At 39.9% G+C, this 62,549-nt stretch overlaps 5 protein-coding genes across 7 annotated transcripts; 2 read left to right on the plus strand and 3 right to left on the minus strand.

Annotated features, from left to right (window-relative positions):
- Nucleotides 1-1,883: 1,883 nt before the first annotated feature.
- LOC122000597 (protein LIKE COV 1-like) lies at nucleotides 1,884-6,344 on the minus strand. The gene is made up of 7 exons (XM_042554959.1): nucleotides 6,100-6,344; nucleotides 5,322-5,374; nucleotides 4,077-4,186; nucleotides 3,047-3,214; nucleotides 2,890-2,987; nucleotides 2,397-2,523; nucleotides 1,884-2,297 (listed from the first exon to the last, which is right to left on the minus strand). Exons 1-7 carry the CDS (start codon nucleotides 6,238-6,240, stop codon nucleotides 2,197-2,199), a joined length of 798 nt encoding a protein of 265 aa, XP_042410893.1. The 5' UTR covers nucleotides 6,241-6,344; the 3' UTR covers nucleotides 1,884-2,196.
- A 1,850-nt stretch (nucleotides 6,345-8,194) lies between these two features.
- On the plus strand, nucleotides 8,195-9,455 carry LOC121999816 (probable WRKY transcription factor 65). 3 transcript variants are annotated; one of them, XM_042554449.1, is made up of 3 exons: nucleotides 8,195-8,438; nucleotides 8,504-8,647; nucleotides 8,719-9,452. In XM_042554449.1, the coding sequence occupies exons 1-3, from the start codon at nucleotides 8,317-8,319 to the stop codon at nucleotides 9,212-9,214; spliced, it is 762 nt and encodes a 253-aa protein (XP_042410383.1). In that variant the 5' UTR covers nucleotides 8,195-8,316; the 3' UTR covers nucleotides 9,215-9,452. The 3 variants fall into 3 exon arrangements, with proteins under 3 accessions (XP_042410383.1, XP_042410382.1, XP_042410381.1); XM_042554448.1 differs by having other exon boundaries at nucleotides 8,236-8,647; nucleotides 8,719-9,455; XM_042554447.1 differs by having other exon boundaries at nucleotides 8,236-8,438; nucleotides 8,504-9,455.
- A 9,135-nt stretch (nucleotides 9,456-18,590) lies between these two features.
- Nucleotides 18,591-19,679, plus strand: LOC122000598 (ethylene-responsive transcription factor ERF110-like). Its single transcript, XM_042554960.1, has one exon. It carries the CDS (start codon nucleotides 18,616-18,618, stop codon nucleotides 19,486-19,488), a length of 873 nt encoding a protein of 290 aa, XP_042410894.1. The 5' UTR covers nucleotides 18,591-18,615; the 3' UTR covers nucleotides 19,489-19,679.
- Nucleotides 19,680-20,065: 386 nt separating this feature from the next.
- On the minus strand, nucleotides 20,066-20,711 carry LOC122000599 (histone H3.2). The gene has a single exon (XM_042554961.1). It carries the CDS (start codon nucleotides 20,622-20,624, stop codon nucleotides 20,214-20,216), a length of 411 nt encoding a protein of 136 aa, XP_042410895.1. The 5' UTR covers nucleotides 20,625-20,711; the 3' UTR covers nucleotides 20,066-20,213.
- A 36,157-nt stretch (nucleotides 20,712-56,868) lies between these two features.
- LOC122001824 (protein MKS1-like) lies at nucleotides 56,869-57,450 on the minus strand. The gene has a single exon (XM_042556782.1). The coding sequence runs from the start codon at nucleotides 57,448-57,450 to the stop codon at nucleotides 56,869-56,871; it is 582 nt and encodes a 193-aa protein (XP_042412716.1).
- Between the last annotated feature and the right edge of the window lie 5,099 nt (nucleotides 57,451-62,549).

Below are 62,549 nucleotides of genomic sequence, written 5' to 3' on the forward strand. Positions count from 1 at the left end.
AGGTACGCACACATTCGCACTTGTCCTCTACAATTTTTTTTTCCTTCGTACACTGTTCTTCTGGGAAAAAAATACCTGACTTGAATGTCGAAAGACCTGTGCTTGGAACTTTTTCCTTGGGTTTTTGTCTCTAACACTCTAACTATTTTTTTCCTTCGTACACTATTCTTCTAGGAAAAAAATACCTGACTTAAGCATCAAAAGACATGCGTCAAACTTTTTCCCTAATTTTTTTTATCTAACGCTCCGTATGCTTGTCTGAGCATGCGCAAAACCCAAGTACTGCCGATTTAATCACCGTCGTCTGTCAGTCCCACATAAGGATCCATTTTCCTGAGTACATATATTAGAAGCGTCCAAGTCGCATCTCCGTCAATACCAACGACATCTCAATCGACCTTCGTCTGACTCAAATTCTAGACCGAATCAATGTCAATTTCTTTTCTTTTCTTTTAAGGTAATAAGAAATTAAATTACGATAAACGATAAGAACATTTATTTATAAATATAATCACTTGACCAATTTATTAATTTTGCAAATGGAACATTTTATCTACATTAATATTTTTTTTTCCTGTGTGGCAAATATAACTATTTTATCAACCTGAAATAGAGATCATAGATGCCTGGATAGTTTTGTTGTTGGAAGGAGAAATATCACATGAGGTCTTCCTTGGAGAATAACCCAAGCTGCAGTAACATCCAGGTGTTATCAAGTTACGATTCTAGCCAAAGCAACGAGTATATGAGAAGGTTATGGCAAATGACGTTCCAGAATCAAGAGATGGCTAACTGAAAGAAGCTGGAATTAGACTTTTTTTTTTTTTTTTGGATATTCAAAGTATCCTGATTCTCACATACCCGACTATTCCTTGAGGTGAATTCGCTCACTGAGTAAATCCTAAAGCGCTCACCAACAACCAACCTCCACAGTTGCTCCACCACCGTAGAGAGTTATGCTCCACTTGAGTACTACAGCCGTAGACCACAAACAAAGTCACTCTGCCAGATGAGGGACACCCAGCCCCACCTGGGTAATCGTACTTCGCACAACTTCTCACAGTTTTCCGCCAAATAGAGAATGTGCATGCTACAGATGAGAATTGAATTGTGCTGCCCTTGAGAATCCGTCAAGCGTCTTACAGCTGCACCGTGACTTAACTAGCAGTTGCTGTTCAGTTGTGCAGAAAGCTAAGTTCTACTCTTACCGATTGAAACTGAATCATGAATGAAAAGAATGGTTGAGTTCTGCAATTACAATCCGATATGAAACTGGGTCTAATTGCATCTCTGGGTTCAAATGCCGAGTCGCACTATATCAATATGGATAGCATACAGACTGATCCTTGTACTTATGAACATTTGGCCTACTTAAAGTGTTTTTGGTCCCCTCCTATTGTCACTAGAGTTGGTTTTGGCAATCATAGGTGTTAGAATCACACAATTTGAATCTTATGATACGCTTAAAATTAAAATGTCAAATAATATGCATCATACTTGGTAGATCAAATTTAAAAGAATCATCACGGTGATCCATTGCAGTTCAAACCCTGTATTACATTATTCTGAAATTTGGGAAACTCATCAAACACAAGTAAATCTAATTCAGCAAATTGAGACATGAAGAGGGTTAAAGAGTTGAATAGTCATGATAGCCAATAGAAAATCTCACTAATGGAGTTGATAACAGAGAATAGCATGGCTAGCCACATTGAGATGTGAAGATGACTAGTGTAACGTCATATACATGGCCATCGAGAGCAACTATGAATGCCGAGTTGGCAATGTTTTCTTGTATGATTAAAAGCAACCAAAGATCAGACATTCTATCTTATGTAAGACAAGAAAAGCTTCAAATAAAAATATTGATGAAGAACAAACTGTTAAGTGAAAAAGAATTTTATTATGCCGTAAGTATAAGAGAGAAATACTATGTTGACCGACATAAATTACAATGTGGCGAATCTAAATTGAACAAACTGGAAATTGAGGTTAAACAGTACGGATGCAGAATTCTGCCAATTTTCAATGACCTATTTAAAATAAATAAATGAAAACAAAATAAGTGTGGCTATAGCCACCAAAACAGCCACAGTTGTGACAAATTGTGAGAACTTTTCAAAATAATAATAATAATAATAATAATAATAATCATAAAAGAATCTGAGAGAAATGAACTCAGAGGCATTGCTGCAACTAAGGGTAAATTACGCTGGATCTAGCTCTTTTATGTAGTGTATGTGCATCCAAGGATGAGAGGATTTGAGGCATCGACATGCCACCAGAAACAACAATTTCTGTATTGAAGAACATTAGTGTAAAACCATAGAATTCATATCACTGCACAATATTCGAGTAAATGAAAGGTGGAACGAGAGTAAAGCAAACAAGCCTACCGATTCCTTCGCTAACAGAAAGATTTGGTCTAATAACATCAATTGTATTGACCAAAAAAATGTCCCCAATGTAAAGATGATTGGTTGGTACATAGACACAACAGAGTTCCTCTACGCCAGAATAACTCTGTTGATATATCAAGTGAGAAGTAAACATGAGATTCTCGACAAAAAACAAATAAACAAATATACTGAAAAATGCATTTACCAGATGCCTAGGCCAAAAGTTATCTGTGGACAAAAATTATCCGAAGGCATAAAAAGTTGTTTACAATACCAAAAATGGAGATTGAATTACTCGAGAATAGGTTGATAGAAACTTATTTCACAGAACAATGTGATCAGGTGCTAAAGTAATATTTTCTACAATCAAAAAGTGTGCGTGTGTATAAGCAGATAAATAGGACGATATACCACAGACAGAACTACATATGAATCATCATGCAAAAGCAATACACATCTGGAATTGATGAAGAGATAAATCATCAAGTACCTGAAGGACAACAGTGGAAGTGATGAATCCAAATGCATATTCACCAACTCGTGGGTGTCTAATAATTACAGCTTCCTTGAAGGCTTGATTATTTTGATCTATGGATAGGGAGGATATCATTTACGATTATTAGGCAGAAAACAGTAAGAATATTTACCAGGTGATACAGCAGAACTGATCTGTTTAGAGGCATTGTAGATGTGACGAATAAATGGCATCCTCTTGATAAACCATTCACCAAGGTTTAGAGTAGAAGTTCCCAGCCATGACGACATGAACACTCCGACCAAGAAGATGAATGTTATGGAAGTCACAAAGCCAAGTCCTGGAAAGACATACCAAGATATTCCACAGATAAACAAATGACTAGACAAGTAGAATACATATATTAAGATTCAACTGAAAAATTCTTGTTTAGGCTTCAGTATTTGACATCCTGAAAAAACAAAAAGGAGGTCCATAACCTTCAAAATGATCCAGCAAGAATATATCTAATCACAATAATGCATATACATGTCTATTGTACACACAACCAGATTTGTAAGTGTGATACTTTCAGTCTAGTAGATGTACATGCCGATGAAGACACCATATTTGTTTGCTAGAATGCAACAACACAAGAAAAAAGATAGTGAAATAAAATAAAAAAAATAACAGTCTTCATAACCAAGCAAATGACGAAGTAAAAGTTGTGCACGAAAAAATCTTCAAGAGGAGCTAGTATTACAAGTATTGCCAGTGAAGTGTGGTAGATAAAAAAGGAAAACTTGCAGGAGAAAACGTCTATTGTCCCTTATCAAAGAAAGTGAACAACGAGAAAAGTTTGACAGTGAATGATCACACAGAACTTTAATTTAATGTTCTTGCAGCCCAAAATCTTTACTTTAGAACATGGATCTTCAAGCTTGTGTACTTATGATCCATTGGTGATGCCATGTCTTGTATAGTAAGATTAATCATCCAGATATCATTAGTCTCAGAAATGAAACAATAAGAGAAATCAACTAGGATTAATGAACAATGGATACAGTTATATAAAGCTAACAGAAGAACAGTGGCTAAAAAACATAGCCATCACTAATATGTGGACAAAAATGTTAAAATACAGCAAATCTACATGATTTGAATGTCTTTTGAGCTTTAAAAGTATGTGAGGAATAAAATATAACATATAAGAATGTGCATACCAAATATGTTTATGCCAAGTTGAGCATAGATTGGAGAAAAAAATCCATCAACAAAATGAATAAACCACCATGTGATGTAGAAGGTGATTGCAATCGGAAAGAGGATCACACTGCAAAATGCACAAAAATGAAGTAAAGGTGATCTTAACATGATTAAACCTAGATAAACATGACAGCTCATTGTAAAACTAGTGAGATAATTGGACTAGTTAATTAGAATAATTATAAAAAAAACTCAACATATGTATTCATATATAAATTTTTTGCAATTTCTGATTTCATCACATTATCTACCATGCAATCAAGAAACTCAAAATAATAGCCATTTGTTTTCTTACAAAATAACAACAACAAACAGTACTTTGTCATCATCATAATCATCCCACTATATGCAACCTTTCATGGGTATAAGAATAAAACATCAAGTGTTATGGACACTAGCATGCAAGAATTGTGAAGATTACCCATACTCCAAGAAACAAATTCTCAAATAAGCTGATCATCAAATTAGCACACAATTAAGTTGCCATTAGTTGGTAGAAATAGAGGTAGAATAGAATCACCATTTTCGTGTAATTCAAGTCTATTTGTGGAGTCATTTAAGGTGGGATGATGATTAGATAGGAATGAACATTTCAATTCACTCGTTCCATGTATAATACTGAGAATGAGAATTCAACCTCTAACAAAATTTACATATTTGTTCAATAGTATAAGACCGTCAAGAAGGTCGGGCGAGTGGGCCAATTGGAGATATTGAGCCAACGAGGTTGTTTGCTTCCCCAAGCCCACCAAGAGGCAATAACTTTATCTGCTGTGAATCATTGGTTGAGAGACAAGATCCCCACTGCTGTTTTGAACTTTGAGGGAATGAATTTTCAATATCTTAATTTACTTGGCTCTATAGATTGCTTAGGAAATGCTATCTACCATTAGCTCTCTTATACAGCATTGCTATAAATCTACAGATCCCCCCTAAAAATTATAACAAAACAACCTCGTGAAACCAAAAGATGAGTTAAGATTCTTTGCAAGTTGCTGCCAGCTACAATACCATATATCCAATTGGGTCCAGTACAGACATTACAAGCCCATTCAATACCTAACTCAGTCCAATTTAAGAAAGCACAATAGCTAACAGAGGAAAATGGAAAAATAATATGTACAACAACAGAACCATATTTGAAAATAAAGATAAAAAAAATGGAAAAGCCCAAATCATGCCAAAAAGTTGAAGAAGCTCACCATCCAGTCATGAACTTTTTTGAAGCCCAACTATGTATTACCTTATAGAATGCCTGCAAAATATAGAACTCGCTAATTTAGCAAGACCGAATGTGTGGAAAAGATGCGTTAGTAGTATAGAAATTGCACATTATCATGGTCCTTGACAAGGTCGTTAACATGTGAGCGGTTGAATTTCAAAGAAAAGTTCATCTCCTTGTTATAATATTTAGCATTGACAAACACATATCTATGTGTCGACATACTAAGTCAAGCATTCTCCATGAATCCTCGTGATTTTGTAGATAAGACGCAAAAAATTTACAGAAAAGAGACAAGAGCAGGGAATAGAATAAGGGTTTTGAGGCACAATGGTGCATAACATCTCATAATTTCAAAGTTTCCGTTCCAATTAATCCGTATCATTGATACAATGAACAAACTCTCACTAACTGTCGCATTTTTCACAATTAACCCAGCAAGCACCAGCTTCCAGACATCTAGAATTGCCTCCGGGATTTAATTTATTTTCCCCCCGATGCCAATTCCTAACTGTGCAAATAACAAAAAGTAAAGAAGGCGCATGGATATATTTTGGAGTTCCAGCTAAATAAGATCAAATTGACCGCGCATCCCACAAAATCGGTATAGAGATTCCGGAGCATACCCTAGCAGCCAACAAATCAACCTAGATCTAAATATCCCCAAAGCATAATGTTCCGTAATCACAACAAACCCACCGAAATCACAAATCGGTTCGACAAAAAAAAAAAAGGCAAAACAGGAGACAAGTCGCCACCTCTCTACCGGAGTGGCGGCTAGCGGGGGAGGCGGAGGAGGAGGAAGCCTGGGCATCGATTTCATCGTCGATGACGGTTATGAGAAGCTCCCGATCCCGCTCTCTATTCCCCATCGGGCCCGTCGATTTCTCGTCGCCCATCACGCAGTTTCTTCCTGCCGAAAACGGGGAACCCTCTGCTTTAGTGAAGCGTCAGACGCCGAAGGCTCCACCCAGCTGGCACCGCGAACGGCTCCACCGAGCCCGAACCGATTTGAAATGTCAGTCCGACTCATTCTTCTAGAACCACCCAATCGAAAACAGCCTGTCGGTTAGTTGCGCGGATCAAATGAACAAGTCCCGACCGCTGGATGACTGGAGCCAGCTTCAACAGCGACGTAAGCTTAACCAGGGTATTATATGCGATTTGAAGATCTACGTTTGGATTTAGATTTAAGCTATTAAATTTAAGCAAAACCAGGGTATATCAATCCTCGCTATCGAAATTGATATCTTACACACCTGTCTGTGGACGATACCTTTCGGCAATTGAATGTGCGGAGCGGCGCTCGGAAGTGAGCCGAGTGTCCAGAAGTACAGTAATTTTATCGCGCACTCAATCGTCCATGTGCATCACGCACGAATAGGTGGATGGTGTCCAGAATATCAATCCTTACTATCAAAATTGATATCCTACCCATCCGTCCATGTATGTCCTGCATGGGCGACTGAGTGTGCGAGAGTGCCTGGAAGTACAGTGATTTCGGATGTTCAGATCACTTTCGAATGTTTGGCACACTCGGTCACCCATATGCGTCAAGCACGAGCGAGTGTGCAGAATATCAATCATCACTAGAGGTGTAATCGAGTCGAGCCGAGTCAAGTTGAACTCTTGAATATTTGAATTTTGCTCGTTTAATTATAATCAAGCCGAGCTCGAGATTTATTTAGTGAATATATTCATGATTTACGAGCTTATTTGAGTTTTTAGCAAATCTAAATAAATTTAATAAATATAAATTATAAATTTAAATATTCATTAAAAGTTAAATTATATATTTAGAGAAAATTATAATATTCTTATTAAAGTTTATAATTTTATTTTAATAAATAAATTTAATATATTTATAATAGAGTGTAAAACTTATAAATTTAACATCAAAATTATTCTTTTTTATTTAAAGGTTAATTTATGAGCTTACTAAGAACATAATAATGAGTTAATGAGTGTATTGTAAAACTTAAGTTTAATTTATTTATCTTAACAAGACTCATTAAATAAGTTCAAACGAATTTTAAAAATTTTGAATAATTAATGAACAACTTAGCTTATTTATATCCCTAATCCTTACTATCATTGATATACTCCACACCTGTCCATGTGGGACGCACATGACGACTATATCTACAGGATATTCAAAAGTGACTCAGACGGTACAGTGATTCCAAATGCCTCAGCAACCATCCATGCGCATCACTCACACGAACGGATTTACAGGACCTCAATCCTCATTAAACTATATCCTTTTCTTTGCGTATAAACATACACCAAGAATAAAGAATATAGCTACATTATTTGATCATCTTCGAGCACATCCAACTACTATTTATATTTAAGAGTAGACTTACATATAGAGACGATCTGCTGATTCAAAGAATACGAGTTTGTCAAATCGAATAAAAAAATGCTGAAGAACTCCTACTCGACAAGTAATTGACTAAGTCTATGTGTAAGACAGAGATTGAGATTGTTGATCAGTCGATAATATATTTTTAATTTGGGATTGACTTTTTTTTTCCATAAGAGTGATATCTGATGTGACATTATAGATGCTCAAATAAATAAAAAACAAGATAATAGCTTAGTCTTTTAATTTGAGTTTGTTTGATCCATTAAAATAAAAATATATATATTAATAAACTTATTCACGCGAACATTAAAGAACTGAGCTTAACACATTTATGTATTCAACTTTTTTATTTAATTATTTTTTATACATATTAAATGAACATAAATAAATTTTTAGTAGGTTAAATTATAATATTTTTATTTCGCCCCTCAAGTATTGTCTACTTTTTCAACATGATCCTTAGGATTTTAAACCTACAAAACCTGTCACTATTTATATTTGCCGTTGGCTTCTCCACTCCGCAGTCCTTATTTCAACCGCCTCTGCTCAGTGCAGGTGCTCAATGCTTTCCTTTCATCGAGTGGATTGTTGAGATTTTCAATCAATCATGGACTCACACTGGAATCTCGGCCACGAATTCGCTGCATGGGAGGCGGCCGGAGTGCCGCCGGAGTACTCTGGAGACCCGAAACCTATCCACCTCTATCCTCTCTCCAATTCCAAGAGAAGGTGAGCTTATTCATAACTGTAGTAATTGCTCTCTGTTTCGGACTGACAGGAGCTCCGATTTCTAGCCGCCGGGCTGCCCAGAAGAAGGTGGTGTCGGTCCCCGTGGGCGACGCAGAGGGAGTCCGTGCCGGCGAGGCGTTCCCGCCCTCGGACTCGTGGTCTTGGAGGAAGTACGGACAGAAGCCCATCAAAGGTTCCCCCTTTCCCAGGTGCGCGTCAGTTTGAAGAAATCGAGGCTTGTTTTGTTGTGCCTGATTGGATTTAGGGGCGGGCGATGCAGAGGCTACTACCGGTGCAGTAGCTGGAAGGGTTGCCCGGCGCGGAAGCATGTGGAGCGCGACCGGCTCGATCCTGGCGTGCTCCTCGTCACCTACTCTTTCGACCACAATCACCCCTGGACTAATCCTACGGCCGGCCGCAGCCGCCTCCACCACAAGCAAAAGCCTCAGGCAGCGGATCCCCATCCTCCGCCGATGAAGGGGGAGGAGGAAGATCCCGGGACACTACCGGTGGCCGATGCCGAAGACGGGTTCCGGTGGTTCTCCGACATGGCCTCCCCTTCCTCCACCTCCGCCTGCTCTGATGAACTCCTCTTCGGTTCCATCCTCTTCGACGGGATCGAAACAGCGGCGGAAGGGGAGGCTGACGAGAGGACGGAGGCGGCTGGGGAGGAAGGGGAGGACGCGATGTTCGCGGAGCTGGAAGATCTGCCGGAGTACTCGCTGGTGCTCCGCAGGGGACAGGCGGCGCCGTCGTGGATCAGACCAACCGGTTAAATATTGGCCGTTGATTGCGGCCAGGCAATTTCTTAGCGGCGTGTGATCGGCTTAAGTTATCTGGGTTTCTGACGTATGCACAAATCCCCCTCCCTTTGGCCTTTGTTACTTTTTTTTTTAATTTGACTTGACTTGTCCTATTTTCGTGGGTACTTCGCGAATTTGAAAAATAATTAAAAAACACTGTTAAATTAGTGGTGTATTTATTTGTTACCCGTGTTTATATATCTAGGGCATGAGAAGTTTTTAAAATTTAAAAAGTTGAATAGGAAGTCTTAAATCATTAGTTTAAGAGCTGTAGTAAAATTATTAATTTATTTTTTAATTTCGAATTTAATATAATATACATGAAGTTATGGAATTCATGTTATGAATTGGATTATAAAAAAATTCATTAAGAGGAGGTATTCCAATGAACTTTCATATTATTGATATGGTATATTGGGATCTTATAAAATCCTCATTTATAATTCTAATAATTGAAGATGCCCTTAGTCGTACTTCAATCATCTCAATGAGATCCAAAACTCAGTTTAGTTGGGAAAGCAAAAAAAATAAAATTAAAGAAACGTTTCCATCATTTATTCTATTATAATTTTTAAATTGAAGAGAAATATAATCTATCAATGAATAATTTTATAACAAAATCGTCCAATCTTAAAATCGGATGAAAAATAACAGATGAAAAATAAAATGATGCATGTACTACTTTTCAATCATAAAATTACATTATACTGTAAGAATAACGCATGTAATATTTTTAACTCACAAAATTATACCATGTATCCAGAAAATGAAGCATGAACTTTTTTTATTTATAAAATTATGTCACAATAACGAACAACAACGCCAAGAGACATTGTTCGAACAATGATGCTGGACTAGGGATGACAATGGGTCGGGTTCGGGTCGGATTCTATATCCTCCGTCCCCATATCCATCGAGTATAGGATCTCCGATGGGTATACACATACTCATTAAATGATCGGATATCTTCTATAGTTATTATTTTTCTTCTTTCTATCCAATTATTATCATTCAACAACAATATATTAAAATTAACAACCTATTAAAAAATATATATATATATATATAATTAAAAAAAAAAATTAAACATCTATATAGTCTCCTCCTAATATCAACAAAAATAATAAGTTGATTTTAGAAAAAGAAAAATTTTCTTTAATATATGTATATATATATTATTTAATCGGTTATTCGGGTCGGGTATTGATATAGTCCCTCTATACCTTTCTTCATTCGGGTCGGATGTCGGATCTTCCCTCGGATTCGGGTGAAATTGTCATCCCTACGCTAGAGTCTTCTTCCTTAGTCCCATGCCTATTTTTTTTTTGTCGTTATACCAAAACTTAGGCATGGCATGAGGTGAGGGAAGGTCATAGGAAAGGGGAGGGTTGTCTGCAAACCATCGGCGTGGGAGACATTGGAAAACACCTACATCGTGTGGGAGGTATTCGAATACCAACCTACTTGGGTGAGAGTCATTTTTAAAAGAATGCTAAGTTTAATCTTATTGTTTTTTTGTTTTCCTTTAATCTTATTGTCTTCTATTTGAATTTTTTTTTATTTTGGATGAATGTTTCTTTATTTTGAATGTGAGAGAATTTGGATAAGTATTGCATAATTTGACGGTGATTAATTCGACTGATCGAATTTTCTAATAAAAATAGAATAAATTAAATTGATAAAATATCGATCAACTTATCAAACAGTACGGAATTAATTAATTAAACTAATTTTTATATTTATAGCTAAAAATTTATCATGAATCGTAAGAATACTTAAACCGAATTCATTATAGTCAAATTTTTACTGGTTCATTTTTTTTATTTCCGCTTATTCGAATTAACCGATTAAAAAAATTTAAAATCGAATATGAACGAAATTAATAAAATAAATCAAATAAATTGACTTTTTTTTAAAAAAAAAAATCTTTAAACTAATTATAAATATTTCAACCTTCTTCAATTGTGTTTTTTTTTTAAAAAAACATAGATTTTATATAATTTTCTTACTCATATTACTTAAGTTTCTTCTTAATAATCCTTTTATTTTATTATAAGAATGCAGTTAATACAAAATGGATTGGATCATCTCCCAAATCTAATCAATTCTAAAACTTTAATCTTATTATCTCATATTTTATTATGGTAGATTAATCATGAAAGATAAAATATCAATCCTAAATCACACATGTCTCGGTTCTTATTTGTTGGTGGCTCCGGTGGTCACTCATTGCCCCATTTTACCCCATTGTGTCCCCTTAGGAAGAAACCTACTGATGGTGAGGGAACCTCTAAGGAACCAACCAAGACATCCAAATCCAAAACTCCTGCTGCTCCTTCCCGACCCCAACCCGCTAGTTCCAGTAGATTCCCAAACCGCCAGTCTGAGCAAGCTTTTCAACAAAGGACATTCAAATTACTCCCTTGTAGGTCCGTGGATAGAAAATTCATGGACGAATTTTGCCCACAAGTGTCCGAAATTATAGCATACTACAAACTCGATTCACTAGTCTACTTGGAACGGGATATCAACTATGACTTGGTCTCTGAGTTCTATAATAACCTTCATGAGACTAATGATCAAGGTTTTAAAACAAGAGTTGCTAAGCGGACTCTTGATTTCAGTATCTCATCTTTCTTTGAGTATCTCAATTGTCGGAGATGTTCCGGTGATGTCTTTTCGATATTTCCTGACTTACCAGAACAGTTACTTCCACCGTTTGATATCTCACCTGACGATATATATGAGTACTTCTTCAGACAGCCTAGACAAGGGCTAGATGAGCTAGATGTTGACTTCCCTACTTTTGCAGCCTTGAGATTATCTCCTCAAGATTACATTCTTTTTAAAATTGTCACGAACTGCCTTCTACCTATCACATCTAAACCATTATCAGAGATTCGACCGTATCATTGTCTGATGCTTTACGGGTTGCGTAGGCGTCTTGATTTTGATATCATGTCGAGCATCTACTCCTCGATCATATCATATTCTCAGCCTAGCGGCTTCACTATTTATATGCCTTATGGGCATATAATTACTGATTGGCTTGAGACCCTTCAGGTTGATGTCTCTAAGGGTAGAATAATCAAAATGGTCAGGCAGGATTGCCGACTTGGGAAAAGGGCATTTTCCAAGTCTGGAATCATAGGGCAAAATGGGGATGTTCAGTGGAAGGATGGGAGAGCTTTAGGTGAGTTACCACGGGGACCTCCACGACAGGTTGCAGCTGCTCCTGGTGCTGCTCCTCCTGCTGACATTGGCGAGGCGGATCCAGACCTGCGCTGGCAGATCGCTGAGTTGGAGAGCCGATTTGATCGTCACGAGGAGATGGTGACTGCTGAGTTCGATGGACTACGCTTACGGATTGACCAGCGCTACGATGACCTGCGCGGGCATATTGACCAGTGCTTCGATGATATGCGCAGTCATCAGGTGGTGACACAGCAGTTGCTACTCGGATGGATGGCACGCTACCCGCCTCCGCAGTCTTACCCAGGCTATCCATCCTCCAGCGTGCCGCCTCAGGATTTCACCCTTCCTGCCGATGATGATGATGCTCCTCATGTTGAGGACGTTGATTGATATAGTTTGTGTGTCACCTTGTCTGTATGTATTTTAGATGTTATTTGTTAGTCTGACCTGGATGTTTGCACTTCTGATGCTACTCATATATTTATGCTACTCGGTTTTATATTTGTTTGCTCCTTATTATGCTTCATTTTCTATGTTTTTTTTATGTTGTTCCTATGCCATGATTTGATTGTATCTTTTGTCTTTCTTACTGTCGTATTGTGACCTTAGAGAGAACTCTAGGTCAGTTAAAAGAAGGCAGTATGGATTAAGGGGGAGCCTTTTTAGTTTTTGTCACCTCATTTGCACCTTTTCGGTGTTTGACAAAGGGGGAGAGGATACCTAAGTTTCCTAAGTTTAGAAATGTATGAAAGCTTGATTTTAGGGGAGAGGATAACGGGAAGGATCTTGATTCCCGTCCTTGACTTGGTGGTGTATCCGTCTTAGGGGGAGGATCCTGATTTCCCTAAAATTATGGGTATATGAGCATTTCTGATCGAAACTTAAATCGTGTTGTCAAACAATAAAAAGGCGGAGATTGTTGATACAGTCTGACCTGGATGTTGTTTTGCTGTTGACACTGATTTAAGTTTGTATCAGATATTTAACTCAGATTAATTACTAATCTAGGTTGACTTGGTTGACCTGATTCGGGAAAAAGTCCAAGTATGGAGACTTGGCACTGGAGAAGTCCAAGCAGGGAGCTTGGCACGAGTGGAAAGTCCTAACTGGGATGTTAGGCAGTTGGAAAGTCCTGGTGAGTGAAGCCAGGCAGTGGGAAAGTCCTAACTGGGATGTTAGGCAGTTGGCAAGTCCTGGTGAGTGAAGCCAGGCAAGGGAAAATCCAGATGGATCAAGGGTGATCGGACATCTGGTGTTGAAAAGTCCAAGAAGGAAGCTTGGCATGCGAAGTCAGAGAGGGCTCGGTAGCTCGTTCTCTAGGACCAGATGAAGTCGGAGAGAGCTAGGGAGCTCGTTTCTCCGGACTAGGTCAGAGAGGGCTCGACCCGGTCTGAGTCAAGAAGCTGGATCGGTCGGCGACCGATCCAGCTGACACCTGATCGGTCCGCGGACCGATCCAGCGATACCTGATCGGTCTGCCGACCGATCCAGTTGGGATCGAATGCCCCATCGCTTCGATCGATCTGCGGACCGATCGGAAGATCAGTAGCTCAGTTGGGAGGTTCAGTTTCCCCTCCTTAGCATATGGACATCAGCAAAGAAGGTCTCGAGACCTTTCTTAGTAATTGTATCCGTCATTAGTAGAGTAAAATTTTAGTGAGCCCAGCTTTCCGGACAGCATTTAGCACAGCATAATGTAGCGATCGACCTTACAGCTTAGCAGTAGAAGGCGGGTCGTTCAGTAGCCGATCTACATGCGACGGTCAAAGACAGCGATGATCCAGAAAGCGTGGTTCGGTCTGCAGACCGACCCACAGTATTGTTTGCTTTGCATGCACTTTTTCTGATTGCCGTATTTGTATTCACCTATGTGTTTTTAACCATTCGCTGTGAGTCTTTCTAGCTTGCAGGTTGCAGGTCACATTCTCATGTTTGGATTCAAATTAAGCTTCATTAAGAGAAGGAGACAAGTACCCTTTTCACTGTAATTTGCTGCAACAAATACATTTGGGGCATCAACGTTCATTGGCGAAATCCGATTACGATTGGGCTGCTCAGTTTGACTTCTTCCCATTGGTTGGTATCCAGAGACGCCAGTGATTTCCATTGGCATGTGTTCAGAGAATCAGAAGAGGAGGAGAGGTGATTGGCTACGCCTGGCTGGCAGCAGCGATTCTGCAGACGGCGGTGATTCGTGCCAGTGAAGCAGAGAGACATAAGAAGGAAGAAGAGGAGTTCAGAAAGGATAATTCTGAATTCTCTTTCTTTTGTGATCAAGCTTTCGAGAGAGCAAGTTGGTGAAGCTGTGAGCTCCTTGCTGAGAAGGTTGATTGTGCGCTCTCTGCTCTGTTCTCTTCTCCGCGTGGCTGTAAGCTCATCTTAATATTTTTCTCAGCCACTGTAAGTCTTGTGCTTAAATCTATAATCATCTGAGACTTTGTTGAGAGGTTGCTCCACCGAGAAGGAGACATCTTTAGCCGGATCTTGTCCGGGGTGTGATCTACCGAAAGATCAAGGAGTCGTCCTCCTTACGGACACGCCGAGGAGTAGGGGCAAGTTATCCCCGAACCTCGTATATCCTTGTGTCTGCTGTGTGTTTGTTTTCTTTCGTTTTAGTTTTTCTATTTCCGCTGTGCTGTGCTAACAAAGTTCTTGAAGAAGTTTCTGTTTAGTGTTTTTCAAAGAGGCTATTCACCCCCCTCTAGCCATCTAAGATCCCAACAATAATAATATGTCGCAGCTGAGTCTCAAATTCTGGATCACTGATTGTTTCGCTTGTTAAATTATTAATAAACCTTGAAATTATTTTTAGTGTGAATTAAAAAAAATGATATTAACGTAAATTTATTTTAGACTTCATCAAAATTAATTAATAAAAAGGGAAGATTTTTAATAAAATAGTAAGATATTTACATGTTTACGAGAGTGTTTAATTTTCACGCATGACATGACGATTGAACTACCTTAATACGGGTCAACAAGTCATCATGAAGATTTGGTTAACAGAATTAACCTACAGGGAAGGGAAATAAATAATTAATGTGTGACAGTGACAAACATGAATGTCTTATTCCGATGTCAATTGATCACAGCTGTATACCTAAAAATTCATATATCTAAGAATGAATTTTGTATTAGTCAACTATTATAACACCACATAATTCCCAGTTCAGGATAGATCGAATTGGCCAAGTCTGTCATGTGATTCGAGTTCTGTGTAAGATCGTATTACCATCTCATTTTTTTCCCTATATTTCATCTAATTTTAAATTTGTATTGAATAGTTTTTTTCCATTATTTATAAAATTATTAAATTAATTTATTGATAATAATATCTAATTCGTAGATATTAACAATTTGAGGCTCATCATGAAAGACCTGGCCACTAACGTGGTGTTAGAGAGTGTGTTGTTGCCGGTGAAATAGAGGAAGTCGGTCCACGAGAATGGCACAAGACCGTACTTGAGCATCTCGCATAGGACTTCAATCCATAACTATTTGGCTTAGACATAGACATAACTCGTCAGAGTATGTTAGTGTGAAGGACACATCAATCTGATCGTGACAGCCACAGTCGAGAGCGGTCATGTCAACGACTGCCTCGGGGGAGAGGACCTAACTACGTTAGGGAGTCGTCGTGACCACGAGTGAAGACTTGCGCGTGAGACAATGGGAGCAAGGTTACGTACATAGAGAAAAAATAAAGAGATGAGATTATATATTTTTTAAAAAAATCTCTAACTCTTTTTAAATCAGTTAAATTAGTTTAACTAAATTAAATTTAGTTCTAACATAACTTAATCAAATAAAATCTAAATTAATTTAGATCTAGAACAACACATTCCTTATATTTGTCTCTACCAATTTTAATTTAACACTTTCCCTTCATGTTAAGTTCGTACCTAATTCAATTTATATAGATAATAATAAATTGTTCACACATGTGTCGGTCTCATAAGAAGAAGAAGTTAGAGCGTGAAGACTTGCGCGTGACTGCGTGAGATAGTAAGAATGAAGCTATGGTAGAAAAGATAAAACGGTAAGAGAGGAGAATATATTATCTTGAAAATTTCCTAACTCTTTTAATTTACCAAACCGATTTAATCTCATTAAATTTAGTTCGTCGTAACTTTGTCAAATTAAATACAAATCCAATTTGATTTAAACCACCATACTCTTTATTTTCATACCTACTCAATGAATTTTGTTTGATCACATTAATTCAATTTTAAATCAACATATTCATTTCATGTTAATGATTAAATTAATTAATTAATTAATTAATTACCGTATTTGATTAATAGTTAAGAATAAAATAATTAAGAAAAAAATAAAAAACTAATTTTAACGAAGGATATTTGATTAGAATTCAATACCATATAATTTAATCATTATTTATTAAATCAAATTCCTAATAATTTCCAACGTAGATAGAGCCACGTACAGTCAACGTCACGCATTCTTATCACTGACATTTAATGGTCCAATCTGCCAAGTTCGAATCATTAATTATCTTTGCATTTGGAAGCATTGAGCATGTATTTTGACTATAAGAATGTATCAAGATCCAAAGTTTGGCTTCTTCTTCCCTATGGCATGACTAAAAACTCAATCCTCTATCAAGCCTATCGAGACACCATCCCTTTGAGTCCTTTCGAGATGGTACGATGATTAAAATATGAGGTGTTATTACATAAGGTTTTGAGGTCGAAACTCAACGTGATCGAACATAATCTCCCTCATATCTTGGTCATTTGCACTAATAGTTAGTAATCATCCGTGATTTAATTCCTCCGTGTTGATCTAGGGATAGGTTGACAGAGATGCTGGGGACGAACGAATCACCTTTTATCACATGAGACATCATCCCTTTGATATCAAAACTTTTAAGTGGCTCGAACCTAATAGATCCAAGTTAGTTTCTTCAATTTCTAATGCTTCTAGATTCTGAATTAGGAGAACTTGGAACTAAAGTCGATTCATTATAATCTAATATATATCTAGCAACCTTATCTTAATATAATTACTTTCTGAACGTTCAAACAAAAGAATGTCCAGCAACGATCGATGTCATGTCTTTGGCCATGGTCAAATGCTAAGTTATCATAAGAATGATATGTAATGTGGGGTGACTCGATAGGTGCCCGATTGATTAGTGATGGAGAACCAATTTTTTAATTAATATTATAATAACATCCAAGCCAATTATAATTCAGTTTGGCTGCAGGGAAAACGACAAATAAAATTAAGATAGAGATAAGCATCACGCAGATGCATTGCACCTAAAACACTTCCCCAAAATGTGGCCCCGGATTATCACTAGTGGCTGTTTTGCAGAAATAAAATAACTCATAAATCTTGGTCGACATGCTTCTCCTTTTTATTTAAATTTAAAGAAAATAAGTCAGACTTTTTTTTTGTTTTTTTTTTTTTGCCGTTTTTGGCGTCTTGTGTAGGTTCTTTGGACACTTCATGAAAATCTCTAGAGTTCTTGCTCTGGTTTCTTAATCAAATTAATTTTTTCAAATTAATTCAGTTTGATTAATAGACAACTAACTCCTGATTATTGAATTTTCACTTGAATCATTGGAAATTGAGCAGATGGTAATTGACCTAATTCATTACTTTATAGATTCTTATCTTATGATAATGTGACAAAAAGTGAAATCGTTCGTCCTAGTATTTTCATCGCACCCGACCTCAGGTCATCATGAGATAAATAAATCATGACAGTTGAACGGGCAAATATTGGATAAGATGAGATGCATGAGGTCTAAGGATTTACACTTCGACAATCTCATAGTTCGACCTTACATTCTCAAATGACAAACGAATCATTACTTATCAACTCGGATCATTCATGGAGTCTCATCTGATGGTAATGTGATCAATCTGTGGATGGCAGCAGATTTAAATCCACGGCTAATTAAGATTAGCCGATGTCGGCTGTCGTTAGATAGATATCATGGTATCTACGACTTGTTACTCATTAATCACATTTGGCCACTTACCCAATCTTCCCACCACCGTCGCTGCTGTTCCCTTTCAAAGTGTGTGTGAACCCTATGGCACACCCACTAACGTACTCGCCCGGTCTCGAACGTCGAGTTGAAAAAAAACGTGCTCGGGATTCATTTAAATACCCGCCTTCGCTCACTCGGTCTCTTCACAAAGCAGCCATGTACGACGAAGTCGCAAATCTCCCCTTCTTCTCCGGCGATGATGGCATCGCCGGAGCAAGAGAGCAGGAGATTTTTGAGAATTCGGGGTCGGTGATGCTCTCCGGTGGCTGCTTGGGTTGGGAGACGTCCGTCATCGTGTCAGCCTTGGCACATGTGGTGTCGGGGGAGTCCACGTCGTCGTCTCCCTCGTCGTCTTCTTCCCCTTCGTCGTCTTGTGTGTCCTCCTCTTATTCCTTCAAGTCGTCTGGCGACGAGGCCGGAGAGAAGAGGGCTAGAGAGGAGTTGCCGCCGGAATTGGGAGTGAAGTATTACCGAACTTGTTTTGGCGATGCCGGATACGACCCAGCTCCGCCAGCATGGGTCGAAGAGGATGGGACGGCGACAACCACCGGAAGGAAGTACCGAGGCGTGCGGCGGCGGCCGTGGGGAAAATGGGCGGCGGAGATCCGCGACCCGCACAAGGCTGCCAGAGTGTGGTTGGGGACCTTCGCGACGGCAGAGGACGCGGCGCGGGCCTATGACGCGGCCGCCATCCGATTCAGGGGAAGCCGAGCGAAGCTCAACTTCCCGGAGAACGTACGTCTTCCCCAGCTTCCGCCTTCCCAGGCAGCTCCATGCCTTGTTTCCGCCCCTGCTGCGACGACGACGACGCCGCCGTTAGGTGATAACTTGGAGCATTCGAGGACGCCACTGCAGGAAGGTCGTGAATACTGTCCGAGCCAACGGATTCAAGCGGCAAACATCTTCGACAGTTTGGAAATGGCGACGACGGTAGACGATGGTTATATAGCTTCTCGTTTCTTGCCTACCTTCTCTGTTTCAGAGCCGTCGTTCACATATCCTGTGTTCATGAGTATGGTTTCGAAATAGCGAAGCTCGCTCGCTCGCCGATCTCTTTAGCTGAAAACCGCCGCAGGAAAAGCTGTAGTCTTTATCCGTTACTGTTAATAATATCGGAATGGGACATTTTGTCAAGGAAGTTAACAAACTTGTTGAGTTTGATGAATCTCTACAAAGATTCGTCACTCGAGAGGTTTTCTTAATCAGAGTTGCAGAAATTACAAGATAAGTGGCCTTACAAGATCTTTGTCTGAAACAACTTTTGTCAGCGTGATGGACTAAACATTGAATAGGATTTGGACCGCCAATTATTTCAGAATCAGACGTATAAACAATGACAATTAAACTGGAATTCATGAAAATAAACTAAATAGATCATTGGTAGCTATCTGATTGGCTAGCTAGTCCAAATCGTGTGTTTGTACAATCCATTTCGGAACGGATAGGGCTGGTAGATCAGTTATCAAGTGAACTTTCTCATTCACACCGTGCAAGGAGATAAGCATGTTCAACAAAGCATTTGCATATGCACGTACAAACTTTAAGAAAGTTTAGGTGATTATCGCAGATCTGAATTAGTTCTACAAATTGCAAAGCAAGATCAGCATGAACCAACATTCAAGAAAGAAGATTTCATAACGACGCTACTTTACAGTCACCTAACAAATTCAAAGATCGAAAGACAATAGTAGAGGCCAGTAGAGAAGGGATAGAAGACATAAACCCTAATTAGATCTGACAAGCGATCGGTGCAATCAAGCCCTCTCCCCACGGATCCTGCGCGCGAGTTGAATGTCCTTGGGCATTATGGTCACCCGCTTGGCGTGGATGGCGCAGAGATTGGTATCCTCGAACAGCCCCACCAGGTATGCCTCCGCCGCCTCCTGGAGCGCCGCCACGGCAGAGCTCTGGAACCGAAGGTCCGTCTTGAAGTCCTGGGCGATCTCGCGGACGAGCCGCTGGAACGGGAGCTTGCGGATCAGCAGCTCCGTGCTCTTTTGGTACTTGCGGATCTCCCGCAGCGCCACCGTACCGGGGCGAAAGCGGTGGGGCTTCTTCACGCCGCCGGTGGCCGGCGCGGATTTGCGAGCCGCCTTGGTCGCCAGCTGCTTCCGGGGCGCCTTCCCGCCGGTGGATTTCCTCGCTGTCTGCTTCGTCCGGGCCATCGCGACTCGAAATCGAGGTTGTTGGGAGAAGGGAAAGATTAGGGTTCGAGAGTTGGGATCTTGACTGCTGATTGAGAAAGAAACGCAATGCGGAGCTCTTTTATAGGTAGATCTGTGGCAGGGAAACCAAACAATGGCGGGCTCAAATTTTGCGATCCCTCCCCTAGAGTTTCGTTTAGAGCGTCGGATGTGGATAAACGAACGGTGGAAATCTATCCAAGGGCCGGCACGCGGATCGCTATCCGTGGCCAAACCGTGGAGCTGTTAGTGTTGCTCTCTTTACCGTCCGATTTGGCGCGATCAAATCACCGCTTTTAATTGTCTTTTTGGAACAATGAGTTAAAAAGAAATATCTTATAAGAATTTTTAATTGGAGGAGAAGATTAATTAACTTGTGAGATTTGAACTAATTTGATAATTAAGAATTTTTAAAAACAGAAAGATGGATGAAGTGGATAATATTATTCATATATCATTCTGTCGGGAAAAGATGTGGATAGACCGTCCATGATGCAACACGTAGAATGACTGACTCTAAGAACTCTTGAAACTCGAAGGAAATTATTAATAAGTAAGTCAAGGAGCTTTTTGACATAGCTACTCCAACGATCAAGTCAGTAAATTATGGTGGCGCAAAGTAAAACAAATAGTAACAAAAAGGAAAAGATATGTAGATGTGCATGAGTGTAATTGTGCCAATAGAAAATGCCCTCCTGTTATAATATCTTTCATAGTCTCCATATTGCCCCCGGGACTATGGTAGCGGATGTATCTTTTTTCATAATCTCCATATTGCCCTCGGGGCTATGGTGCAGTGGCAGGACATCCAGATTGTCACTCAGACACCTACGGTTCAAGCCTCAGCTATAGCGAATTTACAGGAATTTTTCCTCCAAATGGGACACGCAACTAAAGGATGTTGGGTTCCTGGGTTACCCGCTGTGAGCGCTTCCCAATTTACTTTGGTGATCGGTGGGAAACTTTCATGGGGTCGGACTGATCAACTCAGGCTCAACGTTACCCAACCTGATTAATCATTTTTTTTTCATAATCTCCATATTAATAAAGCATTATCTTGCAATAAATCAATCTATCACATCGTTATGTTTATATTGCATCCATCAATCACATTGGCATGTAGTAGTGTAAGTATCTGTACATATATATGATTCTCCGACAAATCCATATGTTGTATTAACGACAGTAACTTAGCTTTTAAGCGAAGATGTCTCTTGGGCTGTTAGCTAATAGGTGGATTTCTCATGAAGCTCATTTATGTATATAGCATAACTGAGCTATAGTGATATTCTCAAAGGAAACAGAGTCTTATGGGTGGCCTAACAAGTCAAAATTGGCATTCTTATGGCCTGTCTGATTGGCAAGGCCAATTGAAAGAGTGGGAACAAAGAATTGAGCAAATCAGGTCAACCCACGAATGAGACCCATAGAGAACCTCATCGATCGACAGGAGGCGATCAGGAGTGAAGGAAGTTGAGTCTTATGTGAATTCGGCCTGGGCAGGGAGTAAAGTACTAGGATATTGAAAGATTGTTCGATCTGTTCGATCTGCATGGTCGATCGAAAAAAGTGGGAATAGAGACCCCTGCGAATTTGATCCAAGCGGGGAATGGGGCATTGGGGCACTAGGATAGTATCCAATTGGCAAGGCCAATCGAGAGAATGGGAATAAAGCCCCGAGCAAATCTAGTTCGAACCGAGTAGGGCCCACAAAGAGCCTACCCGATCGACAAGGCTAATCAGGAAAGAGGGAAGCTAAATCCCAAGCGAGCCCAATCTGCACCAAGTGCGGGATTCATAGAGAACCTATCTGATCGACAGGGCCAATTGGGAGTGTAGGGGTGCTACTAGGCTAGTTATTCAACTTTCTGACCCTCCATAGACTTTGACCTGCACCTGTGCAAGCACATTGACCCGCTTTTCCTTAGGGCCGACCCTTTTCTTATTTGTCATATCAGGATATATAAATTGTCTAAACAAACAATTCTTTAAAAAAAAGCAAAATAAAATGAGTTGATAATTTATCGATCAACAAATGATTATCAAAGATAAGACTAAAGGAAGTCATGCTGCTGGACTAGGGCATACTAGTTGAATCAATGTTGTCTTTTAATTCCCATGAGTAATTTAGAATTAAAAAATCAAAAAATTATCTATTTCCATGTTGATCTAGACCACCTTCCTCTCTTTTAGGTCTGTCCTGAGGCTCACAAAGATAAGGGCACTTGGTGGGAGATCTACGAGCAACATTTGAAAGAAATCGAGCTTGTTGATGATGATAATACATTGCCTTGTTAATTTTTTCTGAGAGTCGGTGGCAAGTTCATGTAGAATAACCGTATATATGATAAAAAGCACAGAAACGCCTTGCCCTTGGTGGTGGAGATCTAGGCTTGGGTAGTGACGGCATAGGTGTCAGGTTCTCCTCTAATGGGTTCTCCTCTAATGCTTGGCACCCATTTTTTTCTCCCGACCTTCAGGAGCATGATTAAAGAAGGATGTGGTACTCGACTTTGAGGAGGAAGTTGGGGAGCCTATTTCTCTTGATGAAGAAAAGGAGGTGCCCAAACATCGATTTCGCTCTTTTTGTCGTGCTAAGCTTCCTCTACATAAATATATTTATCCACTCTCCCTAATAAGTCATCATATATAATTGGTCGAAGGTTTTATCACCAACGATGTGAAAAGATCTCCTTCTACCGACCCTAGAGAAAAAATGCTAATTAGTGTTAGTACAATTAGCACCAATGATCAAACTTAAATTTTAATAAATGATAAAGTTAGATGTTCTGTTATCTAATCTCTTTACCAAGTGTGTAGGACTTGATGGGTCTGAAGGACTTAACACCAAACTAAAATTCAGCTAGATCTGCTGAACATGATAGTTGGTGGGAAATCCAGATAGCTAGGTCAATGTGTGACCTGATAATTGACAGAAAGTCAAACTAAGTCTGCGGGACCTAATAGTTGACCGAAATCCAATTGAGTTTCCGGACCTAACTATAGATTCAATCGACCTAGGATTGATCGTGTACGATCATGATTTTGATGTATGTGTAAAAGAATTTAAGTTAGGCTTTCATATTGGTTTGATATGTGTGCTTGAGTCATATAGGACTTGGTGAAACACGCATGAGGAGCTTGATGCAGTCAAGCTCGGGAAGCTCATCCTAGGGTTCGAGTCCTTGAGATGGTGAAGGATGATGTGGAAGGCATCCGAGGAACCGTCGAATGAAGAGCAATGGTGTACAGCCAAGGAAATCATACTTCAAGGCAACGTGAAGGATGCATGGAGAGGAGTCGCAAGCTCAATTGCATCTCAGGGACGAAGGCCGAGGAAGAGGGTTTCAAAGGCAACCCCGGAGAGGATGGTGTGAGTGTGTAATTGGGACCAGTCGACTGGTGGAAGTTGTAATCAACTGGTCCAGTCGATTGAGCAATCGATTGGGAGCGAACATAAGTATTCTGTTTACTCAGTCAACAACGACCAGTCGACTGGTAAGTGGTTGTTGGTGACCATTGGCAGAATCTTTATTTCTGCAAAAGTAGTTGTTGGCTATCAATGATAGCACCAGCCGACTGATGGAAGTGTCAGTCGACTGGTGCACAAGAAATAAGTTATCTTGTGATCAATTATTTCCACTCTATGTAAAGAACCTTTGATGGATGGAGGAGGTTACTGATTTTTGCTAGAATACTCCAAATAATTCCCTCAAGTTTCCAAGTTAATTCTCTTCCTCCTAAACCTAAGTCTCATCTTATAAAAGTGAAAGAGAGCTTTGTGAGATGTTTGCTCCACCGAGAAGAAGAAAGCATTAGTTGGAGATTACCGGGGACTAATCTACCGACGAATTAAGATATCGTCCACCTTAAAGATAAGTCGTGGAGTAGGAGCGAGCAATCTCTAAACCACGTTACATAATCTTGTTAGCATTTGCATTCGCTCTTACTTAGTTTTTATTGTTATTATTTCGCTATGCACTAACATTGTAGGAAGGCAAACGATTTGGGTTGACAAAACTATTCAACCCTCCTTCTAGTTGGCCACTAATCTCCAACACTAACAATTGACAGAATGACCTGCTAGGTCAAAGGAGAGTTAAGCGATTCTGCATGATAAGTGAGGTAAGTCAATAGAGGAGAGTGATCCTGTGAGGATGAGTCACGGTTAGTTACTTTAGACGTTGGTCTAGCTTAGATCTAATTTTAGAAGTCTAAGCTCATACCAAGATTAGATCCTGGTCTGGAGAATATGATATAATTAATAATACTTATAAATTGTGTTAACTCTATGTTACAAATTCTATTATTTTTCTGTGCACTAATATGTCTCTGTAGTAGTTAGAAGCAAAAGAAATCTCGAGCATTGTTCACCTTAGGCACCTTGGTTGGATTAGAGGCACCTCAGAGTAGCTGGTCGAAGCCTCTACGTTGGAGGCATAGAGGTGTCTTAGTGGTAAGGAGGCATCTCAGTGCAAAAGGCTTGGAGGCGCCTCAGGAGAAAGGAGGCGCCTCCCAAGATGGATAAGGATTACGACCGCGAAAGATAAAGCCTTGACGAATCGAGGTGCCTCCATTGGGAAGGAGGCGCCTCCGCACGGATAAGAGTCACTATTTTGGCGAGGATCAGATTGACCATAGGTGCCTCCAAGGGAAGGAGGCGCCTTGGATCCTCCATAAAAGATAATGTCAAGCTGTAGCCAATGTAATAACTTTTTTATATGCTACAACGCTCATTCCACTGCTCCGTCTTCATGCCAACACTCTGCTGCTCCTCTAAGACGTTGCTCCGCCCAACACCCGAGCTCGATCTGATGATCTACAGACTTTTGGGTAACATATTTATTGTTAATTCTTTAATTACTGCTTAGAGAAAATGTAGAGTTGTTACACTTTCTCCGGTCTTGTATATTCGATTTTCTCTTTCGATGGTTTTTCGAAAGTGAGATATAGTGAATTGTCCATCGATACGATCCGAGAGATCATGGATCTTAGAGTAAGAGTCGTCAAAGGCTCTGAATCAAGTAATTGACTTATGTTCTTGTCTTTCAATTACTCACAATTTAATTCCACTGAGTACTTTTGATTTACAAAAAGTTTTAGAGAAACATAGTTGAAACACCTAATGTAATCCAGTAATATTTCTCGACTCCTTTATTTCAAGATGAATAGACTTAATGCGGTCTTATGGTATCTTTTGCTACTAGTGAAGTGATACAAGAACATGTGTTGAACTTCTTAAAAGATCATATAAAATTTGGAGATAGTCAACTATACCACCGTTGAAGTGCCCTTGTTAAAGTTGTTAGAAAACTCTATATTTCACTCCGTGAGGGTATTGATATAGAAGGCAACATTATTGAAACACCTCAAATGATCATCTAGGTTTGCAAAGCCTATGTACTTGTCAATCTGAAATGGCCAAAATCAACTCAAAATTCTTCATTTGGGATTTCTTGTGAGAAAGGAGTAGGTGCAGAATAATCATTCTCTCTCTTGGTGTGACAATACTCCCCTCCACAAGGTTATGAGGGAGAGACGTTGTCAATTCACAAGATTGATCTTCCTAAGGAGCCAATTGTTGGTCCCGTGTGGTCGGCAAGAGTAGGTGAATTGCCTTGTAGTTATAATTTAACACTTTTATTGCTTTTCAGCTTAGCAATGAACACACGTTATCTACTTCAAAAATAATAACATAAAAGGAAGTAAGTAAAAGATAGACAGAATTTTACTTGGTTTGCAACCAGGGATGTTGCTAATCCAAGGCAATGGAAGCTCTCAATGATTCTCCTTTCGTCGTAGGCGAAAAAGCGTCTTACAAGTGTTGAAAGCGCACAAATTAAACACAGAGTTTGTAATCGAAGTACAAAGTGTGCTATCTTTAAATGAAGTGAATCAAGGCTTTATTTATAGTGCTCTGATCAAGTTTATCCGTTGCTAATGTGGCGGACTGTCCGGCGCCTTCTACAATCACTGGCTTCTTCTCCGATCACTTGAGTGATGCACCGGCCTTCCAGAGTTGAGCTCATCCGAACCCAACTCCAGCCTTCTCCTCAAGCAGTCTTTCACTCTAGCTTCTCGTCCCTTGGAGGCACTACGCATCCTTCTCGCTCCTCGGTGTACTCTTCTACAGCTTCTCATCACTCAGATGTACCGAGCCTATCAATTCGATTCTTGTGTCATCCTTATCGTCTGCCATATCTTCCACTTGACTTCTTGCATTCCTAAGTCCTTGCACACTCAAATGCAAGACATCAAATACGCAGAATCTAACTTGACTTGGTTGATGACACCAAAACCACCACGAGGTACTTACACCAACATCCTCTCAACCATAATCATAGGAAGAGAATAATTGGTGTAGACTATCGTCGCAAGTACTCTTGAACTAAAACCACCATTAGCATCACCCCTTTCGGTGTGGGAACTTGATTCCTTCCTCCCAATGTTGATCCTCCCTAACTTCCATGTTTTTCTCCCATCTCTACACCTCAGCTCAGATTTCTCACAGACAATGCCAAAATGATTCGTCTTGAGATCAAGAGATGAGTCAACTCCCGTTAGATCATCTTCTATTAACTTGCATTGTGTTAGCTGTTGCTAGATCTTCCTCTTCTAATGGGTTGGACCTTAATGGATCAGGTTTGTGCTTAACGGATAGAGGTTGGTTGGATAAAATCTCGATGGACTAGCTATTAGGATTGGTGGATCGACTAAAAGGGTGAATGACCTGCAAATCAAATTAACTTCTCTAACTTTTAACTTAGAAAGCATACACACATTAATTAATCAAAATAAATAACATAAAAAAATAGAGACTCAACATTTACTTTGTTACAACCTGGGTAATTGTTAATCCAAAGTAATTCAAAGTACTAAAAAAAACTCCTTTAATAGCACTTGAAGGCGAAGAAGTTCCTTACATTAGTTAAGCGTACTAGTAGTTTAAAATGAATTAGAAATGAAGAACATGTGTGTTAGATTTACAACTAGTTTTAGGGCCTTATTTATAGTCTTCTAAGGGATCATTTGACTAACGTGGTCATTCAGGATGACTCTAGTGATCTAGGGCGCATCCATGTGGATAAAACTTTATTTGCGTCATAACTTTCGTTTTACTAATCTGGCTTGATTGAGGCATCTGGATCCTTTCCAGGCGCTTGGATCCATTCGAGGCGTCTTGGGTCATCCAGGGCGCCCTGAGTCCATAATGGGTATTTAAACGACTATCCCTTTTAAGACACTTCAAGTCAACTAAGACACCTTATGTTTTCAGGGCACCTAGATTCTTTCCAGGTGCTTGGATCCATTTGAGGTGTCTCGGGTCATCCAGGGCGCCTCGAGTCCACCATGGGTCTTTAAATGACTATCCCCTTTGAGACACTTCAAGTTAAACGAGACACCTCAAGTCTTCAGGGCGTCTGGAAACATTCCAAATGCCTAGAATGGTTAACATCAGTCGTTGATCATTCTTCGTTCCTCTCGTTTTGGTGAGGCTCCGACTGTCCGAAGTTGAGCTCACACGAACGTAACTCCGACTTTCTCCTCGAGCAGGATTCCTCCTAGATTCTTGTCCCTCGAATGTATTGCTTGCGTCATTCTCGTTCATTCGGTGTACTTTTCTGTAGTTCATCGTCCCCCAGATGCATCGAGCTCGTCGACTTACTCCCCGTTCCATCTTTCACACTTGCTGCATCTTCCACTTGATTTCTTGTATTCTTAACTTCCTACGCATACAAACACAAGGCATCACATACACAGATATTAATTTAACTCAGTTGATCAACATCAAAACTAACTCAGTGTGCTTACATAGCTCCTCCCCACCTCGTTAAAAAGCCCAACAAGAAGTCAGAAGGGGGCAAAGTACATCTTGATGTCACCCTCCCGGCACCTAAGTCAGAGTTCGAAAAGGCATTTTGTTCTTCAGTAACTGCGCCCCCTCTTTTTTTGACGTCTTTATTCTATGTGATTGTATTATTCCAGCGCTCATAACTATCATGACTTTCCTGCATTTGTAACCGACTTCATTTTTTTCCCGATATTTGTAACCGTCGCTCATTATTGTTGACAAGATAACCTTAGGAATCCTTGACCTGATGTCCTTTTGAAATTGACACACCTTCTGCCTCGATTCACTTTAATTCAATCGGATTAATCTACAAGTGAGATCTTCTAAGACTCAACTTCAACCTTACTAACTTAGCAAAGTTATTCTAAGTACTTCCAAATTCCCCATAAGCATTGCCTAATTCTCAATAAGCGTTGTCGAGCTCCCTATTATCACTATCAAGCTCTTTTGATCAACGTCAATGTAACTTTTGTTAGGGTGTATACTAAAAGCCTAGCTTTTGGTATAAACATTTATCTAGTAATAAGAATCACATTGGTCAAATGTCTACATTTATGATAAATGTAGTTGTTCAATTAATTTATATTGTAGATAACATGGTGTGTGGTGTCACACACAGAGGATCATGTTATCAGTACCTTATAAATTATAAACAGTAGCTCACGACCAAAATGGAAAGGAACAAACCATTAGAAGGTCGTAGTGTAATTAGGTATTAGTTTATCTTGACTGTATAATTACACTAGTACACTTAGAGTGTATTGAGTAGGACCATTTGAGGTCGTTTCTTTTATACTGATTTTATAAAGAAACAAAGACCTCGGTTATTATGGAAGTGTGTGCTCTTAATCCTAATATAATAACAAGCACATATATTTGATATTTATTTCTTTAATTTATCAATGGGTGAGATTTAGTTCGATGAATCAATAAGCCCGATAAGTTGGGAAATGGTATCACTTATAGTGTGTGTTGTTGATTATAGAAGGAAACTGTGTCCTAGAAATCTAGGTTGAGAATGTCCCAAAGAGGAGCTCATAAGGATTGTCATGTTAAACCCTGCAGGTGGACTTAGTCCGACATGATGATAAGGTTGAGTGGTACTACTCTTGGACTAAGATATTAATTAAATGAGTTGTCAGTAACTCACTTAATTAGTGGACATTCGATATCTTAAACACAGGGAGACTAACACACTCATGATAAGAAGGAGCCCAAAATGTAATTTGGGATTGGTGCGGTAATTCAATAATAGTTCTCTAGTGGAATGAATTATTATTGATAAAATTAAGTTGTGTGTTCGGGGCGAACACGGGATGCTTAATTTTATCGGGAGACCAAAACCAATTCCTCCTCTCGGTCCCTATCGTAGCCTCTAGTATATAGAGATTTATACCCACCGCATACCCACCTTCTTACCCATCCAATGGGGCCGGCCAAGCTAGCTTGGAACCCAAGCTAGGGCCGGCCAAGACCAAGTGGATGAGCCATGTAGGTGGCCGGCCAAAGCTTGGGTCTCAAGCTTAGGTGGCCGACCACTAGAATATTAAAAGGATTTTTATTAAAATTATTTCTTATGTGGATATCATGATTTTAAAAGAGAGTTTAAAAATTAAAAATTTCCTTTTATAACTTTCTACAAAAGATTAAGAGAAGAGATTAATCTCTTTCCTTATTTGTAGATTAAAAGGATGGTTTTAATTTTTGGTAAAAACTTTCCTTATTTGTAAATCATCTACATGTTTAAAAGAGAGTTTAAAATTTGAAATCTTTCCTTATTTGTTGATTGGAGGAGGATTTTAAATTTTAAGAAAACTTTCAATTTTAATCATGTTCATGATTTAAAAGAGAGTTTAAAATTAAATATTCTCTTTTATAAGTTTCTACAAAAGATTAAGAAAAGATTTGATATCTTTCCTTATTTGTAAATTAAAAGAGATTTTAATTTTTAGAGAGAACTTTCTTTTTATCCACATGTTTAAAAGAAATATTTTAATTTATAAAATTTCCTTTTTATTAACCACCATGAAGGGAAAAATTATTTGAGAAATTTTTATAAATTTCCGAAAGCAAATTAGGAAGTTTTAATTCTTGTGTGAATTAAAATTTCCTTGATTTGTGGAATGGTGTGGTCGGCCATTGTATTTGTAAAAAGGAAATTATTTTTAATTAAATAAAATTTTCTTTTTCATGGCAAAATAATTAAGGAAGTTTTTAATTAAATTTCCTTATTTGTCAAGACCAAGGATTATAAAAGAGGGGGTAGAGAAGGCTTCAAGGTGATCAACTCTATTATTCTTCTCCTCTCTTTTCCTCCTTGGTAGCCGGCCCTAGCTTCTTCCTCTTCTCTTCTTCTTATGGCCGACGGCAACCTCTCTTGGAGCTCTTGATGGTGGCCGGTTCTAGCTAGGAGAAGAAAGAGAGAAAGGAGGTTTTGTTTCTTGCATCCCTTAGAGCTTGGTGGTGGTGGCCGGACCTCTACTTCTCTTGGAGAATTTTGGTGGCCGAAACCTAGAAGGAAGAAGAAGGTGCTTGGTGGTTCTCATCTCGGAAGATCGTTGCCCACACAACGTCCGAGGTTAGAAGAGGAATACGGTAGAAGATCAAGAGGTCTTTCTAGAAGGTATAACTAGTATTTTTTCTTTCCGCATCATACTAGTTATTTTTGGAAATAATACCAAATACAAGAGGCTTACGATTCTAGTGTTTCGAATTTGTTTTCGATATAGTGTTCTTTTGTTTTTCTTTTCCTTGTGATTTGATTGTTCTTTTCGGTTAACCTAAAGTTATTTTAGGAAATTAAATATTAGCTTTCCATAAAATGTTTTGTCTAGTCGGTGGTGGTTGCTCCCATATCCAAGAAGGTCATGTGCCTCGCCACGTCAGTACTGGAAACCAATTATGGAAATTAATGTTTAATGGAATTAATAACTTAAGGTGATTTGGGTCGAACGTGTTAAGTTCCGCAGGAGATCCAAGTCTAAACCTAAAAGAACATATAGATTAAGTTTTGGATCAAAAGTGTTAAGTTCCGCAGGCGATCCAAAATTTAATTTAAAAGAACACATGGTAGCTAGGAAAAGGTTCAGACCTTTGTACAAAATTTTTGTACAGTGGAATCTCTAGGTTTTCCGAGTAGCAACCAACAACTTTATCTGACCCAAACCTCCAGGTGCATCAGTGTCTCCTAAGTGGTTCAAACCCATATTGACTAAGTCAACTAAGTCAAGAAAGTACAAAGCCACATAGATGAAGAAAACTACAATGAAAATCTTTTTCATCCCATAACAGAGATTGACACTTGAGAAAATTTTAATTTATCCATGACATAAAGTTTTGGCCATGCGTAATTTTATTGTTTGTGTTTAATTATTCTCATTAATTATTATGAATCCATTGTACTGTTTTGCTTTGTGTATCTTCATGTGCATTTGTATATTCAAAAGGACAAAAAAAAATTAAAAGAAACTTGGATGATCCCGAGTTAATAATAAAAAAAAGTTTATTGTATATATTTTATCAAACATTATTTCTATTTCTTTGATCTCCACATTGATAGTTGACACCATGCCAAGTGGACCTCCCTATATCACCGCATCAGAGGATATCTCATATGACAATATAATTGATGACTTTGTTTCAAAAAATACAAGAAGAGTAGATTTTAAATAATATTGATTGTTGAATAAGTTATTTTGAGAAATCATGTAAAATGTTCTCTAATATATAGTTCCTTCAATTACATATTTTGGTTTACTTTTATTATAATATTTAATTAATTTTTGTAATATATATTTGATTTTTCAAGTTAATGCAAGAGAGAGGGTCCAAGTGACCAAATTTATAATTTTACCCTGGGTCTACTTTTTCTCAGGACCATCCTTACAAATAGCGTTAGCCGTCAGGCCAGAGAAGGAGTCTCAGCGTTGATTTTTCAATGCTCAAGTCAGTAATCGATTTATGAAGAGGAATGATGAAAATAATTGTAACAATGAGCGTGTAAAATTGTGTAGTGTTACGTACTTGCACCTGTAGATGAAGATCTCTTTTTATAGTATCACTGTCGTGTTTGTGCATGAATCTCAAAGTACTTTTAAAAAAGGACAAGTCATCAAGTGATTCTGACACCTTTTTTAAAATAAGTCCATAAATCTCTGTGATTTGACAGACTGAAAGCTTTGAAAGTGCGATTTACCTACAAAATACCTTCTGTCCTTCATGGCATAAAATGCTAAAAAAGAAGACGAGATTTTTAAACCATGGGACCCACCATAGGCCCCCTTGGCCCGACGATCGAGGCCCTGTTATAGTCTGGCCGACAACTAGTCACAGGGAATTACCAAATTGGCCTTGCTAAGTATAATCGGGGACTCGGCCTTTACTTCTCCTCTTTACTTGGCTCAAGCACCCAAGCTGTCCGATCGGCTCATTGGTCCAATCCATTGGATTAATTGATGGAGCTACTTGTTTTCAGGCCTTGTGCATGTGCCGAAAGTAGGAACATAAAGCCCGATCACCCCGAAGGTCTAATCGGGTGGGTCCTCGATCTGCCCCAAACTCCACCTGTGGAGATCAAAGGTCATGACTTGAGGTCTGACCGACCCTAGGGTTCGGTCGGATCGATAAGATCGTTTGGTCAGATGAGCTCTAGGTTTTGTTGATTACATAGAGGATTGATTGATTCTTGACTTTGACTGCCTCGTCCGTCGACATCTTGGACTTTGACCTGCGTTCCGGGGGGTCCACCTTAACCACTGTATCACTAGAGTTGTTACTTGTTAGAAAAGTCTACATTCTAAAGTATTGATGTAGAAGGGCAACGTTCTCTAAATGACCCAAATAATTTGCAGAGCTTATGCACTCACCGATTCGAAATGGTTGGAATCGACTCGACAATTCTACATTTATGATTTTTTTAGAGAAAGGAGTAAGTGTCGAATGTGTTAGGGTCTTGGGATGGCTAGAGAGGGGGGGTGTGAATAGCCTCCACTAAAAGTCAACCAATTTCCTCACAAAACTTTGTTAGCACAGCGGATATAAACAAGAACAAAAACTGATGCAAGGAAAGAAAACCAACCAACACTAACAAAATGATGTACGAGGTTCGGGGATAACTTGCCCCTACTCCTCGGCGTGTCCGTAAGGTGGACGATCCCTTGATCTTTCGGTAGATCACACCCCGGACAAATTCCGGCTAAGAATCTCTCCTTCTCGGTGGAGTAACCTCTCCACAAAGATCACAAAAGTAGATTTGAAAGTGAAGCACAATTACTTACAGAGTGTGGCTAAAGGATTGAACAGTTTAACTTACAGCCACGAAGCAGAAAAACAAAGACCGAAGGAATCAGCCAAGAGCTCAACAACACACACAGCCTCTTGCTTGATCGACAGAGAGAGTTTTTCCAGAACCTTAGCAAACCTCTCTTCTTCCTTCTTCTTATTCTGCTTGCTTACCTAGAGAATCGCTGTCACCTGTATCGGATCACTGCAACCAAACCAAGCGTCGCCAATCACACTTGCTCCTCACCTGGTTCTCTGAACTCACACCAATATCATCCATGGTCTTCTCTGGTGTCTCTGAGCTTGAACCAATGAGCAAGAGTCCAACTGATCGGTCAGTGAACGTTGAAGCTCGAATTGCATCACTTGCAGCGAAATACAGCATAAAGGTCACTTGTTCTTATTCTTTTGATGGGGCTTCATTTGAAATTAACCAATGGCACGATACCTGCAACCTGTAACTTAAAGATCTCACAGCAGATAATTCGATCAGGTGAATCAGAAGTGAATCAGCAAAATCAGAGAAGCAGCAGACACAAACGACATGTTGTGGATCGGTCAACAGACCGATCCATATATCTCTGGACCGATCAGGATTTCTCCTGATCGGTCTGGAAGGAGTCTGATCGGTCTGTGGACCGATCAGACTATGGGTGGATCGGTGCACAGACCGATCCCCCCCTCGATTTTGAGCTCCGTCAATTGTTGCTGATCGGTCAGTAGACCGATCAGATAGCCCACAAAAGCTTCTGTGTGGTAACTGATCGGTCCACAGACCGATCAGATAACTAATAGAAACTCTCTGTGTGGTTTCTGATCGGTCCATAGACCGATCAGAAACTTCAAGTATCATTGGATCGGTCTGTCGACCGATCCAGTCACACAGAGTATCACTGGATCGGTCTGTTGACCGATCCAAAGTCCCTGAGTTAGTTTTAGAGCTTCCCAGCCCTAAACTCTAACGTCTTCTTGGTCCAGAGAACGAGCTACCGAGCCCTCTCTGACCTAGTCCGGAGAACGAGCTGCCGAGCCCTCTCTGACTTCGTCCGGTCCAGAGAACGAGCTACCGAGTCCTCTCTGACCTAGTCCGGAGAACGAGCTGCCGAGCCCTCTCCGACTTCGTCCGGTCCAGAGAACGAGCTACCGAGCCCTCTCTGACTTAGTCCGGAGAACGAACTGCCGACTCCGTCCGGTCCAGAGAACGAGCTACCGAGCCCTCTCTGACCTAGTCCGGAGAACGAACTGCCGAGCCCTCTCCGACTCCGTCCGGTCCAGAGAACGAGCTACCGAGCCCTCTCCGACCTAGTCCGGAGAACGAGCTGCCGAGCCCTCTCCGACTTCGCGTGCCAAGTATCCGTACTTGGAATTTTCCTCTCCTCATGATCAACCATGATCAGTCTGAGTTTAATTAATATCTGATACAAACTTAAATCAGTGTCAACATCAAAACAACAGCCAGGTCAGACTGTATCAACAATCTCCCCCTTTTTGTTGTTTGACAACACGATTTAAGTTTAGATCAGAAATGTTCATATTTCCCTAATTTTAGGGGAATCAAGGTCCTCCCCCTAAGACAGATACAATACCATGTAAGGATAGGGGAATTAAGGTCCTCCCCCTAAAGCCAGACTTTCATTTAATTCTAAACTTAGTTACCTTCTCCCCCTTTGTCAAACACCGAAAAGGTGCGAATTAGCTAAGAGAACGTTACGGACTCCCCCTTAACCCATACTGGCTTTTTCTTAATTCACCCAAAATACCTCTACGTGTATTATAAGACAGTGATAAAGAAATAAGAGACATACAAGACATGGCATATGAACAGCATATCAATAACCAAAAAGAAGTGAAACATAAGGAAAACAAGAGAATGAATAGCATACATAGATAAAATGAACAAGTATCCAGGTCAGACAAAAATATCCAACAAACAACATCAAAAACATAGACAGACAAACTGTAGAACGAAGTGGATCAATCAGCTTCCTCATCATGAGGAGCATCAGGATCATTAACGGGAGGAATGGGTCCCTGAGGTGGCATGCCGCTGCTCGAGGATGGATAGCCTGGGAAATCCTGCGGAGGTGGGTATCTGGCCATCCAATCCATAATCACCTAATGTGTCGCCAGCTGCTGACTGCGTAAATCATCGTAGCGCTGGTCAATCCGGACGCGCAGCCCGTGAAGCTCAGCAGCCAGCAGCTCATCGTGCCGATCAAAGCGACTCTCCAGCTCGGCGATCTGCCAGCGCATATCAGGATCGGCCTCTCTATCGTCAGCAGCAGGAGGAGCAGCAACAGGAGCAGCTGCAACCTGTCGTGGAGGTCCTCGTGGTAACTCACCCAGAGCTCTCTCATCCTTCCACCAAACATCCCCATTTTGTCCTATGATTCCAGACTTGGAAAATGCCCGCTTCCCAAGTCTGCAATCCTGTCTGACCATCTTGACTATTCTACCCTTAGAGACATCAATCTGAAGGGTCTCGAGCCAGTCTGTAATTATATGCCCATAAGGCATATAAACAGTGTAGCCGCTCGGCTCACTATAGGAGATGATCGAAGAGTAGATGCTAGATACGATGTCAAAGTCGAGACGCCGACGCAATCCATAAAGCATCAGGCAATGATATGGTCGGATCTCAGACAATGGTTTAGATGTGATAGGCAGAAGGCAATTTGTGACAATTTTGAAAAGAATGTAGTCTTGAGGAGATAATCTCAATGCTGCAAAAGTAGGAAAGTCGACATCTAGCTCATCAAGGCCACCTGGTCTAGGATGTCTGAAGAAGTACTCATAAATATCATCAGATGAGATATCAAAGGGTGGAGGTAAAGGATCTGGTAGATCAGGAAATATCGAAAAGACATTACCGGAACACCTCCGACAACCGAGATAGTCAAAGAAGGATGAGAAACTGAAATCAAGAGTCCGCTTAGCAACTTTTGTTTTATAACCTTCATCATTAGTCTGATGAAGGTTGTTATAGAACTCAGAGACCAAGTCATAGTTGATATCCCGTTCTAAGTAGACAAGTGAGTCAAGTTTGTAGTAGACAATAGTTTCAGACACAGTTGGACAAAATTCGTCCATGAATTTACGATCTACAGACCTACAAGGGAGTAACTTAAAAGTTCTTTGTCTAAAGGCTTCCTCAAAATTGTGGTTCGGGAATCTCCCGGAAAGAGATGGTTGAGGTCGGGAAGGAGCCTTAGACTTCGATTTCTCAGGTAACTTAGAGGTCCCCTCACCCACTGGTTTCTTTCTAAGATGTTAACAATGGGATACAATGGGAAGTAAATGAGCACCGGAGCCGCCAGAAACAAAAACCACAGATATGTGAGAAATGAAATCGAAATACCAAAGTTCTAGAGAAATAGGGAGTTACCTTGGTGCCATTGAACTTTTGGCTAGAGCTTCGGAGGGCTAGAACTTCGGCTAGGGTTCAGGCGTGCAAAGAGAGGAGAAGTGGTGAGGTGTAGGGAAGAGTCGGCTAGGGTTTCGCGTGAAGGAGGAAAAGAAAGGATCGGGAAGTTTTAAGAGTTACAGATGGGTGTACAGTGAAGAAATGATCGGACGGTTGTACGATCAGGATGTATCAGGAGCATCCTGATCGGTCCCTGGAACACCGAATCGGTGTTGTACCCCATGAGACCGATCAGGCATCCTCACCGATCGGTCCACGACCGATCAGAACTATAGCGAGACCCATAAATGATCTTTGTGTACTCGATTGATGGTTTATGTCACTAACATTGGTCTGTAGACCGATCAGAAAGTGATCAGTAGCGTGCCAGGCTGACCTGATCGGTCCGTAGACCGATCAGTGTCTGTCTCTCCAGTAATTTCAGTAACTGAAATTCATAGAGAACTTCGATAGTTCGTGGAAGTTTCTCTAGGAAAACTTCCAAGTTCAGAACCTAGAACCTGGAGGATCTATAAACATAACGATTACCTAAAAATTATGGTATGAACTTGTTTATAGCCCTAAAGTTGCAGACATTTAGAAAACAAACAACTTAAGGCCTGAAAACTGAAATTTTTGACCTTTGTTATGTACAGTTTCAAATTTGTAAAAATATATTCAAATTACTATTATTACTTCAATAGCTTGTCTTATTTTTCATTCAAAATCATGAACAATATCGAACAGCCATATCAAACAACACATTAACCAAAGTTAGATAAAATCTAGGCAAAGGCCCAACCAAGTTTCCTTGGTTGGAATATATGAGTAAGATCTAAGAACCAAATACACATGAATTATGTAATGGTCTTCCCCATACTCAATTTATGTCTCGTCAACCTAATTATTCAAGGGATGCATGATACATTTTGAATAATTCGGTTGATCCTAGCATCTCACCCCATTTCTAGCAAACAAAAATCATTTGTTAAACCTTATAGTTTGTGTAAGATGTTCCCAAGTTGCCCAAATTAATTTCCCAATTTCTCTTGTTGTTTTAATTGTCTTTATTGATCATGATGGGTCCTAATGGCATATTGAGCCAAACACATTCCCAATTCTCTCCTCAAATGACTAAATTCATTTTCCGGAAGATGTTTGGTGAAAATATCGGCTAGGTTTGACTTTGACTCAACATAGGTGAGTGCAATGTCTCCCCTAGCTACGTGATCTCTAATGAAGTGGTGACGCACTTCAATATGTTTGGTCCTTGAATGATGGACTGGGTTTTTTGTTAGGTTTATTGTGCTGATGTTGTCACACAACACTTGCACTCCCTTATACGAAAGTCCATAATCTTCTAGAGTGTGGATCATCCACAACAATTGTGATACACTCTCTCCCATGGCAATGTATTCAGCCTCGGTCGTGGAGAGAGCAACACAATGTTGCTTCCGACTTGACCAACTAACTAATGATGAACCTAAAAATTGGCAACCCCCACTAGTGCTTTTCCGATCCAATTTGCACCCAGCGTAATCGGAGTCGGTATAACCTATCAAGTCAAAAGACTCCGTGCGAGGGTACCATAGACCTACTCTAATTGTGCCCTTAAGGTATCTTAGAATTCTCTTAACTATAATTAAATGAGATTCCTTGGCACAGACTTGATATCTAGCGCACATGCCCACAGCAAAAAGTATGTCCGGCCTATTAGCTGTGAGATATAGAAGACTACCAATCATGCTTCTATATTGCGTTAGATCAACTGGTTTTCCACTCTCATCATTGTCAAGGCGAGTGTTTGTCGCCATTGGAGTGAATACTTCCTTAGAGTCACTCATTTTGAATTTCTTGAGCATCTCTTGAGTGTATTTTGTTTGATGGACATAAATGTCATCTCGAGTTTGTTTGATTTCAAGTCCAAGGAAGAATGTCAATTCTCCCACCAGACTCATTTCAAACTCACTTTCCATGTGAGTGATAACTTCATTCAAATAACCCTTGTTATTTGAGCCACAAATTATGTCATCGACATACACCTGGGCTACAAATATGTTTTTACCATCTTTACGCAGAAATAGTGTTGGGTTTATTTGACCTCTCACAAAACCCTTTTCTAATAGGTAAGTTGACAACCTTTCGTACCAAGCTCGAGGTGCTTGTTTAAGCCCATAAAGAGCTTTCTTGAGCTTGTACACGTGGTTTGGAGCTTCGGTATTCACAAACCCTGGTGGTTGTTTAACATAGACCTCTTCTTTAATGAAACCATTTAAGAAGGCTGATTTAACGTCCATTTGATAGAGCTTGAAGCCTCTATGTGCAGCAAAAGCTAGCATTAAACGAATGGATTCTAATCGAGCCACGGGAGCATAAGTCTCATCATAATCGAGGCCTTCGACTTGACTATAGCCCTTGGCTACTAGTCTTGCCTTATTTCTTACTACTTCTCCCTTTTGGTTTAACTTATTTTTGAAGACCCATTTGGTTCCAATAATGGTGGTCTTCTTAGGTCTAGGAACCAAATCCCACACTTGGCTCCTTTCAAATTGGCCTAACTCATCTTGCATAGCTATGATCTAATCAGGATCGTGCAATACCTCATCAACTAATTTTGGTTCAATTTCTGAGATTAAGGCGACCTCATTAGACTCATTCATAAAGAATGATCTAGTCCTAACTTCTTGTTGAATGTCTCCCACAATCTGGTCTTGGGGATAACTAGAGACTATCCTCGATTGCCTTGGTGTTGGCGGTGCCTCATGAATGGTCTCACTAGACACAGGCAAGGGCTCGATATCAGGTAAAGGATCAGACTGAGTCCTATCTTGCCTTTGCTCATCGTCATCGGAGTCAACTTCGACTCTTTCTATGTTTTGATCATTTAAACTTAGATTTCTAAGTTCAAATTGAATTTCTTCTACATCCCTTGGTTGATCATTTGATTTAGGGATTTCTTCAAAAGCTACATCCGAGGACTCTTCAATCAATTTAGTCCTATTGTTGTAGACTGATAGGCTTTGCTGGTGAGAGAGTACCCGACTAGTATCCCTTCGTCAGCCTTAGCTGTGAACTTTCCAAGATGATCCTTGGTGTTCAAGATGAACACCTTACAACCAAACACCCTAAGATGTTTAATTGTAGGGGGCTTCCCAAACCAAAGTTCATGGGGAGTCTTTTCTAAAAAACTATGTATCAAGACTCGATTTTGCACATAGCAAGCGGTATTTACCGCTTCAGCCCATAAGTAGCTCGGTAGTGAGTACTCATTGAGCATGCTTCGTGCTGCCTCTTGCAAGACTCGGTTCTTTCTCTCCACAACCCCATTTTGTTGTGGGGTCCTTGGAGTAGAGAACTCATGCCTATATCCTTTTTCTTGACAAAATTCTAAAAATCTATGGTTTTGAAATTCTCCACCACGATCACTTCTAATTGTTTTAATTGTTGTTGATTTTTCATTTTCAGTTCTTTTACAAAATGAAACAAAAATATCTATGGTTTGATCCTTATTTTTCAAAAAGAAGGTCCATGTATATCTAGTAAAGTCATTAATGATCACTAAGCAATATCTACTTCCATTCAATGAAATAACATTACTACAATCAAACAAATCCATATGCAATAAATCTAAAGCAGTAGATGTACTTACAGCGCTTTTACCTTTACGAGCCGCTTTTGTTTGCTTACCCTTTTGACACGCATTACATAATTTTGTCTTTTGGTACTTGATGCTCGGTAAGTCTCGCACTAATCCTTTGTTGGCCAGCTTTCGAATATTCTTCATGTTCACATGGGCCAACCTCCTATGCCACAACCACGATTCTTCTTCTTTTGACATGAAACACTTAGCAGAGGCATTAGTAGCACTTTTAAAGGATACTTGGTAAATGTTATCTACCCTTGTGCCTACTAGTACCGTGTCAAGTGTGTCAATGTGTTTGACCAGACATTGACTTGAATGAAACTCAATTGTGTAACCCGTATCACACAATTGGCTGACACTTAGGAGATTAAAAGTCATCCCCTTGACTAGAAGGACATTTTTGATTTCGAGACATTCGGATATTTGAATATCTCCAATTCCTATTACCAAAGGACACATTACCTCTATTTTTGTTTTGAAGGGTGGTAAAGAGTGACTTGTCCCCGGTCATGTGCTTGGAGCATCCACTATCAACAAACCAAGTTGATAGATGCTCCCCCTCGACAAATGCCTACAAGACACGAAAGATAGATGTTTTAGGTACCCAAATCTTGGGACCTAATGCATCTACAATGAAAGACCTAGGAACTCATGCCTTGGTCACACCCTTCCTAGTCTCATGAACCCTAGAAGCATGTGATCTATGAAATTGGGTTCTAGACACTAAGGAAATGAAACTAGACTCCTTAGGTTGGTATCCTAATCCAGCCTTGTTGTAGACCGCCCTTTGGGCATTTAGAATCATATCTAAGGTCTTAGAGATAGTTGAGAATTTCTCAAGCATTTTCTTGAGTTTCTCAACTTCACTTTTTAGGGCATTATTTTCATCCTCAAGAAGCTCTTGATGAAGGTCATCAACCTCATCTTCCCTAAGAGTCTTCAAGTGTTCTACTTCTTCTTTTAAAGATTTAATTTCTGTTTTTGATTTCTTAAGCATGGTAGACAAATGAGCAATAGTCCTATAGCATTTTTCTAAATGTGGGGAAGTTACCTCTTCATCATCCGAAGATGATGAAGCCGCGGCTGATGTATCACTTCCGGAGTCCGATTCCTCCCTTGCCATGAGTGCTAATTGACGAGTGCTTTTCTCCTTCTCTTCCTCCGATGAGCTTGAGGAGGATTCATCCCAAGAACCTTTGAGAGCTTTCTTCTTCTTGGCCCTTTCTTCCTTCTTCTTGAGTTTTGGACACTCGTTCCGATAGTGTCCTTTCTTGCTACACTCATAACAAGTAACGTTAGTCTTATCAATATTTTGATCAATAGACTTACCTTTCCCTTTGTATTTTCGGCTCCTTCTCATGATTCTCCTCACGAAGTTGGCCATCTCGCTTGATGATGATCCTCCTTCATCATCGGACTCGGAGGAGGATGAGGATGTAGGAATTTCTTTCTCCTTTTTCTTTTCTTTCTTCCTTCTTCCATCCTTGCTCTTTTCTCCTGCAACTAAAGCAATACCTTTCTCTTTTTGACCTTTGTTAGCAAGTTCATGAAGTTCCATTTCACAAAAGAATTCATCTAACTTAACAATTGAAAGGTCCTTGGAGACCTTGTAGGCATCTACCATAGATGACCACAAGGCATTTCTTGGAAAAGCTTTGAGAGCGTACCTTACGAGATCGCGATTCTCTACGCGTTCATCCACGGAATGAAGACCATTGATGATCTCTTTGAACCTTCCGTGTAGTTCACTTACCGTTTCACTCTCCTTCATGGAAAGATTTTGTAGTTGGTTGAGGAACAAGTCTCTCTTGGCGATTCGAGAGTCTCGAGTTCCTTCTTGGAGCTCGATGAGCTTGTTCCACAAGTCCTTTGTACTCACAAATGGGCCTACCTTGACAAGTTGATCTTTGGCTATTCCACATTGTAGGGTGACCACCGCCTTGGCATCGGCTTGTCCTTTGCGAGTTTGCTCGGCGGACCACCTTGATGACTCTAGTTCCTTACCTTCTTCATCCTTCGGAGGTGTGAAACCTTCCTTGACCGAGAACCACATGGAGATGTCGGTCTTGAGATAATACTCCATACGGCTCTTCCAATATTGGAAGTCCGCTCCATCGAAGTAGGGTGGGCGATTGGTACTAAAGCCTTCCTTCATAGCCATCTTCTTGCTCTTTTGGGTGTTACTCCGGATGAAGAGCACCAAGCTCTGATACCACTTGTTAAGATCTTGGGATGGCTAGAGAGGGGGGGTGTGAATAGCCTCCACTAAAAGTCAACCAATTTCCTCACAAAACTTTGTTAGCACAGCGGATATAAACAAGAACAAAAACTGATGCAAGGAAAGAAAACCAACCAACACTAACAAAATGATGTACGAGGTTCGGGGATAACTTGCCCCTACTCCTCGGCGTGTCCGTAAGGTGGACAATCCCTTGATCTTTCGGTAGATCACACCCTGGACAAATTCCGGCTAAGAATCTCTCCTTCTCGGTGGAGTAACCTCTCCACAAAGATCACAAAAGTAGATTTGAAAGTGAAGCACAATTACTTACAGAGTGTGGCTAAAGGATTGAACAGTTTAACTTACAGCCACAAAGCAGAAAAACAAAGACCGAAGGAATCAGCCAAGAGCTCAACAACACACACAGCCTCTTGCTTGATCGACAGAGAGATTTTTTCCAGAACCTTAGCAAACCTCTCTTCTTCCTTCTTCTTATTCTGCTTGCTTACCGTAGAGAATCGCTGTCACCTGTATCGGATCACTGCAACCAAACCAGGCGTCGCCAATCACTCTTGCTCCTCACCTGATTCTCTGAACTCACACCAATACCATCCATGATCTTCTCTGGTGTCTCTGAGCTTGAACCAATGAGCAAGAGTCCAACTGATCGGTCAGTGAACGTTGAAGCTCGAATTGCATCACTTGCAGCGAAATACAGCATAAAGGTCACTTGTTCTTATTCTTCTGATGGGGCTTCATTTGAAATTAACCAATGGCATGATACCTGCAACCTGTAACTTAAAGATCTCACAGCAGATAATTCGATCAGGTGAATCAGAAGTGAATCAACAAAATCAGAGAAGCAGCAGACACAAACGACATGTTGTGGATCGGTCAACAGACCGATCCATAGATCTCTGGACCGATCAGGATTTCTCCTGATCGGTCTGGAAGGAGATCGGTGCGTGGACGATGAACTTAACTATGGATCGGTCAGCAGACCGATCCGACCCTTGGACCGATCAGACAATAGCCTGATCGGTCTGAGGCTGGTCTGATCGGTCGTGACGACCGATCAGATTGGATGTGGATCGGTCCATAGACCGATCGAGACTCCCTTTTCCCTTCCGCGATAGTATCACCGATCGGTCCACAGACCGATCAGATTGCACTCAGTGTGCTACTGAGTGCTTCCTGATCGGTCACCAGACCGATCAGAGAATTTAGTCTCACTAGATCGGTCTGCGGACCTCTCAGTCGTCTGGTCCAGAGAACGAGCTACTGAGCCCTCTCTGACCTAGTCCGGAGAACGAGCTGCCGAGCCCTCTCCGACTTCGTCCGGTCCAGAGAACGAGCTACCGAGCCCTCTCTGACCTAGTCCGGAGAACGAACTGCCGAGCCCTCTCTGACTCCGTCCGGTCCAGAGAACGAGCTACCGAGCCCTCTCTGACCTAGTCCGGAGAACGAGCTGCCGAGCCCTCTCCGACTTCGCGTGCCAAGTATCCGTACTTGGACTTTTCCTCTCCTCATGATCAACCTTGATCAGTCTGAGTTTAATTAATATCTGATACAAACTTAAATCAGTGTCAACATCAAAACAACAGCCAGGTCAGACTGTATCAACAGAATGATCCTTCTCTCTCTTAGTGTAACAATCCTCCCCTCCGCAGGGTTATGAGGGAGAGGCATTGTCGACTCACGAGAGTGGTCTTCGTAAGGAGCTTAACATCATCTCGGGTATAATCATAGGAGGAGGATTTGGTGTAGATTGTTGTCGCAAGTACTCTTGAACTAAAACTGCCATGAGTGTCACCCCTTCTAGTGGGGGCACTTGATTCCTTCCTCCCGATACTAATCCTCCCTTGCTTCCATGTGCTTCTCCCATCTTTATACCTCAATTCAGATTTCTCATAGACGGTGCTAAAATAATTCGACATGGATGAGTCAACTCCCCTCTTCTAGCAGGTCAATCCTCATTGGATCGAGTTTATGCTTGACTGATGGAAGTTGGTTAGATAGAATCTCAATGGACTAACTCCTTTCTATCTTGTTAAAAAGGACCAATGAGAGGTCGGAAGGGGACACACTTTGACGTGAGCTTCCGATACTCAAATCAGAATTGGAAAAAAAAAATGAAAAAAAATGAATGGAAGAACAATAGGAGAGTAGTAGTCTTGAAGTATTTTCTTGTTGAAATGGTTACCTCTATGTATAGAGAGAAGGAAAAAAAGACATTTGCTCCTTCAGCAATTGCACTCCCTCATTTTTTTGATGTCTTTATTTCATGTGATTGTATTATTCCGACGCTCATAACTATGGCCTTCCTGTAATTGTAACCTACGTCTTTTTTTTGATGTTTATAACCGTCGCTCATTATTGTTGACAAGATAACTTTAGGAATTCTTGACCTGATGTCCTTATGCAATTGACGCACCTTCTACCTTGATTCATTTTAATTCAACCGGGTTAATCTACAACTGAGATCTTCTAAGGCTCAACTCCAACCTTGTTAACTTAGCAAACTTATTCCAAATACTTCCAAATTCCCCATAATCACTATGGAGCTCTCAATAAGCATTGTCGATCTCCCTATAAACACTATCAAGCTCTTTCGAGGTCAACATAACTTTATCTGACCCAACCTCCAGGTGCATCTGTGTCTCCTAAATGGTTCAGACCTAAACTTGGATGATCCATAGTTCACTAGAAAAAAAAAATTATCCTATATATTTTATCAAACACTATTAAAGATACCTCTATTTCTATTTGTTTGAGTCTGATTTCTATTTTTGGTGTACAAGATATCCAAATTTAAAATAGAGTACCTAGCTAATCACTCAAGATAAAATCGTTGCTGACTGATGTATAAAAGGCTTGCTTTATTCTTCTAAAAGAGGATGCCTGCTTTTATCATCCTCTTCCTTACCATTTATGACAAATTTAGATTGGAAACTAATTAACAGTAATTTGATTCCATCCCAGACTTATAATTTTTACTAGTGTGATTGTGCACACACGTTACGTGTGTAATATAATAACATATAAATTATTTGAATTTTCAAGAACAAATTACTGTAACGGACTTCCTTACGTAAAAAAATTATTTTAATTTAATATTATACTTCTCTTAGTAAAAAAATTAAAAAAAGTATATTTTTTAACATTGCCGGCCTAAAATATTTATAGAAACTTCTTTGATCATAGTGTTGTCAATTCCAAGATATGAGACTAAAGAGAACTATATTGTTTCGCATGTGGAATTACTAATAAATTTTAAAATTATTTTTAGCGTAAATAGAAAAAAGGACATTAACGTAAATATATTTTTGGCTTCACCAAAATTAGTTAGTAAAGGGGGGAGATTTTTATTAAAATAGTAAGATTTATCAGATTATGATTAAAATTGTTTGACAGTTGTCTATTCCTAATCCAACAGTAATCAGAATTCAGTATTTCCTAATATAATTAAATTATACGGTGACATTACAGCTCTATATATATATCGCAGAGCTTTCCACCATCTCTGTTCTTCTCCTTCTTCATGGATCCTTTAGCGTGGCCGTGGAGCATCAACGCAGGCAGTGCCGCCCCGCCGACGGTGATTCCTGGGTGGGCAAGCGTCGAGGCAGGCGGCGTTATTCTTCGCATGAAGGGGCGGGTGGTGGTACGGCCCTTGGAGGGTGACCAAGACTACATGATGCCGCCCCAATTGATCATCTCGCACTTTCGCTGCCGGAGGAATTCTTCCTCCGACGCCTCCACCTCCGAGGACTCGCATTTCACCTTTCGCCAGCCCTACTTCCACATCAACTCTCAGCCGGCCGCCTGGAGGGAGCAGATTACCCGGATGTTCTCTCGCGTCGTTGCGAATTGCGTGCGACTTGACGACCTCGAGCATCTCGCTCAAGCTTTCCACTTGTACACCTGCTTGGTGGCTCAACGATTTCCGGTCACGGCGTTAGTCTCTATGGAGTTCTTCTCCATCGTTGAAATCCCCTTCGTCACTCCTTCCGATTCTGCCAGGGACCTTCGCAACATGTTTTCTTGGGAGACTAGTGACTATTTGTACGGGAGCGAAGACGACGACGACGACGATGCCGACGGCGTCCAGTTCGGCGGAGGGCCAGGGCCGGCGTCTGCAGCGGCGGTGGAGGGGCTTGAGATGGTAACTGCGGGAGAAGGTAGCTCGTGTCCCATCTGCCTCGATGACTTCGAGGCGATGGGTCAGGTCTTGGCGATGCCTTGCGGCCATCCGTTTCACGAAGGGTGTCTGATGGAGTGGCTGAAGCGGAGCAATTCTTGCCCCTTCTGCAGATTCTCACTTCCGGCGGCCGCCGCCGAAGAGTAGCGTCTGGCCATCCGTTTCTCAGTTCAGGCATTCATTGGCTTGATGATGATGATCGTTATAAAGATTACTATGTAATTAACTGCTTTCTTCTTGGTTCTATAAGGTTACTGTTTAATTTGTTTGATCGGCAAGACTGCCAATTTGATGTAAATGTCGATGATATTCCTTGATAGATCGATAAGTAAATTCTTAGTTACAATTATTTTGATTCTAATCATGATACGTCACGATTCATCAATTTCTTGGTGTTCATCAATTTCGGAGTCGCCTCCTTTGAACATACAGAGAGCGATAACATCGAATCTCAACTCCGTTTGTTTAATGAACAAAATTTGGCATTAATTTCTCGGTGTTCATCAATTTAGTTTGTGATACGTCAAAGTTCATCAATTTACTTATTTTATTTTCTTTATTAAGTACCTTAAAATTGTTGGTTCCTTAGACGGCTGTGGCTAGAGGAGGATGAATAATCTTACAAATAAAAACGAAACTTCCTCAAACTTCTACAGCTTAATTATACTTAACACTTACATAAATAAAATAAGAAACTAGAAATAAGAGAGGTACGATGGATTTACTTGATTACAACCAGCGAGGTTGTTAATCCAAGGAAGATAAAAACGTATTAAACTGTAGATCCGCTACCTTAGCGGCCCCCTAGTGCCGGCCCCACGGATATGGAGGGAGGTTCATGCAGGTACACAGGCCATAGGCGCATGGCGGGGTAAACCCCAGGTCGTCAGTTTCTGAGAATCGACCCCTGGCCATTACGTCAGAGATACCATGCACCCACCGTCTGCGCTACGCCCTGGGGGCTATTAAACTCTCTTTCAGGCGGAGAAACCTCTTTACAGTAATTAAAGCACTCAGTTACATAATAAGATTGAAAATTAAGAAATGAATTAAAAGTATTGTTTTGACCTTCTGGGACCAAAACTGTATTTATAGCCCTAATCGGGGCGCCTAGAAGGGTTCCAGGCGCTTGAGAGGGGATAAACTTTTATTCCTATCACACCGGAATACACCACGTCGCATTCCGGATAAAAGCTTGCTCCGGGCGCCCAGACCCAAGTTAACATCATGTTAACTATTTGATCCGGGTTCTTCCACTCTGGCTCCAGTTGCTTGGGTTCGGGTCTTCTGCTCCGGCTTCGGCTCCACTTGGGTGATCTCGGCCATCTGGAACAGGGCTCACCCGAACCTAACTTCCGGCCTTCGATCAAACTTCTGCTTTGGTTTCTCGTCTCTTAGAAATGTTGCGCGCCTCATTCTCGTCCGCTCACGTACTCTTCTGCAGCATCTCGTACACTACAAAAAATACCATTATTACCGACTGAATTTTCCGTCGGTATTCCGTCGGTATTCCGTCGGTATTCCGTCGGTATATGACATTACCGACGGAATTTATGATATCAGAAGTATTTTGGTCGGCATTCACTTTACCGACGGAAAAGTATATCCGTCGGTAAGTATCGACGGAATTATATATTCAGTCAGTATATTACCGACTGACTTTCTTCCCCGTCGATAAAAAATCAAACGGCGGTAAACGGAGCTTACCGACGGAATTACGGATTCCGTCGGTACACCCCGACGAAAACAACTATTCCGTCGGTGTTTGCCGACGGAATTACGGATTCCGTCGGTAATATATCGCAAAAAACCACTGTGCTTTCCGATAATATACCGACGGAATTATAGTTTCCGTCGGTAAAAAACTGGAAAAAATTTGAAATCCTGCCCCTGTTTTGCTAGTTTCCCATATACAAATTTAATACAAATACAAACCATCACAGACGATGGTATCACAAACACAATCCACACAATATATTCACAACATACAATAACAAGATCACAATATAAATCAATCTACAATCTCCAAAATACAACATACAACAAATATATAAACATAACTGAACAACAAATAGAAAATCTCCAAACTATAATAAAATTTAAGTATCAAGTTCTCACAATCAAAAGTATCTAAAAGTATACAAGTGAACGACAAATACAAAATATCCAAAATACATACCATGATACATCACTTATACATATATCCGAATATAATCCTGTAAAAGTCAAATACAATAGATTATGATTAGAATAAATCGATGCAAATGTAATATAACTCAAACATTGTTATATATAACTAATTTTACTTGTAAAAAAAAAATACCTGGATTATATTTTGGATAACCAATAATAGTGGTGATGGTGAATGTATCAGTATGAACTTCTGAAAAATGTAAAACACTTTAAGATAAACATCTAATAATTTCCCAATACAATAAATATATTTGACTTAATGAATTTCTAAAAAAATCTAAAAAAAATCAAGTTATAGTTAAACATACCTCAACAAAATCTAATCATCAGCAGGGTCTGGGTCTGATGGGTCTGGGGTCTCCTCTGACTGGGGCTGCCGTGATGGGTCCCATCGTACAATGATTGCTTGCATCTGGGCCAATGCCTGCTCCTGTGTAGCCCACTTCTTCTCCCACTTCTGATCCATGGTAGTCATCTGAGTCTTCAAGTCTTGGTTTTCTTTTCTTAATGACTCCACCTCAGAAGAAGAAGAAGAGGAACTCGCACGGCCCCTAGGAGTCCTCAAGCGATCAAATACCACCTTGGCCTGGGAACCAAGGCCGTAGAGGGAGGAGTTCTTTGTCCTTCCACCCACAACATCATAATAAATTTCATTTATTTCCTGGGTGGATAGATCCTGTGACTCCCCTCCCTCTACTGGTGGCTGAGATGCCTGAGCAACCCTGCTTGTCATTTCCTCCTGTGTAGAAAAAATATACAATTTGTATATTATACACAATTATTAAAGCTAATTAATCATTATTAAAGATTAAATATAAATTGCAAGTTAATAATTCAAACCCCAATGTTCTTTGATCGATCATCAATATATGTGTCATCCTTTCTCTGGTGAGTTTTGAGAAAGATCTCCAAGCAAGTGGGTTGTCTTTCTAAAGAACGCTCCTGCATGCACAAATAAATTTGACTAAAATTATACAAGTTCATTAATAAATAAAAATTTAATTTATATAACTTTAAATTAAAATCACCAGATCCATAGCGTGCTCAACAATGGATCGAGATCCTGATGTATGCCGAGCAGATCCGGTACTCGGGCCACCTGGCTCTGTATTCCTATTCGCTCGAGCTTTTAGAGCCTTTGTCTGCCATCTTTCTGCAGACCAAGTGGCCGTCCATGCACTCCAAATCTCATCGGATACATAAGCAGGCCGTGTGCCATCCTTTCTCACATAGTATAATAGGTCTTTGTACAACTTGGCACAATAAATATTCCAAGTTTTTGCAAATTCTACCTCGTGCCCCTCCTCCCATGTATATTTTTTCTGCAATTTAAAAATAAAATTTTAGAATATTAAAGGATAAATATAATGTACACATTCAATTTACTTACCACAAATTCTTGATAATAGAAATCCTTAGTTCCAGCATCTACATGTCTCCATGTAGTCCCAGATATGCAGACTCTTTCCTTAAATTTCCGTGTGATATATGTGGATACTCGATGGTCGTCGGGAGTAAACCTACATATAAGCAATATTAAGACATAAGATATATGTTATAAATAAAGAACTTGAATTACTAATAATAAAAAAAATACTTACGACTCTCCAACAACCCTAAGGACGGTGGATCCACGGAGTGGTGCTGGAAGATCTGCCATGATACCTTATATCTACAAAAACATATTACAACACATCATAATAAGTCTTTAATAACATGATAAATAAGCAACAAAACATGATTAAAGCATAACTTATTAGATGAATAATAATGCTAAAATTTAATCAATGCTAGACTCTGGAAGCATTTCTACTCAACATTAACAGTTTGTAAGTCGTCGTCGCTAGACTCTGTTAGTTCAACAAAATCCTCACTGCTGGATTTCTCTCTATCATCTATCTCCTCGTCAGTGGCATTACCATCTACAAGTAATTGTGATGTAGATTGGAGTTGTGAATCAACCGAATGTCTCTCTACTTCGTCATTTTGAAATACATCATGGTTTTGAGCAGTAATAGTATTCGGCATTTCTATGGTAGAACGAGACTTCAATCGACAAACAGACAATCATTCACTAGCTCTTCTTCTCTTCGTAGGATATTCAAGATAAACAACCTGACCCGCTTGTATTGCAAAAATGAAAGGTTCAAACTTATTGAACCTTCTGTTTGCATTAACCTCTACTAAATTATAATTTGGATGTATTCTGGTACCTGTTCTTGGGGTTGGATCATACCATGAACATTTGAACAACACACACCTTTTTATCGATAATGCAGGATACTCAACCTCTATAATTTCCTCAAGTCTACCATAGTAATCAAACTCAGTGTTATTGGTGTCGATAGATCCTTTAACGCAGACACCAGAATTAAAAGTTAATCTCTGCGAATCTCGTTGTCTCACATGGAATTTGAGACCATTAACATAGTAACCCGAATAGACCATTATTTGGCGTAGGGGTCCAGATGCAAGATTCAATATTCTATCATCTTGTACATTAGATATTCTTCGGTCTTTCACCTATCAAAATAGTAATACGAAAAATTAGGACCGAATTTATTTTAATAAAGAATTATGAAAATTTCTCTAACTCACATATATTTGAAACCATAATGCAAATTCGGTCTCTAACTTTTCAGCAACCTCACTTGCAGTCATTGATGGATTTTGAAGATGTAATTGTTGCTCATACAAGTTTTGAAAAAAGGTAATTATAAGAAAATTAGGATATCAAGCAATTAACTACAACGAAATAAAAGCTTGATTAGAGAAGTTAACTTACTTTATGTAGGGTTTGACCTCATCACAGTTTAAGAGTATGTATGTTCTTGCAGCATGGTATTCTTGTTGAGTTAACCATCTAGAAACAGATGCACCCATTGGTTTACCAGAAAATTTGAAAATAGAAAGCATCGATGGATCTATATTCTGAGTATCATCGGAATTTCTAGGACATTTGCGGTGTCTGGTTTTAACATTATCAACAAAATAATAAGAGCAGAAAGAAGATGCTTCCTCCACCAGATAAGCATTACATATTGACCCTTCAACTCTTGCTTTATTACGAACATTATTTTTTAATTTTCTCAAAAACCTTTCAAATGGGTACATCCATCTATACTGCATAGGACCAACTATTCGTGCCTCATATGGTAAATGTACTGGTAGATGTTCCATTGAATACAAAAAACTTGGTGGAAATATGCGCTCCAACTTACAAAGTATGAGAGGAATGTTCGTCTCTAGCTGAATCATATCAACTGTCATAATACACCTTGTTGTCAAATATCTATAAAAAAGACTCAACTCTGTAAGTGCTTGCCAAACATTATTGGGAAGTAAATCATGAAAAGCTATTGGAATAAGTCTTTGCATGAACACATGACAGTCATGACTCTTCATTCCAAACATCTTTAATTTGTTCATGTCAACGCATCAAGCCATATTCGAAGCATATCCATCTGGAAATTTGATTTCTTTTAACCAACTATATAAAGCTTGTTTACCATCTTTGTCCAATGTATAACAAGCTTTTGGAAACTTATTGGTTGTTTCATTCTGATGCAATTCTGGTCTGTTGACTAATTCTTTTAATTCTTCACGTGATTTTGCAGTGTCCTTAGTTCTTCCAGGTACATTCATCACAGTGTTGAAGATATTATCAAAAAAATTTTCTCAACATGCATCACATCTATATTGTGTCGAATGAGTAGATACTTCCAATAAGGCAACTCCCAGAATATGCTCCTTTTCTTCCAACCACACTTGCACATCCTCACAAGATACTTATTTATCTCATCAGAATTAGGCTGAGATACTGGGAGGAATCCATAACTATCTATTTATTCAATGATTTTTTCACCTGAAGTATGGACTGCTGGGGGAGGTTTTCTGACTACAACATTCTTTAGAAAATTTTTCTTATTTCGCCTAAAAGGGTGATCCAGTGGTAGAAATTTACGATGATTATCAAACCAAGATACCTTCCCACTGCAAGGCAATGAAAATGCATCGGACTCTGTCATGCAATGTGGGCATGCTAATTTACCAGCCGTGCTCCATCCTGACAACATTGAGTATGCTGAAAAATCACTGATCGTCCATAATAAGGCCGCATGCAATGTAAAATTAGTTTTACTTGCAATATCATAAGTAACCGACCCTACATTCTATAATTCATTAAGCTCGGCAATTAGAGGTTGCAAGAAAACATATATCTTATCTTTTGGATTGGCTGGACCAGGAATAAGCATGGTAAGAAACATAAATTCATCTTTCATGCACATCCATGGTGGTAAATTGTACAGTGTTAATATAACTGGCCAAGATGAATATTGTTGTCCCGACTGACCAAATGGTTGAAATCCATCTGCAGAAAGTCCCAATCTCACATTTCGTGGTTCCATTGCAAAGGAGGGAAAGACAGTATCAAGATGTTTCCATGCAGGAGAATCACAAGGATGACACATTATACCTCCTTCATGCTCATGCTCATGCTCATGATGCCACAACACGTGGTTAGCTGTAGCTGCAGATGCATACAAGCGTTGAAGTCTAGCAGTTAACGGAAAATAATACATCACTTTCCAAGCAATATTTTTCTTCTTCTTCCCTGGTATGCGATTACGATGCTTAAAACGAGGGGTGAGTACAGATTTTACATTCATTCAAGTCACTGTCTTCATTCCAAAATATCATGCAGTTGTTTATACAACAATCAATTTTCTCTACAGACAAACCTAAACCTCTGATCAATTTCTTTGTTTCATAGAAGCTATCAGTCATTATGTTATCAGTAGGGAGCAACTCTGACATCAATTGACAAATGTCATCGTAACATCTTTCTGAGAAATGATGTTCTGCTTTCATATTCAATAACCTTGCTGTAGCTGATAGTTGTGAATGACCAGAAGGAATGTCTTCCCACACTTCTCTTTCACTAGCCTTTAACATTTCATATAGTTGTTGATATTTAGGGGCTGGTATTTCATCTATATTCGAATAATCAACTGCATTCATGGTATCTTGAACCATTAATTGCATTGAAATATCAATATTATTTGATGCTTCAGGAGCTGTAACAGTAGTCCCAGAATACGAACCACCAGATGACCCAATTGGTTCATATATATAAGGTTCTCCGTGGCAATACCAATTGTAGTAATTTGACACAAATCCATTTCTACATATGTGCATTTTTACGGTATCTTCATCACGAAATACTCTATTTTGACATTTTTTATGATTGCATGGACACCGTAACTCAGAACCATTCATACATTCTGGATGACTTTTAACAAAAATCACAAACTGTTCAACTTCAGCAATAAAATCATCTCTGATAAAACCATTGTCTAATCGATTGTACATCCAAGCTTTGTTCATATACATTGGTATAACCTAAGAGAATATAAATTGAAACTGTTCAGTTCAGGCATTCATTGGCTTGATGATGATGATCGTTATTAGTTATGCTCTGCTTTAAATTACTATGTAATTAACTGCTTTCTTCTTAGTTCTATAAGGTTGTTGTTTAATTTGTTTGATCGGCAAGACTGTCAATTTGATGTAAATGTCGATGATATTCCTTGATAGATCGATAAGTAAATTCTTAGTTACAATTATTTTGATTCTAATCATGATACATCACGGTTCATCAATTTCTTGGTGTTCATCAATTTCAGAGTCGCCTCCTTTGAACATACAGAGAGCGATAACATCGAATCTCAACTCCGTTTGTTTAATGAACAAAATTTGGCATTAATTTCTCGGTGTTCATCAATTTAGTTTGTGATACGTCAAAGTTCATCAATTTACTTATTTTATTTTCTTTATTAAGTACCTTAAAATTGTTGGTCCCTTAGACGGATGTGGCTAGAGGAGGATGAATAATTTAACAAATAAAAACGAAACTTCCTCAAACTTCTACAGCTTAATTATACTTAACACTTGCATAAACAAAATAAGAAACTAGAAATAAGAGAGGTACGATGGATTTACTTGATTACAACCAGGGAGGTTGTTAATCCAAGGAAGATAAAAACGTATTAAACTCTCTTTCAGAAAAGGTAGATCCGCTACCTTAGCAGCCCCCCTAGTGCCGGCCCCATGGATATGGAGGGAGGTTCATACAGGTACACAGGCCATAGGCGCATGACGGGGTAAACCCCAGGTCGTCAGTTTATGAGAATCGACCCTTGGCCATTACGTCAGAGATACCATGCACCCACCGTCTGCGCTACGCCCTGGGGGCTATTAAACTCTCTTTCAGGCGGATAAACCTCTTTACAGTAATTAAAGCACTCAGTTACATAATAAGATTGAAAATTAAGAAATGAATTACAAGTATTGTTTTGACCTTATGGGACCAAAACTGTATTTATAGCCCTAATCGGGACACCTAGAAGGGTTCCAGGCGCTTGAGAGGGGATAAACTTTTATTCCCATCACACCGGAACACACCACGTCGCATTTCGGATAAAAGCTTGCTCCGGGCGCCCAGACCCAAGTTAACATCATGTTAACTATTTGATCCGGGTTCTTCCACTCTGGCTTCATTTGCTTGGGTTCGGGTTTTCTGCTCCGGCTTCGGCTCCACTTGGGTGATCTCGGCCATCCGGAACAGGGCTCACCCGAACCTAACTTCTGGCCTTCGATCAAACTTCTGCTTTGGTTTCTCGTCTCTTAGAAATATTGCGCGCCTCATTCTCATCCGCTCACGTACTCTTCTGCAGCACCTCGTATCTCGGACGCACCTAGCCCGTCGACTCTCTCTCGTGCCGTCCTTTTCACTAGCTGCGTCTTTCGCTCGACTTCCTATGCTCCTAAATTCATACACACTTAGACACAGGGGTTAAATACCAACATCACCTAACTTTACTTTGTTGATCACATCAAAACTACAACAGAGTACATTAAAAAAATTAAAATTTTTAAAGCATTAATTTGATTTTCTTCATATAGATTTTTTTTTCTAACCTGAATCCAAAATTAGTGGCTAAGTTGAAGTTATTTTTTTATATTTTTAAAAAAATTATTTTATAAAGGCTAGCTCACTTGGGACTTTGATGAAGAAATCTTGAATCTCATTTAATTTAATTATTAACGGAATAAAAGTTCCATTCAGCATCTTTGAAATTTATCTCTTTGATAAAATATTCATAAAAACATTAATCCACCTAAAATCAATAACATCTTAAGATTTTAAAATATTCAAAATCTTCTACCGTTGCTCGCTTTATCGTCTGATTTGCATGACTCGATCAAACTACCGATTATATTCTAATTGGCTTTTTGGAACAATTAATTAAAAATAAATATATAAGAAGGATGAATTAAAATCTCGATAAAATACAAATTTAATATAATTATATCTTAAATCTATTTATAGATAAAATCGATAGATTTTATCAAATATTTGTTGGATTCGATTACAAGTCTTGGTTTTGGTCGACAAGTTCCCAAAGAGAGGGAGTTGCGACGACCATTCCATTGCGAATCAAAGCCGGACTCAGCTCATCGAACGACTTCACAGAGCGCTGCGCCACCGTGAATAGCTCCGGCGACACAGTCTCCGGTAGACAAGACGGAACCTGCGAAAGGACGCCGCCGGCCGCCGCCGTCGCCCTCATCGCAGCGTCGATCCCCAGCTGGTCGAGCACCTCCGCCAATTGCTTGCCGATGGTCAGCGGATGAGAGGAAGCACCGGCGGTCTTCTCGGACGTCGCCGGACGAGCAGCCTGCGATATTAATGGAGGCGGCGGCGACGCAGGCGGCAGCGCCGGTGAGGCGAGACCGGTGAGGCGTTGCACCAGCGACATGAATTCGCTGCGGTGGGCGTGGATGACCTTGGGCGAGACGGTGTAGATGATCAGTGGCCGTCGAGGCGGCGCCGGCAGTTGCCTCTTGATGATCTTGCGGGAGTCGGTGCGGACGTCGAGCGGGGTCGGCCGGGGGCCTTTGATCTTCCGCCGCCGCGATGGCTGGCTCAGGGAGGGGTCGGAACCGTCCATATTTACGCTTCTTAATTCCAGCTCCGGCGATGGGATTAACTTGAGAGATTTGTGCTAATTTGATAATTAAGATTCTTTAAAAAGAGAAAGATTGATGGATTATATAATAATAAACACATATATAAAATTGTCTAAACAAACCGTTGATTCTTAAATAAAACAAAGTTAAATGAGTTGACAAATTGAATTATCAAATTAAGAGTTAAGGAACAACTGGACCAGGTCATAATTTGTCTTTTTAAACCAACAAGTATTAATTAAAAATTTAAAAATAAAATAAATGTTGCAGGCCAAAGACTGTCCATGATCTACTAAACACTACAGTCAATCTCTATGAATGGTCAAATTGAGCATTTTCCCGCGGGAGCAATCCTCTTTTTTTAATGGGTTAGGTGATGGATTATTCATAATTACAATCGGATTGTGACGGTAATTCATCTGTAATTAGTTGTTATTTATTTCTAGATTCATCATTCATAATTACAATCGGATTGTGACTGTAATTCATCCGTAATTAGTTGTTATTGCGGTCAATCCTATGAATGGTCAAATTGAGGATTTCCCCTCCTGATTTTTTTTTATGGATCATTCATAATTGCGGTCTAATTGTAGTTGTAATTCGATCGTAATTAGTTGTTATATTTTTTTGGATTCATCATTCCCTCCGGATTATAGTTTGGTTCAGAGAGGGTGGTCGGAAGCCGCCCGGAGACCATCTCCACTCGATGTCCAGTGACTTAGTCATTTGTCCACCACCGAGAGGCCTTTGGACATCCTCTCTAAATCAAACTATAACCTGAAGGAAACGGTAAATCTAAGAAAGGATCGTAACTAATTATGATCAGATCATTGTTACAATTCGACCGTAATTTTATAAATGAACAATTCCCTATCCACAAAAAATAAGACCAAAAAATCTACTCTCTTTTCTCCACATTCTAGATTACTAATTATATCTTTAACCTTAGAACAGATTGATGGGAGTACTGAAAGAATATAGTCATCTTTCACCAACTAAATTATTAATTATACGAATAAACAGCCTTTCAAATCTTTATTTAAGATTCCATTGGAAGAATCTTTTCTTCCTCTTGTCTTTTTCTTGTGTCATTTTTTGAATTCTTCATGCATTTCCATGTTGGAAGGCCTGTAATTGAGATGGCCGGCACGAATAAATTATGAGCACAAAACTTGCAACCCAATGAATTCGATTATGATGTATTTTTTTTTTTTTTTGCAATAATAACTATTTCATTCCGATTTTATTAAAAGCTATTCCAATATTCGAAAATATTTTTATTGGGTTAAACTGAATAGAATAATAATTATTAGGCCAGCCCAATTAGGCCTGTTGGGCTAAATTGTGTGCAAAAATTAATATCGTTAAAAGCCTAAACTCCGCGTTTGAACCATCAATATATATAAATTTTCTTTGCCCATACAATATTGTTGAAATAGGAATATTTTAAAAATGATAAATAAATAATTAGTGTTTGTTAATATAATAATATTACCATATACATAATGATTAAAATTGTTATACATTAAGTGTTACCATATAAAAAATAGAATAGAATTTATTTTGGGCTATTTTTAAAGATAAACCATTATTTTGACGGGTAAAGTGAAAAAAAATCTCCAATCATAATTTTAATTTTACATACAATTTCTAATGTTAGTACTTTACACTAAAATCGAATATATTTTCTATTAAATTAAACATTATTTTTTTCTTATTTTAATATAATTTCTCCTAAATTTAACACAATTTAAAGAAAAATTTAGTATAATTTCTATATTGAGTATCATTTAAAGATAATCTAGTATATTTTCAATCCAATTGAGGTGGAAAAAGAATCGTACTTAATTTGATGGAAAATATGCTAAAATAAGTATAATTCTTCTTAAAGTCGACACTTTATACTAGAATATATTTTCTATTAAAATTGTCCCTCATATTTTTTTAGTTACAAATAGTATAAAAACGAGTATAATTTCTATTAAATTCAACATTTTAAACTAGAATCGAATATATTTTCTATTAAATCGAGCACTGTTAAGGTCGAAATATGCTAGAGGGATGAATAGCTCGTCGCGTGTTCGTTGCTTGCTTCATGATAATGATGTGCAGCGGGAAGAATACGAAACATAATACAATGCTACCAAGTAGGATTTACTTGGTATCCACCTCAATAAAAGGTGACTAATCCAAGGATTCACACACGAACACACTCCACTAACAAAACACTCATTCTCGATAACTATCAGAGGTGGAGAAACCTCGAACAGGACTCACCCAAGCATACAACTCAATACAAGAAGAAAATACAAAGAATACATCTGAAAACATTTCTTTTTGCTCACTTGATGCTTATAGACACTTCTTGAACCTTGGAAGTGCAACCGTACTTGTCTCTAAGAGCTTCCAAGAAATGGCGGCGAGTAGTCGGAGAAGTCGTGTGAAGATTGGGAGAAGAGATATAAAGAAGAAGCTCGTCAACGGTTATATACTTTGCACTCCTAGGGCTCCCAATCGATTGTCACGTTAGATCTACTCCATCCCAGTCGTTCATCGCTCGCTTCCTGTGTAACGGTCGAATTTCAATTGATTGGCTAATCGATTGGGGAGGCTTGAATCGACCAGTCGATCAATTCAGAGCGCTTCTATGCTCTTTGGAAAACGCCTGAATCGATCGACCGATCGATTCAGACATTCTCGCGATCGTGCGAGAAAAACCGGCCCCCAATCGATCGACCGATCGATTGGATGTGCCCAATCGATCGCCCGATCGATTGGAGGTGCCCAATCGATCGGCTGATCGATTGGGAAGTGTTCTACGCCTGTGATAAAGGTTCTTAATCGATTGACCGATCAATTGGGCCGCTACTTGTTGCAGCACAGTGCCAATCGATTGGCTGATCGATTGAATCACTGTTCAATCAATCAGTTGATCGATTGGTCACCCCTTGACTTGCTTAAACCAAATCTAAGGTCCCCAAATCCAATATCCGGTCAACCGTGATTTGTTGGAACCTTATGCCTAGTATCCGATCTACCTTGATCTGTTATGACTTCTTCACCAAGTGTTCGGTCAATCCCTTTGACCCACTCGGACTTTTCTCCTTGTGTCAAGTGTCCGGTCAACCTTGACCCACTTGGACTTATCGTCTCGTGCTAAGTGTCCGGTCCTCCATGACCCACTTGGACTTCCACTAGATGTCCGATTACCCTTAACCCATTTGGATTCCCTCGTGCCAAGTATCAAGTCAATCCTTTGACCTACTTGGACTTCCCAACACTAGGTCTGTTCAACCGGTCGGTTAACTGGTTTACCGGTTTATCGGTTCCGGTTAATTCGATTTATCATGGTTTATGTAAAACTGATTAACCGACCGGTATTCTTACTGGTTCTACCGGTTCTGGTTGAATCGGTTCCGGTTGGTTAACGGGTTCCAACCGAAAACCGGTAAAGATTATTGGGCTTGGGTAAGTGGGCTTAGTCGGCTTGTGCGGCTTTAACTAAAGCCCAATTAAAACTTCTTAGAAAAAAACCCCACGTTGAGCGACCGCAAAAGCTAGACTTACTGGCGTTAATCGATCAGGTTGAATGCCACTCTGTTGCATCTCATTGAATAGATTAAGACATTAAGTGCAGAGTTAGCATCACCAGTTTGCTCATAGCCAGAAATGATAGAATTCCGGGTCACCAAATCTCTATCTACCATTCCCTTAAATACCTTCTGTGCTTCTTCCAAATGACCCAACTTCGCATACATGTCAATTAACGCATTAGACACAAACAAATCTGAATCCATACCGTGTTTGATGCAGTAAACGTGAATGCAAAGACCCAATAAAGGATTCTACAGGGGTGTGCAAACTGGCAGAATACTCGTCACAGACTCACAGTGACCTTATCCATGGGCAACCCGAGCATCATCATCCGCTCAAACAATTCAGTGACCGCCGCCGTCCTACCATTCTGACAAAGGCCGGAGAGCATCACATTCTAGCAACCCAAGTCTTTTATCTTCATTTCGTCGAACACCTTCCTGGCGTCGTCCGTGAACCCGAGCCTGGAGTACATATGGACGAAGGACGCGGAGACGAAAATGTTACACACAAAGCCAAGCTTGCAGGCCAGGGAATGAATCTGCTTCCCCCACTCCAAGTCCCAGCAGGCTTTGATGGTGACAGGGCAGGTGAAGGAATCACCGAATCGGGGCGGGCGGAAGGGGGAGGAGAGAGGATGAGACAGCGGAATCATGCGAGGGCATCTTTGAGGAAGCCGTGGTGGGCGTAGCACGCGATCATAGAGTTCCAGGTGATGGAGGTCTTGACGGGGGCGTGACGGAAGGCGAGGACGACGGAGGGGAGGTCGCCGAGGCGAGAGTAAAGGTTGAGAAGCTTGGTGACGAGGAAGGCGTCGCGGGCACGTCCAGAGACGAGGAGGAGGGCGTGGAGACTGGAGAGGTCGAGCGAGGCGAAGCGTGGCGCAGGAAACGAGGTGGCCGCTAAAGTCCACCATCTCGCTGGGGTCGCGTCATCCATGGACTGAACGGGGAAGAGGGCGGTGGGAGCGATTCAAAACCGTCGATGATGAATGAATGGAGTTCACCGAAGTCTTGCTTTATGAGTCGCGCGATAGCTTGTTAGTCGGTTTCGGTTTACCGGTTAAACCGATAAAATAAAATTCCAAATCGGAAATTGACCGGTAAACCGGTTAAAATCGGTTAACTGGTTAACTGGAACCGGTAAGCTACCGGTTACGATCCAATTTTCGGTTTCCCGATTTTTTTGCACAGCCCTACCCAACACCAGGTGTCAAGTCAACCTTGACCCATCTTGATTTCCACGTGTCTGGCTTCACTCATCAGGACTTTCACCTAGCTTCACTCACTAGGATTTTCATCTGCCTTCACTCACCATGATTTTTCTCTGTCTGACTTCACTCACTAGAACTTTCCATCTATTTGGCTTAACTCACTAGGACTTTCACCTAACTTCACTCATTAGGATTTTCCTCTACCTGGCTTCACTCACCAAGACTTTCACACTAGCCGACTTCACTCACCGTGATTTTCACCTGGCTTCACTC

This window comes from Zingiber officinale, chromosome 7A, assembly GCF_018446385.1.
Source record: "Zingiber officinale cultivar Zhangliang chromosome 7A, Zo_v1.1, whole genome shotgun sequence".
In the NCBI taxonomy this organism is placed as follows: domain Eukaryota; kingdom Viridiplantae; phylum Streptophyta; class Magnoliopsida; order Zingiberales; family Zingiberaceae; genus Zingiber; species Zingiber officinale.

What these genes read in the sequence shown, in the direction of transcription:
- LOC122000597 (XM_042554959.1), bottom strand. Translation starts at nt 6,240, where the DNA reads ATGGGCGACGAGAAATCGACGGGCCCGATGGGGAATAGAGAGCGGGAT. An exon ending in GCCGCCACTCCGGTAGAGAG is followed by an intron (nt 5,375 to 6,099) that starts GTGGCGACTTGT and finishes TATATTTTGCAG; the next exon opens with GCATTCTATAAGGTAATACA. An exon ending in AAAAAGTTCATGACTGGATG is followed by an intron (nt 4,187 to 5,321) that starts GTGAGCTTCTTC and finishes TGCATTTTGCAG; the next exon opens with TGTGATCCTCTTTCCGATTG.
- LOC121999816 (XM_042554447.1), top strand. Translation starts at nt 8,355, where the DNA reads ATGGGAGGCGGCCGGAGTGCCGCCGGAGTACTCTGGAGACCCGAAACC. An exon ending in CTCTCCAATTCCAAGAGAAG is followed by an intron (nt 8,439 to 8,503) that starts GTGAGCTTATTC and finishes TCCGATTTCTAG; the next exon opens with CCGCCGGGCTGCCCAGAAGA.
- LOC122000598 (XM_042554960.1), top strand. Translation starts at nt 18,616, where the DNA reads ATGTACGACGAAGTCGCAAATCTCCCCTTCTTCTCCGGCGATGATGGC.
- LOC122000599 (XM_042554961.1), bottom strand. Translation starts at nt 20,624, where the DNA reads ATGGCCCGGACGAAGCAGACAGCGAGGAAATCCACCGGCGGGAAGGCG.
- LOC122001824 (XM_042556782.1), bottom strand. Translation starts at nt 57,450, where the DNA reads ATGGACGGTTCCGACCCCTCCCTGAGCCAGCCATCGCGGCGGCGGAAG.